This window comes from Mytilus galloprovincialis, chromosome 9 (genome assembly GCF_965363235.1).
Source record: "Mytilus galloprovincialis chromosome 9, xbMytGall1.hap1.1, whole genome shotgun sequence".
NCBI classification, from domain to species: Eukaryota; Metazoa; Mollusca; class Bivalvia; order Mytilida; family Mytilidae; genus Mytilus; species Mytilus galloprovincialis.
Genome location: NC_134846.1, coordinates 67,332,622 through 67,404,710, shown reverse-complemented (window position 1 = coordinate 67,404,710; position 72,089 = coordinate 67,332,622). Strand labels below are relative to the sequence as shown.

The 72,089-nt window shown below is 32.0% G+C and overlaps 1 protein-coding gene across 2 annotated transcripts; it reads left to right on the top strand.

The window, feature by feature from the left end:
* The first annotated feature begins 18,553 nt into the window (after window positions 1-18,553).
* Window positions 18,554-60,193, top strand: LOC143045727 (substance-K receptor-like). 2 transcript variants are annotated; one of them, XR_012969012.1, is made up of 4 exons: window positions 18,554-19,755; window positions 52,825-53,046; window positions 57,327-57,724; window positions 60,109-60,193. XR_012969012.1 is itself a non-coding variant. In XM_076218442.1 (3 exons), the coding sequence occupies exons 1-3, from the start codon at window positions 18,934-18,936 to the stop codon at window positions 57,591-57,593; spliced, it is 1,311 nt and encodes a 436-aa protein (XP_076074557.1). In that variant the 5' UTR covers window positions 18,554-18,933; the 3' UTR covers window positions 57,594-58,141. The 2 variants fall into 2 exon arrangements, 1 of the variants encoding a protein (XP_076074557.1); XM_076218442.1 differs by lacking the exon at window positions 60,109-60,193 and having other exon boundaries at window positions 57,327-58,141.
* The last annotated feature ends 11,896 nt before the right edge of the window (window positions 60,194-72,089 follow it).

The window sequence follows — 72,089 nt, the reverse complement described above, 5'->3', positions numbered from 1 at the left end:
CATGCACGCTTAGTACTGCTTTTTATCAGATATTTTATAACTTGTGTCTTAAAATTCGGGTTTTATCCATTCCAATAGGTGGATTTAAGTTAATGAGAAAAATGCTCTGTTCACTAACTCAGCAATGCTTTAACTGTTGTGAATGTGAGCTCCCTTTTGCTATTATTAGAATCTAGATTTACATCATTCATTTTCAACTAATGAGTTCTCCTTTCATTCAAAAGGTAGATTTCAATGTCTGCTGGTCACTTGACAAGAAAATGCACTCAATGATATTATTTGCCTCAATTTACACCTGGAATGCAGATTTTTCACTAAAATAAATGTCGTTTACTTAGTAACGAGGGGTTTTCGATTGAATGGTTGCTCTGGATTCCCCACTCAATTAATTAATTTTAAACTCATGGGATCTTTTCTATGTATGTCTGCTATTGAAAGTTATTATTGTTGCATAATTTTAAATCATATGCATCATTTAAATTAAATAAATATAGTCCACATCGTAGAACACCCCTTCAGGCGAAATGGAGTCTTCCATATTATTGTTTCGAGTTGTCTCCCTTCTGGAAGTTACTTCCGTGAATTCTGAATTAAAACAATACGTCGAGTATTAGCTCGTTCTGTCAATAAAGTGTATTATATTAAAAATGATCGAAATTTAAACCGATAAATGTGTACGGAAAGGAGTCATGATCACTGACCGAAAGGAAATTAAATATTTAAAGAGTTAGGAATGGGGTTCCTCCTAGAATTAACATAGGAAAATAGATGATAAGATACGAAGTGAAATACCTTCTCTCACTCTGAGTCTCAGTGACTGCTGTGGAAAGTAAACTTGGAATTGATAGTACAAAAATAAAACACAATAGGCCTAATTGCATTGTTCATACACTTTTATCCGGGATTGGCTATTTTGTAACTATTTTACATGTGCAGTTGAATTAGTTTTGAAAATAATATTATCCAGCTACATGTATACATGTACATGTGTCAACGAAACAACGGCAATCATATCCCTCAGAGCAATCTGCTCTTTGATTTTTTTGGGGGGAGGGTTCCAAACCTGTTGTTTATAAGTTGCAAATCAGGCCATTACATTAATTGTTGCTTACTTAACATGTCTAGACTGTTTTTTTCTCACTTATTAAGGCTGTATGGTTGCCTATAATTACTTTGTTATTTTAACCTCTGGAAAGCTGTCTCATTGGAAATTATACCACATATATACAGATTTTTGTCGAGCCTTCGACTTTAGTCGAAAAAGCGAGACTAAGCGATCCTACATTCCGTCGTCGTCGGCGTCGGCGGCGTCCACAAATATTCACTCTGTGGTTAAAGTTTTTGAAATTTTAATAACTTTCTTAAACTATACTGAATTTCTACCAAACTTGGACAGAAGCTTGTTTATGATCATAAGAAAGTATCCAGAAGTAAATTTTGTAAAAATAAAATTCCATTTTTTCCGTATTTTACTTATAAAAGGACTTTGTTTTTCTGCGAGGAAACATTACATTCACTCTGTGGTTAAAGTTTTTAAAATTTTAATAACTTTCATAAACTATCCTTGATTTGTACCAAACTTGGACAGAAGCTTGTTTATAATCATAAGATAGTATCAAGAAGAAAATTTTGTAAAAATAAATTTCCACTTTTCCGTATTTTACTTATAAATGGACTTAGTTTTTTTGCCAGAAACAAAACATTCACTCTGTGGTTTAAGTTTTTAAAATTTTTATAATGTTCTTAAACTATCCTGGATTTCTACCAAACTTAGACAGAAGCTTGTTTCTGATCATAAGATATTATTCAGAAGTAAATTTTGTAAAAAAAAATTCACTTTTTCCGTATTTTACTTATCAATGGACTTAGTTTTTCTTCCAGTTAACATTACATACAGTCTGCAGTTAAAGTTTATACAACATTTATTAGATTCATAAACTATCCTGGATTTTTTACCAAACTTGGAAGCTTCTTTCAATCAAAAGACAGTATCGAGAGGGAAATTTTTATTGATGTTTTTCCTCATTTTGTTGAGTCTGCGATTAACAGCAAAAGTAGGCGAGACACTGGGTTCCGCGGAACCCTTACAAATTTTTATATGGATTGTAGACCTGAAAAAGATTTTCAAAGTTGAATATGCTGCAAACTTCAAACAACCTACTACTTATTTACCATGCATGTCTATCATGAAACTTTTGATCAGAACTATATATAAGTGATTTCACCATTTCTTCATATGTGTACCACTATCAATCAACAGAACAAATGCAAATTATTTTTTTAATATTTGCATATGGTTTCCTTTAATCTCACATCTATTTTATTTGCATTTAGGGAAATAAGTATTATGTATATGAACAAATCTCATGTCGATATATAACATGTACAACAATCAAACATCAACCCACACCAAACTGGCTGTAGTTGAAAAACATCAAAAGGGAAAATACAGTGAAATTTGGAGAATAATATTATCACATATACATGCATTTGAAATATATTTAAAATATTTTTTTCAAATTTTTTAGTTTTAGGTTCCACCTAGCTACCATATTAGAAAACTGGGATTTAAACGCTAGTCTATCTATTAGAGGGATATTTCCAGTGGCGAATCCAGAAATTTTCATAAGTGCTGGCCCTCTGACTGCCTAAGAGAGGGCCCACTCTGCTCATGCTCCAGTGGTCCTCTAAATAATCAACCATATTTTTTCAGACATGGGGGGGGGCCTCTTAATTCGCCTTTGATTTCATTGGTTGTAATTTTTATTTTATCATGAATTAGATTTGAACAGGACTTGGGGAATGAAGGTAAAGACCGAATGTCAGTTTTAGTCTTATATATGTACTTTAATTTTAGTCTTACATGTATTTATGTGTACATATATCACTGATTCAGTGGCGATGGTGAATAGCTATATATAGACACTGACAAGTCTTGGATAACATTTTATAGTTTTGAATGTTTCTTCATCAGTTGACTAAAATTAGGTGGAGGTATGTTTTTATTTCCAACAGAGGGGCACTCATGCTCAACCTATATCAGTTTGTGCATGAAGCGATTGATAGTTGCCAGACACTGAATGATTATACCACAAATTTGTGAAAGTTTTAACCTATGCATATATACTTTAAATACGATAAAAAAAATCATGTCTTTTTCAGGACTTCTGATCCAACCATGTAGAATGGCATGTTATTGAGATATGATTCTGGTTGATGGATGTTCATGAAGGACCTGTAGTACAAAGTATATCACTGGATTGAGCTCTCTGTCTAAGTGTAATATTAAAGTGCTTTGCTTTGAGCTCGGTTCATTGTTATGCAATTCATTCTTTGTGAAATAAAGATTTTACAGACAACTCTCATGTACAAGGATGTCTCCAAGTATTATCATTTCTATGTACAGTGTAAGTAACAGGGAGATAAAAGCATTTTATTTTTTGTTTGAACCAAACATTATTTGTCCATTGACCAAATTTGTTTTGCTTTCACCAGCTTTGAAGGAGATATTATCAAAGAATTGATAGAAAACAGCACAGAAGCTTACTTTCTAGCTCATCAGGCCCAAGCATCATGTTAGGCATTGTCATTACTAAAAACCAATAAATTTCTTCTAATCTGAGGATCAATTCAACATTTTAAAGTGTTTTACTTATGATACTGACAAGCCACCACAAAGATATACTGATTGCCAATGAAAACGCAACACTTTTTTTTCTTAAAAAAAGTCTGATAATTTTTATTTTTTTTTTTATATTACAACTTTGTAAAGTTGTTTGAAAATGACTTTAAAGACAATTGTCGACAACTTTACGGTTGGGTGATTTTTGGAACAAATGCGAAGTAAGGGTTATTTTGAACGGACATAAACCGAGTTCACCGCTTTTCAATATACGCACCATTTTCACGATTTTGTCATTTAAAGCTTGGCTAATGTCATGAATTTTCCCGCCCTTATTGTAAGGAAACTGCAATAAACATCTGAGTAAATGCCAGGACTTTCTGACAACCAGTGACATGCAGTTTCCGGCATGATCCAATGAAGCCTTTCACAGCATACAATTTCGAGAAGACTGTAGCCTCTACAATAACCCAAATCATCCACAAATTCAACAAAAATGGATCAGTTAATGATAAGCCACATCCCGGGGTTCAAAAAGCAAGAAACGCTCAGCAAAACCGATACATTTGGTCTTTAACATATCCGATATCGACTCTGATGGATGACCAAAGGTCAGGAGAGTTCAATGGTGGTCACGGTAGATCCTCTGGAGCAATTTCAGTAAAGCACCATTTGCACAGAAATTCAACAGTTAAAGAGCACCACAGCCGACATCTTAAAGGCCGTCTGGCGTAAACATCGAATTCTGTAGACCAAAAATCATTCATTATGTACCAAAAATCGTCAGTGGTGGTTACATAGACGTTTGGCACCCGCCTTGGCCAAAAGTCATGCGTTTCGCCAGATTTAGGTCCGATAGAGCAAATTTTGCATCAGATTTGACATGGTTTAGACGATGAAAACCACCACCAATATCAAAAAGTCAGCTTGAGTTTGCTTTGCGGGACAAGTGGAATAACATTCCTCGAGATCACATTAACCGTCCGGGATGATCAATTCCACGGCGCTGTCGAGATTGCACTGCACAACAGGGTTGTAACATTTTTTGTTAGGACTGTGATTTGATGATTCGACATTGGATGTTTCGTTTATCTATTGCGCCCGAAAGATGACAATGAAACATTTTTGTTTGATATCGATCTATAATATTGTTAGAATTGTTAATTTTCAAGAACAATTCATTTTGAAAGATCATGATTTCTAATATAAATTTTATTTTTGAAAAACCAAGTGTTGCGTTTTCATTGGCACTCAGTATATATAAATAGAACCATACAAATAGTTAGCAAATACATATAAAAAAAGATGTGATATGATTGCCAATGAGACAATTCTCCACAACAGACCAAAATGACATAGAAATTAACAATTACCGGTAGCCACACAACCTTCAACAATGAGCAAAGCTAATGCACCATAGTCGGCTATAAAAGGTCTCAAAATGACAATGTGAAACAATTCAAAGGAGAAAAATAACAGGCTTATTTATGTACAAAAAATAAAGAAAAAACGAATATGTAACGCATAAACAAACGACAACCACTGAATTACAGGCTCCTTATATCATGTTCTCAGATATCATCTCCCAATTTAAAAAAAAATCACGAAAAATTGAACCTATTATGTGTTGCTCTCCTAGCTATAAAATGTATCCAAAATCAAAGATGTGGAATATATTCTATCATAATCATTTGGTAACTGATGCAATTAGTGTCTCTTCCATGCCTGTCTTGAACATAAAAACTAAACTAAATATAAAATAAACAATACTCCTAATGCTCCGGTTGGTTGTCATCGTGCAACACAGTTAATAACACATATAGGAAAATCATAGAACTACATTTATCATAAAACACTGTCAAACATTCAAACATACTATCCACACTCATCTGTGTCCACACTTGTATAAAACAAAAATATAGATATAATGGTTTATGCCATAAGAAAAGTTCCGAAATAAACAACTACCCTGCAATTGGGTGTCCTACTATACAGATACAGCCCTACATATATCGCTATGCTGTATCTGTATACTATACAGGATTTAAGTTCAATATCGTAGCAGCTGCGAAGCGGCTACGTAGCTGCTATCAATATCTATATAGCAGCTAGTCTATAGCTACACGTTCAATAGTCAAAATCTAAATAGCACTACGTAGCAGCTACGATATTGAACGCGGCCCTGATATCGCTTTAAAGCTCCGCCCACTGCCGGACGGAGTATTGTTTGAACCTGTGTGACATCAGAATGTGTATTCATTTCAATGACGATGACAATTGTCGATTTCAAAACTTAAACGTGTATGATTGTGTTATAAAATCAACCATGTCAATTTCAGCATGCATGTTTTGTGAATGTCAAGTCTGAAGCGTAAGACAATTCGTTCACTTCTGTTTTAAATTTGACAATGTTTTGTTATTTGTTTTTACTGTTGAAATTAGTTGTTATGTTAAAATAGATAATTATTCACCTTGAGCGATGTATTATTGTTTACCATTGGAGATTCTTTTTTTGCGAACCCGTCTTCAGCGTAATGTGTGATTTTGATATTACTACGCGGGCCTCAAGGGATTACAAATCGAAAATAAATGCTTAATATGTTAGTTTTTTTGTCTTTCAAAACACAAACAATTATATACAAAATTAATTAACCTCATACACCATTTATATAGATAATAACTGTTTAGTGTCTTTAAATATCAGCTGTATTTGTACTCGGCTCGAAACAGGTGTAGTAGCTCGCTAAAAACTCGCATACACCTTATTTCCTAGCCTCGTACAAATACAGCTGATATTTAAAGACACTAAACAGTTATTGTCTATATAAGTGGTGTATGAGGTTAATATTGCATGCAGGATTTGCATCCTTAATGTAGTTGAATATATCGTTTCGATGGTCAGCCGAAACACGAAAAACTAGCTTTGACCACATACGGTGCTTTTACTATGAATCCCAATAGAAATTAGGGATTGAAGGTTATTCTTGACCAACGCATAACAAACAAAAATCTTTTATTTGTATTTTGACAATCTATTTAAATTTGTTCAATTGCAATGGACATTTTTATACGACTATCCTATTACTTTCAGAACACCTACATTTGGTATAAGAATGTTAATAGACCTAGTAGAAAAAGTCATAATCCCTTCGTTTAGTCACCCAATTACCAATTATTCTGACCACCTTGGTCAATAGTTTTTCAAAGCAATACATGAAAATGCAGGAACAACTCCAATTAGCTTTTATCGCTATAAGTCAAATTTAATACCAAGATATTATGGCGGACGGAATCTAATGAATATTCAGGAAGCCAGCACATCATACAAATTAAATGTCTATACTGTCACAATACTGCAAGGGTCTTATAATACTCAGTAGAGCATTAAATCCGTTGCCATGATAACAGTTTGATCTATCAGTCAAGCCCTTTCCAATTAATTTTTACAGTTTGATCTTAATATGTTGTACTGTTACATATACACCACTGTCTCGTGTTGCAGGGAGGTGGAGCGTACACACATATGTTTTATAGGACATCTCCTTATTCTGTATTACATATAACAACCGCCAACCCGTCTCAAGTCAGGAGCCTACATGTCAATAAATATTTATGGCTGCTGTTTGCAATATTGGATTTACGTTAATTCTTTTTTTAGCATATGCGATTCATAGCTGCTAATACATTCATGTCCCTTTGTGTCACGTGTATATTTGTCTCATTGGTAATCATACCCGATCTCTTTATTTGGATTTTTGTTTGGGTAAATCAGGACTTCTTTGCCAATTACCGCCATCCAGTGCTTTGCATTTTAATGCTCAATTATTAGTATTGTGTTACTGATTAGAAAGTAATATATTGGCTCTCCTAAATAATATCTGTTAACACATAACGTTTATATAGTTTGACAAATCTTAAGTTTAAACCGTGATTGAATACGCGTTTTAAAAATTGTGATATGTTTGAACTTTAGTCATTTAAAAAAAACGTAAAACAGTTGTCTTTCGATTCTTTGTAATAGTGGTCTAATTGAAGTATAAACAACAATCCCCTTTAGTCACAGAACCTCGGATACTACAGTGCGAGATGTCGATGTTTGGATCTCGACCGTGTCATTCAAAGACTTGAAAGTTCTTATGATGTACTGTTATACCACTGTCCCAGGTTAGGGGGAGGGTTGGGATCCCGCTAACATGTTTAACCCCGCCACATTCTCTATGTATGTGGCTGTCCCAAATCAGGAGCCTGTAATTCAGTGGTGGTCGTCTGTTTATGTGTTACATATTTGTTTTTCGTTCATTTTAATACATAAATAAGGCCGTTAGTTTTCTCGTTTGATTTGTTTTACATTGTCATTTCGGGGCTTTTTATAGCTTACTATACGGTATGGGCTTTGCTCATTGTTGAAGGCCATACGGTGACCAATAGTTGTTAATTTCTGTGTCATTGGCAATCATACCATATCATCTTTTATATTTGCTGCTTCTCCGCTATGCATGCGCCATTTACGAGTAAGAGAACAAAAAATCTAAATGGCTAGAAGTAAGAAAATGTGATAGGACTCTAGTACATTCTTACTTGTGAACAATCACGTTTAAATCGTTTTAGTAAGAGAGTTTTAGTTGATATTACATTTTTTGTCTTGATATACATGTAAAATCTGCCACTGGACGTTATACACTAATTCTTCATCATTTATATTTTTATTACATTACGGGTTATTGACATTCAAGTGATATATTCTGCAGTTTTCAATCATAGAACGGGCCTACAACCTCATGTATATATCTTATACATGCATAAGATGTCAGCTTCTCATTTCTTAGGAGCGTCAGCATTTTTTATTTGATCTTTTCTCTTGTTCTAAAAAGCGCAATTATAGTTTTGATAAAACAGAAAAAAGTGTCATTATCGCAAATTTTCCAGATGTATTATACTTTCAGAAGATGTTTTGTAGTTTTTGATTTGGAATAAGCTGAATAGCGTTTATTGTTCTGTCATCAAATCCATACCTTATCACTCACTGCTTTTGTATGGCAATATGAATCGCTGTACTATATCGACTTTTTCTGGATTAATAACCAAAATCTGATCTTCTTTCAGATGAACTTTAACGATAAAACTTCTATGTAAATATAGTTAACACTCTGTACTTTACTTCGTTATATACTACAGAAATCAGATACACTCTTTAGAGAACTAACATCATGCCTGACAATCCCTATGTGTTTAATCAGTTTGTTACGTGTCTTCTTTGTACTTTGAGACATTTAAAACAATTTAGCTGATCTGGTTTGCTTTCTTTGAAGTATAATGCTGACATTTCTCATTTGTTTGTATTTTGAATAGTTATTAAATGAAAGATCCAACACGTTAAAAGTCTAACAAAAGACGGTAGGCGTAGTGCAAAAAAATATACGTCAAATAACATTGAACATATCTAAACAACGACCATGAGTAGTATTGATCTTGAGTAGATTATGAACTTTTATCTATACCAACTGTAGATAGTAATTCTAGAAATTCTGTAAGAAAGACTCCAAAATGTGTATTGCAAAGGGCTAACTGGTATGAAAATAATGCTTTAAACATCTCTCAATACGTACACCTATATTTTCGCAATGCACAAAGATAATACGCTTTTCGAAGATTATTTATAGCGTCTTTATGCTATATCATAGGGATGTGTACTTTGTGATTTGGAGAAATATGTTTTACATTTATTTAGAATTGATTGTGAATTAGGTGACAGCAACTGCATGCATGGCTCTTTCAATCGATTCTTGTTTTTTTTTTTTTGTCTTTTTCTTTTGTTTACTTTGTGTTAAAATAATACCTTTGATGAGTCACGCCTTTTCCCCACTGCTGTTTTTCTATTTTTTTTTTGAAGCAGCACTGTCCGATGTTAGTAGAAGATTTGGCGCTCCATAACATGTTTCACTTGTATATTTACTGTCCCAAGCCTGTAAACCTGTGATACTGTTTTTCCCGTTGGGTTTCTCTGTTGGCTAATTTACATTTGGCCATACTAGGACCATTTATAGCTTACAATACATTATGGAGTGTGTTCATTTTTGAAGGCAGTGCAGTGTCATTTAGGTGTTCAAATCCTCATCCTTTGGTCTGTAACGAAGATTTGTCATTTTTGTCGAGCCTGCAACTTTTGTTGCAGAAAGCTCGACATAGGGATAGTGATCCGGCGGCGGCACGGCGGCGGCTACGGCGGCGGCTACGGCGGCGGTGTTAGCTAACTTCTTAAAAGGTTTATATTTTAGAAGATGAAAGACCTGGATGCTTCATACTTTGTATATAGATGCCTCATGTTACGAAGTTTCCGTCAGTCACATGTCCAATGTCCTTGACCTCATTTTCATGGTTCAGTGACCACTTGAAAAAAAAGTTCAGAATTTTTGTAATGTTGAATTCTCTCTTATTATAAGTAATAGGATAACTATATTTGGTATGTGCGTACCTTGCATGGTCCTCATGCCCGTCAGACAGTTTTCACTTGACCTCGACCTCATTTCATGGATCAGTGAACAAGGTTAAGTTTTGGTGGTCAAGTCCATATCTCAGATACTATAAGCAATAGGGCTAGTATATTTGGTGTATGGAAGAACTGGAAGGTGTACATGTCCAACTGGCAGGTGTCATCTGACCTTGACCTCATTTTCATGGTTCAGTGGTTATAGTTAAGTTTTTGTGTTTTGGTCTGTTTTTCTCATACTTTATGCAATAGGTCTACTATATTTGTTGTATGGAATGATTGTAAGGTGTGCATGTGTAGCGGGCAGATGTCATCTGACCTTGACCTTATTTTCATGGTTCAGTGGTCAAAGTTAAGTTTTTAAGTTTTGGTCTTTTTATCTAATATTATATGCCAAAGGTGAACTATATTTGGTGTATGGAAATATATTATGATCTATATTATGATCTATATGTCATAGGTTTTATTTGACCATGACCTCAATTGCACGGTTCATTGCACAGTGTTAAGTTTTTGTGTTTTGGTCTATTTTTCTTAAACTATAAGTAGTAGGTCAACTATATTTGTTGTATGGAAGCTTTGTTAGCTGTACATATCTGCCTGGCATGGTTAATCTGACCTTGACCTCATTTTTATGGTTCATTGGTCTTTGCTTAGCTATCTTGGTTAATGTTAAGTTTATGTGACAGTTGTAATAAAGCTTTATACTTAGGACTATCAACATAATATCAATGATTAGTAAAGAAGGCGAGACATTTTAGTGTGTGCACTCTTGTTATAATCTAGGGGACGACCATTTGATTTTCGGGGGGGGGGGGGGGAGACAGGAGGATTTTGAAAATAAATAATTCAGTCTTGATAATCACTAAAATAAATGGTTTGTTCTGTGGTAGTTTGTAAATAAATTACCTGACTTGCAATTTTTTGAAAATAAATAACTCAACAGGTCTAATCCAAAGTATGAGATGGCACCAGATTTTTCATAAATTCATCTTTTTTCTCAAAAAAAAATCGAGAAACACAATTTTTTTAATGATAAAAGTATAAATATTATTTAAATTTACTTGAAATTGGTTTCATTAAACTTGAGGTATATTATTGTCTCAGGAAACCTTACCTCACTTTTATTTTAACAGGGCCGTAACTCAGTAAATGCCTCATGTAGGAAATTTCAAAATCAAACGCTTGACTCCATATCAAATTGTGTTCACGGCGAGTGCCTTGCAAGAAGTAAGTTCTGTTTTCCCTCAGACGTAGCCCTGATTTTTCGGGATCAATGGTTCTTATTTATTTGTCTTTTGTTCATTGATTGCCCTTCTGTATTCTGTTAGTGTTGCATTCCTTTTGTAATCTATTAATTTTGTTATGAACTTGATCATGAGTTTAAATTAAAAAAAAAAAAAAAAAAAACACCAGGCACAGACTTAACTATGTGAATTCCATTTTTGCTTTATCATGCACATTGGTCTTTTGATGTTGTCCCTAGAAACTTAAGTCTTACACTGAATTTATACATTTTGCTTTAAGACCAAAGTATTGTCAAAAAAAACTTGCATTTTCAGATTATAAAAGGGTCTTTGGAACACCCAGAAAGCATGATTTTGCATCATTTGTTCAATAGCTTCTTGGGCCTTAAGTGGCTCCAAAACCCTTCAAAAAAAATTTTCCCTCGCTCCGCTCGACAAAATATGTTTGCCAATACTTTTAAAAGAGGTTAGTTACAGTCAAACTTTAATACTATGTGTGTATGCAATACATACATGTGCGGTTGGGAATATAAAATATTCATTTATGAAGAGGAGGATGATTAATTCTGATTAAATGGTACAAAATGACTTGACTATACATGTATTATTTATCATGAACATATCATTTAAAAATTGTATGTTTTCGAATATCATATATAGTTGTGAAAATGAATAATCAGTCCCTTGCTTTAATGAAAATGAAAAATCTTGCTTCAATAGTGCAGAAAATGAATAATCTGTCCTCTTAGTTTCCAAAAATAAATAACCGATCAAAAACAAATCCTCCTGCCCCCCCCCCCCCCCCCCAGAATATCAAATGGTCGTCCCCTTAGTAGTTACAGTTCAGAACTAAATGCATATTAGTTCTAAATGCAAACAAAATGTTTAACAAATCCAAATTATCGGCCAATTACCTGTATATGTTATCTAAAAACTTTTATTTTCCGACGTATACATTATGCTTTTCTTTTTGTTTACGCACACAATTACATTAGTTTCAATTAGCGATAATTTCAAGGTTCAAAACCTTGAAAGTGAATTTGTTCAGAAATAGCCAACATATTTCAATTTAAGATACATCTCAAGGTGTTAACTTAACATTTTGGAAATCTCATTAGCAGCGTCGTAATACAATAACTGAATGTAAAGTCTATTCCAACAAATACCGAGGCAGAAGTTCGTTATCATATGATTGTCCATTCCAATTATGATGACGGTATCTAAGTTCAGACCAACTTACGAAAAGTTACAAAAAAAAAAATCTTTTTATGTTGCGACGTAACAGATGAAAAAATAAGGAAGCTGCGCATTCTGCAATGTGTTCATTTAAACATAATAAATTTACTATTGAGTCCCAAAAGACCCCCCTAAATCTGAGGAGAAAAACCCTGCAAAAAATATTAATTGATTTGAAAAAGCATACATTTCTAACAATCTAAAATAAAGTAATTTATGAAGAAATTTGCTGCTTGAATTTCATGTTTTTTTCTTTTTTTATTGGTGTTGGTTACATATTAATATATGCATTTTTTTTTATTATTTTTTGTTCTGTTTGTACTCGGCCTCTATATGACAAAAGAAAGAATTCAGTCGAATCAGAGGCATACTTTCAATTTATAACCTGAAGTATTTCCGTTGATCTTGAAATTACATCTTCGGACATTATAACTGATAAGATAACAATTTCAATACTCTTGTCACTAAAAGAATGTCAGAACCTACGTGAAAAAAACACATCAGTTTTTTTTTAATATCTAACCTTTAGCACTTAACTGTTATGTATAATAGCAGCTCAAAACTTTCCCTCCACAGTGGGTTATTACATTAGCTCCCAAGACACTTCCGTAAATCATCAAATTTTATTTACATGAAGATAAACAAATAAACGAAGAAGTTTTATTACATGTTGAACGCTTTATTTTCACACTCTCAATTCTCTTGACAACCGATTGATTCAGTCCAAACATATATCTTGTGATCTCTGGTATTGAAACATAATGCATCTTGTGTTTTATTTCAATGGAAAATACAAACTGTATTTATCTCTATTTTTAGTTTAGACAAGCCATCATCAAAATGGAGAAAATTAATCCTGATAATGGAAGATCTCTGCTAAATTTATGCACATCTTATCTAACCTGACTTGTGTTAGTTCCAAAGCTTGAAATATACTGTAAACCAACTTATTTTCTCGCATATTTCATTTCGCGTTTAGCCCTTAATAGCCCTTTTCGCGGCGATTTAATTTCGAGATTCTCAAATTTACTTGATGTATTTAAGGATGTACACCTCTGAGAAGCCAACATCTTCTTAAGGCTGATTTTTGGTTTTATATGACTGTAAAAAAATAATAAGCGAAGAAAAAATCGTATTGGGGTGCACTTCTTTTCTTGCTACGACCCTTTGAAAATACCCAATTTTGATGATTTTCCCATTTTATTTATCAATTTGTATACCCATTATTGGGCTATTATCACGAAAAAAATCACAATTCCACAATTAAACTTTTTTTCATACTTCCAATAAAGATGAAGTGGAACAATCTGAATAAATTTAACTTAAAAATACATATATGTATATTAGTGCATTGGATGATGGCAATGAAAATATGTGAAAAAAAATCCTGATATAAAACACAAAAGGGGTTAATCATTTCTCACTAGTTTCCAATGAAGATTTTAGTATTGTTCAACCGAACTTTTCACCACTATGGGATTTATAATAATGATGACACATAAAAAAATATGGAAGTTGCACAAATGCGGAAATGGTGCACATGGAGTAATTATAAGACGTGATCAAAACATATGTGAAATTATTGTTGTAATCTTAAAACGCTCAGCTTATCAGAATAGATAATAAAATAAAATAAAATAAAAAGACCCGCTGAATGCCGTACTTTAACCTCAAATGGATTACTTTCACAAATTTACATACAAAGACAATATGATTTGAAGCTTTGCGAATACTTATTATGCATGAAGACAGCATCTTTGTCTCTGAAAACGGAATTTGGTCGATCATTCACAGTTTTTCAATTTATGAATGCGACGTTTTGTACCTGATTGTTTTGACCATGAAAATGTTCTTAGATTTTAACAAGATAACTGTTGTTTGGTTTGCTAAATAATCAAGACTTATTTATTGCATATCTAATATCAATTTTATAATAGAATAACAAAAAGTATTTTAAATCAAAAGATGAATACACTTTTGATTTATAAAATATGTATACAATAATACGTTATTTTAAACAAATGTCAAAACTGTTATTTTAATAACATTTTCTCTATAAAGTTTTTAAATAAATCTAGAAATAATGCATGCAATTTAAAAAGGAAAGAAAGTATTAACTCATTTACATTCTTCACTCTATATATATACCCGAACTTGTTGATGGAAAATGATGGAGATCTTTGCAATTTTACTGGGGAAGTCAGTAATGCAATTAACATTCTCTGCACTATTAAAGACTGCTAAGGCAGCAACCATTTGATTTTCTGGGGGGCTATGGATTTTTTTTCTGGACAAACTTTTTTTTTCGCCTTCGGCGAAAAACAATCTATTTTTTGGCGAGAAGTCGAAAACAATTTTTTTCTTTCCATTTTAGCATTACATATAGTGGCAGCTGAGGGTGAAACAAACAATTTCTTTTTCTGAGGGTGAAACAAACAATTTCTTTTTCTCAGGATCAGAAACAAATTATTCCCCCCCCCAGAAAATCAAATGGTTGCTGCCTAACACCCAAAATCAGATTCACTCGAACTGAACGACTTTCTCTATATTGATAACAAAGCTGCTGTCTAGAAATCTGCCAGATCAGCCTTTCCAAGAATCACTATTAAAGGTTATTTTTCCAATATCATTAGTGTCTTTACCATAAAGTGCAGTCAACAGGACTCGCCACCAACTATAAAGAAGACAACACTTGTTGTAATAAATGTATGATTGCCAATGGTAAAACTCTCCACAAGAGACCAAATCACACAGAAATTAACAACTATAGTTCACCACACGGCCTTCAACAATGAGTAAAACCCAAACTTACGATCTAATTAGTTCAAACGACAAAAAATTGAATTACAGGCTCCTGACATGGAAAGGTACATATAAAATATATACAATAATATGAGACAACTACAAAACATGTATCCTCCTACGGCAAGGATATTAACTACATGTCACCGTACGTCATTCAAAAAGTAAAACGAAATGGATGAAGTAAGATTAAATTGAAATGGGTGTATTATGAGTGGGAGGTTTTGAAATTGCATGTACTATGTCGGGACATTTAATGATTTGGCTATTATGTTAAAGTACTTTTTGATATTACAGTTCTTCAAATTTTTCGGGCTCTTCAACATCATTGGCTGTCAAATATTCGGCTGCAGACGTTCCTAGTGCACGTAATTCAAAAATCGGGATTCGAACGCAATAACAAAAAGATTCGTTTTCATTTTTTAAGGTCGTGTATATTCTCACTGTGCTCGAATGAAGAAATATTTCCAAGAAAGTCGCTAGTGTATATTAACTTTTACTATTTGGGAGCTTTTGAAATGTTATTTTTTTTATTATTATTTATTTCCCTTTACTCTTTTTGTTTTTTTATATATTTTACTTAATACATGATATTATTGATGAATTTATTTTCCTAATTAATATTTTTAAATTTCATTACATCATATTCGTTTAATCTATGTTAATTTTGAATGTCCTCAAAATTTCAGAAAGTGAGATTATACATCGTTTAGGTTTAAAAATGAATGCTTATCAACAATATAATGCCTTAATGTTTTCAAGTTATATCTAATAATCTCTACAATGGAACGGGATACTTCAAGAAGCATGGAATCTTCATATGTATTGCAAAAGACAAGATTTTGTTGTTCAAAAAAGAAACTTGACTGATTTACAAAATATTTATTGGAAATACTATTTAATAATGGTAAACTATTATTCTTATTTCGTAACTGTACTATATTATTTTTTTAATTATGGGGAATATGAGTATTTAATGATGGACGTTGAAAAGTTACTTTTATTGTAAATTGCATAAGAATACCCTTCAAGATGCCACAAATTATAAGTTTTAAAAATGAAATATTGAATGTCTTATCTTGATATTGAAATCATTGTTACATGATTAATGAAATAAAGTGACTGTTACTTACAAATCAAAATATTGGTAAAAGTATTGTAAATATTGATTATGGATTTTTCTTTACAAATCACAATATCTCTACTGTCAAATAATAGAATACTCTGAATAAACCGTTCTAAACATGTATTCTTGCTTCTTTATTCATACGGTCTTCAATAACAGTAGGCACTAGGGCTTTTGTTCTATCTTTGTGTCGAATAGGATCGACAGGATAAAGGCATTTTATTTGGACCATAAGGAGGCAAGATAACAGATACACCCACACTTTTGCAAAATGTCAAAGGCAAAGAATTTCAGTATGTAGCTTGCTCCACTGTTTGGTTCGGAGAACGAGTCACTGTGAGTATTTTCGAAATGAGTTGTGATTTATCCGAAAATTACCCGTATGATCTAAATAATGTCCATAGAAAAATAACTATACATTTTAATTTTTTCATTAATTCGTTTGCTGTCGTGTATGCTTTTATTAATTAAGGCCAACTGTCATGGCGTAATGTCCATTTTTGCGACATCGTTTTTATACAATTAGGTAACACGTGAATTTTTTCTCACATTTAATGGGGATGTTGGTGATAATGGAAGAATGTTTAACACAATATTTAAGGATAAAAACAAGTTCGTGTGATATGAATATAAATCCATTTGCACTAGACCGACATGATTAATCAGATTTCTAACTTGCTTCAAATGGTCCGTACTCAACTCCTAAATACCACAAGCCTAACGTTGAAGCAACAACCCCAACATCCAACACTCGAAGCGATCACACTACCATTGATAATTAATTTGTTTTTTTCTTTATTTGGTAGTATATATTATATATTTATTTTATGTTTTAGGGGGAGGGTGTTGACGAGTGAGTTGTAAATTGTATATTTGCTCCTATATTTTGCATCTGTCAAATCCTCAATTGCTTTCAAATAGAATCATAATGCGCTTTGTACATATTCAGTTTGTGCAATAGAAAAGAATACTACCAATATCAGTGCCCACGACTGATGTTTATGGAATAACCTTATTAGGTATGCAATAGACCAACCTGATTAGATTTGCACCAGACGTATAGTTTGGAAAGAAAAATATCAAGTTATGAGAGGCCAAACTGGTTTAAGCAAACTTTTCCCTAGATAACTCATCACTTTAGATGGCAATAATTTTTCATTCATCTTCTTTCTTGACTAAAATTACAGTATGTGTGTTATTTTTTAATAAGAGATGTCACAGAAAGGGCAGATTTATTCAAACTCAAGTCAGTTATTAAATATGGTATAAAACGTTATTCTATAAATAAACAATTATAATAGTAATAGGAAGAACAATATGTTATCAATAAAACAATAACCTTGCTTTGATTGAATTATCCCCACTGGACATATAATATAAATTTTATTTAAAACTGAGAGAAAACGAATCGATTATGTCAAGCATGCAGAAGAAATGGAATAAGACAATGCAACACTTAATCTTTTAGTAATAATGTACTATCAACTCTCGCATTGCCTTGCGTTAGTAATGATCAGAATTATCAAATACCATTACTAGATCTCACGCTTTCTTTTCTGCAAATCGCAAAGTCTAAAAGTGGAAAAAATAGAAGCTGATCTACTATAATATGACGTTTTTGTGTATCTGATTTCAACTATATACTAGTAGGTATATGTAATAACAAGGTTGAAATTATTGCTGGCTTATCTAGAGCTTTTACCCAGTCAGTTAATAAATATTCTATTTGGTGATGGCTAAGTCTTATGTTATCTCGAATGTTATGTCCTTGAAGGTATACGATTGGCGAAAACTAAGAAAAAGCACCCGATATATATAAAAACAAAGTTAAGTGAATAGCAAATTAAGCAACAAGAAAATACATATGTCACAATTTCTAAACGTTGATTAAAAAAAATGATAATCTTGAATTGCAATTAAACGGACACGGTTTATAAAAATATTACTAGCGATCAAATATTGATCCAGTAAATGAACAGACAGCGAAGTGGAAGAAAAGGAAATAGACAACATAAGAGATGTGTATTGAGAGAAAGTGATAATCATTATTGTTGTTAATGAGGAGTTCTAGTCATGAGTGTGTATTGGTTGAATTGTCTTAGATAATTATATTGATCTGGCATCCACGTGGAGATTGTCCCGCCTTCGACAGAAAACAACTTGATTCCGTTGAAAGTTCGGAGAGGTGTGAAAGTAAGAAGAATTTCTCAATTGAGAATTACGCCAGATATTTCACTTCTTTAAGTAAGACGAGGGCTTATTAGCAAATAAAAAATCCAAAGTTTTTATACCGTAATTGATAGTTGTCTAAAAATGGAAATTTGTATTCTAAATTTTGGAATATAAATTCAAAATATATTTATTTGCAATTGACTATTGTCAACAGGTAGTTAGACACATACTGATACATAATATGGCTGGTGAAATAGACATTGAAAATACAACGAATAAATATTTTTCGGAATTACAGGCGACAACTATAAATGCAAATTCTTTAAAAACTTTGGAGTATACTTTTTGGAATCGAACGAAAACGAATTTTCTGAACGGCTCGTCGAATGGTTCCAGCCATGAGATAAGTTTATCAGACGAGTCGTTAGCTGGACTCATCGTACTTTATACCTTAACAACATTGTTTTCTGTGACTGGAAATACCTTTGCCGTCCTTGTTTTTACAAAGGGGCGCCATTCTAGGACGGATTTGAGACACTTTCTGGTCAATTTAGCGGTAGCAGACTTAGTAATGGCAATGTTTTGTATGCCATTTACCTTTGCTGACGTCATTTTAAACGAATGGATATTTTCAAAACCAATGTGCCCTATTGTTTTGTTTGTACAGCTTCTGGCTGTGACAGCAAGTGTTTTAACAAACATGGCCATAGGAATAGATCGTTTTTTAGCAGTAACATTTCCTCTTCACCTACGTGTGACATTTTCGAGGAAAAAGTACGTCATCAGCGTCATTTGGATCTGTGCATTTTCCTTAGCTTGTGTTCAGTTCTTTGAAGGACGTGCAGTTGACGTTGGTGGTGGGAACCTTAAATGTATAGAGACTTGGGAAAGTGCGGAGTCTCGTCGTATATATACTATTTTCATATTACTTTTTACGTATATTATCCCATTATTGATATTAGCCATAACGTATACTATTGTTGGGATTATTTTATGGAAGAGAACGGCGCCAGGAAACGAAGACTACGCTAGAGACAGACAACGGCTGAAATCTAAAATAAAGGTAACTTAATTATAATAAAATGTTTTTCCTTTTATAAACATATGTTTAATTCCAGGACGGAAATAAGCAGGAGCAAGTGTTCAGCCCACAGTCCCTCGCATGTGTTTTTTCAGATAAAAAATTAATTAAAAGTGCAACTTATTGCTAATTTGACTAAATATTAAATTGTTCTCAAATTATGGTAGTATTTTTTTTAGGTCAAGTTGCCATTAGAATATCTGTTGAACTCTTATGCCTCTTTGACTTTGGTTCGATGCTTCTTGTTTAATGTTTTATAGTTTCATGTGCTCAACACGCACCTTTACCAATGTTCTAAGATGGAACACTAAAACTATCGGTCTCTTGTGTCCTATTGGCGATCATACAACACCTTTTTTTTTAATATGAAACATTCGATAAAACATGACACAAGTGGAGTTGCAACTTTTACAGGAACACATATAAAGTTGATAAACTTGAAATTCAAAAACCAAGAGTATCTTATAACTACTGGAATACGAAAGTACTGGCAACTGGGGGAATTTTTAAGTCCACCATTATCTGAACCGAACCAATAGAAGTGACAAAAACCGTATTATTCAGATTTCCGTGTCCATCTTACTGTTTATGTTCTTCTTTGACGTCTCTATTAAACTTGTACATTAATTGTGGAGACGAGAGCAATTGTGAGTATTTGATACATTGTGTAGCCACTTGTCTATGGTTGAAGACCTGTTGACATTAATGTGATTTAGTATGGTACTACTAGGTTATTGTATTATTGAATATTCATCAAATCTTCTGTCATTTATATTTATAATAGTTTATACAGTACTGTAACTGCTTTAGAAATCTGTAAACTTGTAACGGAAAACTATGTACAATGTAAACTCACAGCTTCTTAATGTGATCAAATACCAATGAAAGGATAGCTGTATGCAATGGGTGTAACTAAACCTCTTTCATGATAATTTGCTTACCAAGGGATTCTGCAAGAATTTCCCTGAGATTAATACAATTACGTGTGGCATCTTGATTTAATCGAATATTGCATAACGTTTAAATCTATGATGTTTGTGAGAGTGTACCCCTCGTTTTCGTATATAACTAATAATATGTGAATAAAGTTTGACGGTTGCTTATTCAAGGGTAATATTTGTTCTTTGTCTTACCTCCTTTTAACAGTAAATTTAATGCACAATATGTCTCAGATTTCTGAATTCAACATTTGTATTATATTACTGGAATGGCGTAATTAGTTTAATATAACGCTAAAATATATATCAGATATAAACAAATGTGTAAATAGAAAATGGAATGCCATCATAATTTTACACGTAGCTCGCGAATTAAAGCTAACCTGAAAATTCATTACTTTATCTGATAGAAACTTATATTAAGAACGTTTAGTTTAATTATTTGTAGTACGAATTTAGAGTTATGTATAAATTGCAGTTAAGTTAATTGCAATTATGGTTTGTTTAAAAATGACAATAGGCTAGTATCCTTAATATCTTTTTTCAGAAAAATGCCTGACTTTAAACGATCCCTTTAAAAAAAACCGACATCTCTTTGATGTCGAAGCAAAATTTATTGACATTCTATACAATATGACATTTCCTTATAATATACTCATGACCATCACCATAATTTAGAATAGTGGCGATTGTCATATTGGTAAAGGTTACATGTACCAACAATTTTGTGTTTCCATTTGTAAGAATGAAGCAAATACATTTAAACATAGTTGCAGGTGAAAATGTTCAATGGATAATTTAGAAATGTTATAGTCGATAAAAAAGTTTTCAATATCCGAGAAATAAGAACTTTGTAATTACGTTAAATGAATGGTTTACATCTTTAGGGGAAGCTATTCGATGACAGTAAAATATCGTATCCGATGTCATAAAATGCATGTAATCATCATTTATGCAATAAACATGCCCTCCAATGTAGTTTTACATCAAAGCGGATGAAAGCCATCTGTTACAATACAAAGTTACCGTTATTCTACAGAATGCAAAAGTACAAAATATATGCTTAGATACGTATAATTAATTTGTTAATGATGTTACTAATACGATGACGATGGTTGAAATAAACGAAGAAAGATATTTTATGATGCAGCGTTAAAAAAAGGCAATAAATAAAAAACAGTTAACTTATGGATAATTTACTGTGTTACTTTTGCAATTAGAATTAATGATTTAGAACACAAAGACCATATTGCTGTCAAAACCATATATCTGATATTAAGCTTATTATTTCTTATCATCATGGGTAAATTCATTTTTGACGTAATCGCAGACGACATACGCTACAAAGTCTAATGGAGAAAAAAGTAAATTGAGCTTTGTTCTTGATTGAATAAAAGAAAAAGTAAATAACCATTTTCAGGAAAAATGATTTATTTTAGAAATCTGCAACAAATCAGTCTATATCATGATCTATAATATCAGTAAAAATTCATGCGTGATCACATTGACCTCCCTTTGAAGCTTTTCAAATGTCATCATTTATTATACATTAGAATTGTATAATTGGTGATGAAATGTAATGCAATAATTGATACGACGTACTTTCAAATGCATGAGACCTAAAATGACCTACATGTTACATGACATGCAAAGCTCCCCTTTTGAATTTAATTCAACAAATTTCTTTCAAGTTTACTGGCTTTAAATCAGTATTTAAATGAAGAAATATTTCTTCTTTGTTGATGTCTGTATTTAGACCGATCATTTGTAACATATCCTTATAACGAGAACAGAACAAAAACAAATCATTATTGATAGGCTATGAGTAACACTTTAGAATACCTGCGTGTGTGCATATTTCAATTTTACAGCTGGGTGTTAGAAGCAGTAAGAAGTTTATGCTCTAGAATCTTTAAGATGTTTAAAGAACATATATAACAATGTTAGCTAATATTTACCGATTATCTGGTTTTCTGAACATAGATATTGTAAATAAACTGCGAGTCATAATACGAAGTTTGATTCGGTGTGTAAGCGCAGCTTTGATAATACATGCAATACGAACAAATTTAGAACAAAAAATGAATATGATTAGTTTCTCAGCAATTTGTATGTATCAATTTGTAAAATTCGAAGTGTGAATGGGACACCGTCAATATATTGCATCTTGCTGAAACGTCTCTCCAACAAAAGAGAACTGAAAATACCTCATGTTTCAATAACTGGTACCTGAATCGTATCGACTCTTGTTTTCTAATTTATTTACTGGTATAGCAGGCACTTAATACATGGTGTTTATACGAAAAACAGTCACTTAATAAGAGGTGTTTTTTAAGAAGTCAAAAAATACAGGAAGTTTGTTAAGTAATCAATTAATACAGAGTGCTTGTTAAGTAATGAGATAATACATATTGTTTTTGAGGTAGCACAATACAAAGATTTTTCACTCCCAATCAGACAACTTTAAACTGATGTAATTCATTTCATCCTTCTTTATATTTTATAAATGAGGTACCAAAAGAAAGAAGAAAGATTGATCTTTTAAATTGTGATAATTTCATTATGACATAATTATTACATAATTAATTATTATGTAATTAGTTTCTATACTGTGATGTCCACATTTGAATGAATTTAACGTCTTTCATAGCATCCTAAAATATTTTAAAGATTCTTGTACAACACAGCTTGACCTCGTAGACGTGCGTTCCTGGTACCTTTGATAACTATCTACACCACAGGGTCGATGCCACTGCTGGTTGACATTTCGTACCCTAGGGTATCACCAGCCCAGTAGTCAGCACTTTGGTGTTGACATGAATATCAATTACATGATAATTTTTATAAATTTCCTGTTACAAATCTTCGAATATTTTGAAAAAACTAAGGATTTTCTGATCCCAGAAACAGATTACCTTAGCAGTATTTGGCCCATTTTTTTGAATGTTGGGTCATTAATGCTCTTCAACTTTGTACTTGTTTGGCTTTATATAACTTTTTGATCTGGGCGTCACTGATGAGTCTTATGTAGACGAAACGCGCGTCTGGCGTCTTAAATTATAATCCTGGTACCTTTGATAACTATTTACACCACTGGTTCGATGCCACTGCTGGTGGACGTTTCGTCCCCGAGTGTATCACTAACCCATTAGTCAGCACTTCGGTGTTGACATGAATATTAATTATATGGTCATTTTGATAAATTTTCTGTTATAAATCTTTGCATTTTTTGAAAAACTAAGGATTTTTTTATCCCAAGAACAGATTTCCTTAGCCGTATTTGCCTCAACCTTTTGGAATTTATGGTCATTAATGCTCTTCAACTTTGTACTTGTTTGGCTTTATAACTTTTTGTTATCTGAACGTCAGTCTTATGTAGACGAAACGCGCGTCTGGCGTTTTAAATTATAATCCTGGTACATTTGATAACTAACTATATATTCTTACCAGTGTAATACTTTATCTTTTCCTTTTAATACTATTTCATTCTATAATTAAAGCTAAATCTTTGGATATAAGGAAACAATCAGAGAAGTTGATTTGTTATTTTATTGTACAACAGAAACAACACTGCTACAATAAAAAAAAAATTGACGACTATTTCCTGTGATGAACACATGAATTTACTTTTTTGTGTTTTGATGTATTTAAGAATTTAATGCTTCTTTTGTATATTCATTGGGGTGTAAAAGCGTTGACCGAAGTACATTTTGTATGAAGCGCTGAAGTTTTTTCTTTAATTTACCTGTTCACTCTATTGTTTGACCTCGTGTCATCATGAATGTTATATTTCATTGTGTAATGAATGTCAATTTCAGAAGGACGCGAGATTGCGGTTAGCCAATCAAAATAACGCATCATAATGAAACATAAATGCAATGTTATTATTACTTGAATGAAAGCAGACCATAATAGAGGGTATTGATTTGAATAGCAGTCACTCAATTTAAGATGATTATCGAGTAGTCAATTAATATTGGGTGTTTCTAAGGCAATGAGTTAATACGTCAAATAACGTGTATAAAGTAGTCAAACATAGAGGATGATTATAATTTACCCAATAATTCAAAACAGAAAGTCCACAATCAAATTTCAAAATCAAAAGCTCAAACACATCAATAATTGAAAGCATTGTCATAATCCTGGCTTGGTACAGACATTTTCTGATGTAGATAACGGCGGATCAATTTGGTCTTATAGGTAGCTAAAGCTCTCACTAATAAATACAAGTGTTTATGTAATAGATCTGAATATGATACACATTCTTACCAGTGTAATACTTTATCTTTTCCTTTTGAGACCATTTTATTTTATAATTAAAGCTATATCTGTGGATATAAGGAAACAATCAGAGAAGTTGATTTGTTATTTTATTGTCCAACAGAAACAACACTGCTACAATACAAATTTCTGACGACTATTTCCTGCGGTGAAACTGACATTTTGTCAATGAAATGATTGAAAGGTTGTACATAAAATAAATCGACTGTATTTTGTTATACCAATTTCAATTATCTTTGATGTTCGGCATCCTCGGTTAAAAATAAATTTTAATGCTGGGTAAATTAAGGAAATGCTTGAAGTTGAAGGAAGTGACAATTAAAGACCACAACAATTGTTCAGAATACAAACTGTTTACTCAGATATCATTTCACTCAAAATAGTAGTGCTATGTGCTGCTACCATGCATTATCTTTGTTGATAATTAATTCAAGCTTACAATATGTTAATGCTTATCCATCGAAGCCTACAATTTTACTGCAGCATCTTAGTGCTATAGATTTTTTTATAGTTGTCTGTATACAGAAGATAGTGAATTTTTAATCGGGTTCAATAATAAAAACGAACATGGCGAAATATCTGTTTTAACCATTTGTAATCCTGTTTGATTATATTTGGTTTTTATTTACTTATACTTTCAATTTACCTTTACATTTATTTCTCTACGATTTATAACCTTCTTCATTGAATGATTTTCATCGTTCCAATGCATTGTTTACATTGAAATGCATTATTAAAGACAACTTTATTTACCTCCAATTCACGTAAATAGTTTTTTCATGTATCTGTAATTTACAAATGTATAACAATGTTCTTCTAGGTAAACAATTAATTGATAAGCATATCTGGTTCCTAATGTCGGTTAATATATATGATCACATTCGATGCAAGCAATAAATGATAACCCTCTTATAGCCGTTTGGCTTTCTTTCTACTTGAAATGTTGTACCGATCTGTTGACTCTATTTGTTCCAAAAACAGAAACTATTTAACGAAATATAATAACGTCAATCGTATTTACATTTGTTTTATAAGTTAATGGGAACACTGTTTTCTTCAAATCGAACATGACGTGTCTCTTCTTGACTTTTCTCTTTTAATAAAGATGGGATATTGATGATCACGAATTGTTTTGTTTTCAATTAAAATATAATTTCGCGAAACAGTGTATGATGCAATGATTGCTTAAGTTACATAATCAGTCTGATAAAAGTCATTTCTGTCGTTTGAGTCACGGTATGTTGCGGTCAAAACTGCATCACCGTAATTATAAAAAAAACCATATTTCTAGCAATTAAAATGCATGTTTTTAAAACAACACAGGCAGCTGTATTCTCAGGACAAATAACTGGATAAGAATGCTTTCTTGTGCAGCATAGGAATAATGTTGGACAAGAAACTTTTATCTAACAATTACATATAGATACAATTTAGTTTGCTAAAATAACATAATCAAATTCAAAAATACCGTTTCTCGATCAGTCTTCAACAAAAAAGTCGAAATCTAACGAGGAATAAACAAATATCAATACAAAAAAAAGGGATTCGCGCCCTCCTGGATGAACAACCAACCAATAGTTATATCGACAAAGTAGTATCAGATAAAAGTAAAAAGTACTGTTTTGCTATTTTCGAGGATCACTTTGGGTTAAAAGTATGATACTGACTTCCCTTCGTTTTTTTTATTACTCCCATTGGGTGCGAACTAGACCAAAAGTTTGGAAAGCCCAAATTATGAAACATTAGAAAACAAACACAGAATATCCCTCACCCGAAACGCTATTCCAAAAAAATCAACAGTTTATTTTCATTTTTAGTGAATAATTTGGATGTCATAATCATCTTAGATTGGTCTTAACCACAAAATTCTTTTTTTCAATATTGATTTATAGCTCTTATATATTTTCTGTGATTATATTATGGAGTAATCTTTTTTTACAAATGTCTATAAGCATCATAAACCGATGGTATATAAATATTTTTATCCTTTTCAACACTTCAATAAAATTTATGTATAACCGTTTAACATTGTGCTTACTTTCATCTTGCATTGCTTCGGAAACAAGTATTCCAATAAAAACGAAAATGAATCAATCGAATCTTAATTCATGTCAAACCAATACCAAATCCACTAAATAATACGTACAAATTGCAATAAAGAAAGTAAAGTAGATGGTGGATGCTACTATAAAATCCATATGTAAAAGAGCATTCTTTTTGGCGTTTAAAAGGAAAATAATTTAGAATGCTAGATGGCTGTATACCTTATAAATCATAATGAATTTCATAGAATATGCCCATATTTTACCCTTAAGATGTACATAGTAGCATAATGGATCAGTGTAACACAGAAGATTTAAACGAAATCAATTCACTGAAGAAAATGCAGATCATTGACGCCTTATCATAGAAATCGTGGTAAGTTTTGCTGGAAGAGGACATCCAAAAACAAAAAACGCCAACTAATGATTTAGTATGCAAGACGTGTGTTTTCAAATTATTCTTAGTTGTACAAATATCAATTTTAAACAACATGATTGCATTAATATTTCACATCAACACAGTAACGTTTACTGTTGGACTGCCAATTACCGGTCAACGACGAATTTTCTACCAGCAATGTTACCAATCCAGCAGTTGACAAATTATATCAAAGACACATGAACAGGCTTATCATTTATTACGCCAGATACGAGTTGTGTCTTCACTAGACACATCAGTGGTCTGAAGAGCACTTATAATTTATAATTCTATAAACATATCCAACACGTTCTAATCATGCATCGGAACAAAACTAGCCTTAAACAATATCATTAATAGTATTAAAATTGTTGACTATTCTTCGAAGTTGATATTGATAGGACCATATTACTGACTCCAACGCTTCTCAGCCAGTCATCAAAAATTATACAGGGGTCTAGTGAGCAGACCAGTATATCTTATCTCTTCCGATGCACGTTATGCCGATTTAAATCTTTTATGGTTTCAAGTGGATTTCAGATAGTCAATTATTTGTGTGTAGTTGTCTGTGCTCACGTCTTGTTTTCAGTTGTATCTTTGGTTTTACTCAGGTTTTCATATACTCTCAAGTGTAGTTGTCTGTGCTCACGTCTTGTTTTTAGTTGTATCTTTGGTTTTACTCAGGTTTTCATATACTCTCAAATGTAGTTGTCTGTGCTCACGTCTTGTTACTAGTTGTATCTTTGGTTTTACTCAGGTTTTCACATACTCTCAAGTGAAGTTGTCTGTGCTCACGTCTTGTTTTTAGTTGTATCTTTGGTTTTACTCAGGTTTTCATATACTCTCAAGTGTAGTTGTCTGTGCTCACGTCTTGTTTTTAGTTGTATCTTTGGTTATACTCAGGTTTTCATATACTCTCAAGTGTAGTTGTCTGTGCTCACATCTTGTTTTTAGTTGTATCTTTGGTTTTACTCAGGTTTTCACATACTCTCAAGTGTAGTTGTCTGTGCTCACATCTTGTTTTTAGTTGTATCTTTGGTTTTACTCAGGTTTTCACATACTCTCAAGTGTAGTTGTCTGTGCTCACATCTTGTTTTTAGTTGTATCTTTGGTTTTACTCAGGTTTTCACATACTCTCAAGTGTAGTTGTTTGTGCTCACGTCTTGTTTTTAGTTGTATCTTTGGTTTTACTCAGGTTTTCACATACTCTCAAGTGTAGTTGTCTGTGCTCACGTTTTGTTTTGAGTTGTATCTTTGGTTTTACTCAGGTTTTCACATACTCTCACATTGGAAATCAGTCTATGCTTTAAATTGCATATCATTTCATAAGAAAATAAATAGTTTAAACATCGCCAGGATTGATTCTGCAAGACGAGAGACGGTTTCATTCGGCACTATATAAAGTAAAACATCCAATCCGGCACCATGACATAACCATTGTAGCATCATTCAAATGATTGTATCATTTATATGGCGTCATAATGGCATCATAACTGACATTTAAGTTAAAAATTTGCGGATCATATTAAACTGTTCCCTTACAATAAATGAAATACATGCAAAAAGATTATAGAACTACAAATATATGTTTCCTCATTAACAAAAAATATGCTTTACAACATTAGGTATACAGACAAATTTCGGGAGCCAATTATATTTACGACTTTAGCGACAAGAAAAATAACACTAGATATAAACCGTCGCGAATATATAAAACTTTCAACGTCCTTTATACACTTTTTCGCTATTTGTTCGCCATTACTGAGCATCACATAGGTTCCCGTAAAATTTTGACGTCTAAACACAAAATATATTTGACGCCACAATGGAAAAGTGATTGTTGTATGACGTAAACAGTTCAAACAGGACATATTATCGGATCAGCCGGGAAAGCAATAAGGTGTATTGAAATACAGCAAATAAATTCGAAAATGGCGAAATTAAATTTACGCGAAGTGGTACAGAAAAGGATAAATTCGATATTAAATATTCGCGAAAATAAGTTGGTTTATAGCACTCGATTTATTTTTTACGAAAAAAATTTAACATTTACACTGAAAATAAAAATTTATCTGTTTAATACTGATAATAAAATTACCAATTATTCACAGTTATCTTCAAACCTTTGCTGTGTGTACGATATTGTAAAGTTAAGTGTGACTGTGTGTAAAACAGTACCTGTATATTAAATGCTAATATGTCACTAACTTCAGACATTTTTAACTCTTAAATACCAATATATATATAAGTTATCCGCAAATATATAACCGAAACACCAAACATTCATTTGTTGTCAATTTTATACTATCTGTTGCTAAATTTTGCAAAACATTTAACAAAACTAACTATGCAAGCAAACCTACCAGGAATTGTCGAGTCTGAAAACAATTAACTAAATGCCACCTTCAGCATAGTAAGGGCAAATAGTTCAGACTGTGCCAAGTATGAAGCAGAATACTTTTTACAGTCTCATAGGTGCAATCCTATCTAATCAAAAATGAAAGAAAAAACTTAAGTTCCTTAAATCTATTCAAACGTGATGTGTGGTAAGTAAAAAAAAGATGTGCAATGTTGCTTGCTTATTTATATGATTTATTTACCGGTCTTTGATAAATAAGAGTCAGGTAAAAGTAATCAAGGCAATTGCATGGATATATCAAAAGGTGCAAACCTCTAACGAAGGTCATGTGATATTTATCATTTAATTACATACAACATCAAAGGTGCCAGGAATTAATCAAGTCTTGTAGATTACTGATAGTATGTAACGACACACATTCATCTGAAGGTGGGATGTCAGTGTAACACCGAGTGTAACAGTCTGTGTCTAGATCTGGTCACCTTGGATGTTTCTTAAAATAACTGTTTGATCCCGAATTGTGCTTTGTAGCAATCCTTGTCTTTATGACCTTGTGTGAATTTATGATCACTTGACACTCGTCGTCATCCGTCATCTATTGTCCGCCCGTCGTCGTTAAAAATTTTACATGCAATCACCTCTGAAACAACTGAAGCAATGTTTACTAAACTTATTAATAAGGCGAATACTCCTTTGTGTATCTAGTATACAGTGTGCTCAATTCCGTTCAGTCGCCAGACGGTTTGCCACCATAATTAAACAAAGAGAACATACGATTCATTATATGTCTCATATCGTGAATACCAGAATAAACGAAAAAATTAACAAATTTTCAGGATGTCAAGATCTATCTACCTCAAATTTTCACGAAAATTATTTGTAAATAAAGGGAGCGAGTGTTTGCCCTTCAATGACGAATGTTCGTTTATTTTCAAGTGCATGCTTATTAACTAAAAAAAAACTATTGAAATAGATAGAAACTGTTCCTATAGAATATTTTCCGCATAACAAGAGGCTAATGCTAATACCACAGAAACCATTGCAAGACTTGATAAGGAGTTCTCTTTCTTGAATGAAAATTTGGCCCAGTTTCGTGTTTTGTATCAGTTCAGTGTTTCTATTGTTCCGTTGTTTTCCTCTTATTATATATAAAGTTGATGTATTTTCATCGGTTTTGGTATGTGACCCAGATTTGTTTTCGCTTAACTGATTTATCAGTATACTACTGTTGCATTTATTTGCGTATTTCCTAGAAAGCTTAAATAAATAGGTAGACCAAATTTCTACAAAAAAGGTTAAAACGATAGAAATTATTGGAATGCACTCTTAAATGATAATTTTAAATAATTTTCGTGTTTTTTGCTCATTATCTATTATCTCAAAACATATGATAGTAAATAACAAAAGTGATCAGCCATACATTCAGTTTACTATTAAACAAAAAGGCTTTTAGTGGACGACAGCACAAAGACCAAATAAACAATGATGAAAATCTACTTTCTAGGAATCTTGTAATGTTGGTATGATGAAGAAGATTTAGACGTGTTAATTCAATTGAATTGCTTCCTTATTGTGGGAAAATATAATTAAGTATGATTTCACTCTTATCTCTCGCTATACTTTGATGTTTTTTCTATTTGTTTATGGCTCAATTACGTGCGTAAGTACCTGTAGAGGAATATGATGAATGTGCAGCTAATAAATTCTTGTATCTAGCTATAATATAGAAATCGCGTGTTAAAAGTAAGTAATAATGTAAAATACATTTACAATTGTTTTCTGTACTATAAGAGAGTCTTAGTAGTACACTCTTTAGAAACAAGTTTCTTGTCTAAACTTCCCTGTTTGTCGATTGTTATGCAATATATCCAAATGGAATATAATTTTAAAATGAATCTTTCTTCTAAAACAACGGTAGAATGACCGATATGGAACTCTGTGGAACGTTAGTATTCGGAAAGTTTGATTTGTTTTAATTAGTTTGGTTTGAATTTATTTCTCTCAATGTTGAACATATCGCTTAAACATGGGAATGCAGGCCTCTTATTTGTTCTGAATACCAAAACAAGGAAAAGAACTCGATAAAAATAGAATGATTAAATTACCGAACTGTTAGGAAAATTCAAAACGTAAAATCAATGCCTAAATCAAAACCTCTCACACCTCAAATGGATAAAAAGCTTCATGGTATTGCAGATGCAAAGCTTAAGTACTGAGTAAGTTTATAATTTTATTTTGTTTCAAAATTTATCTTTATAGGTATATTTAAAATATTGTCTTACGTCATAATCCAGAAGCATGTGTTAGACTAATCAAAACATATCTCATACAATATGAAATGAAATGGAAAATTGTATATTGGAATCTTATAAAATTTTAAGATAGTGTTATAGTATATAGATAAAACATGATTGAATTTTTATATACCTTGTCCACATGTAGTTTATATTGTGATTTTAAAGCTGTGAAAATATTACAATAAAAAAACATAGTTACATATCTTGTTTTCGAGATACAGGCTTGGTAAAATTCTCGTATATGAAATAGGACAAAAGTAGTTTACTGAGATACCTTTTTAGCTGGTGAAAGAGTTAAGAAATCGTATGCAATCATGGCTTACGTCAGTGCTTAAGCGTAAGTTACACTAAGCTAGACACACCCCTTCCAATTAATATAACCAAGTCTGTACTTCTACAGACTATAAGTTTTTATTATATTAGATACTACGAAGTAGAAATGGCAATAGGGACAATCAACCATTACTTCTGACGTCAAAGCGAATAGTTTTTGTCAATGAAACTATGAAAATGTTGTATTGTCTTACTGATAAATGTAATCATCCGAAACAATAAACTTCTGGTAATATCATTGTCTATTATCTAGCTAAGTACCTCCTATTGTTTACGATAATTACAAGAATACAATGCTTACATGTATTTCAATCTAGTGTATCATAAGTAATATATTTATTTACAACACGTGTGATCTTCTACTGCGTATGTTATTGCACAATCAAATAATACAACAAAAATTGTACCGAAATATGCAAAACCCTTGGATTCCATTAGGAATAGCATATCATTACATAATATTTATATATATGAAAAAAAAAATATATGATTACTTGTAAAATTTATGGAGTCCAGGTGTCTGAACTAATTTAGCTTGTGGTATTTATACCATAAAGAAACAATTTACACAACACTTAACTTTTTCTTTATATTATCCTACTCCCATTTCGAAAGTTAGATACAAAAAAATAAAAGGCTGTTAATTTTTATCAAAATAATTTGTTCACATAATATGAAATATGATGTTATGATGTTATCATGTTATGATTTTGAAAAGGTAAAAGATACAATTCTCTGGGATATCTGGGATTGCAATTATTATTTTGCATATTTTTGTATTCATGACTTTATCGATATTGGAAAGAAGAGGAATGTTACATTAATTCAAGACACACATTTTTAAAGTCTAATATGGTCTTTTGATAAGGAAAATAGAAGGCTTCCGATACTTTTCATATAGTTAAAAGTCTTTTTGGAACATGGAAAAGCAAACTAACTACCGTACCTGTTTAACTATGTTGTTATTGGTAATGTATCAGGACGAGTAGTATTTGAAAAAAGTATGTTCCAGAAAAAGAATATGCAAACAAATATTTGAATGATATTTTTGGGTAAATTCTAGCTAGGCCTGTTTTTAATTTAACCTCCTGGCAGACTTGTTTCGCTTAGGTTGACGAAATTCAGGTGAAATGAAATTACTTGAAACAAAGAACAAAATCTGTTGACCGAATTTCAGCAATATGTATCTTTGCAATATCTAAGTCCTCAATAAAACATATTGCTATCATTACTGCTCCAATATAATGAAAGGATTCCTCGGGGCAATGAGATAATCATGTAAGCAATGCATATTTATATAGTTTTTTAGTTATACAAATAAAACGCATATTTCGTATATGCAAACCGCATTTTATGTTCAAACGAAGAGCATTACACCTAAATACTTTAAAAACAGTTGTTTGCATGATATTTATCTCGTATAATTTATGATGACATGCTACCAAGACTTAACGAGAGGGATTGTGCTTGATGTTTATATGATACAGACATGATCAGTTTAATTGAGGTGCTGGAGCTGGCATGTCAATATCCACTAGTAGTCTTTTGTTAATTTATGTTGACATTTCTTTTGTTTCTCCTGTTAGCTAATATAACATCGGACTCGGACTTCTTTTAACTGAGTTTTACTGTGCATATTGCTGCGTGTTTGTTAATTCCACATTGGCTAGATGTATGGTTGTGATCTCTCAAAACGTGATTAACTTTGTCACATTTTTGGGTCTTTCCAGTGTCACTAACCGCTACCCTTTACTATTTTAGTGTGTTTTTTTTGTCGGTTTATTTAAATTTTTCCCAGTTAATTGTGGCGTCCATTTTGCTGAACGATAATACAATATTGTTTATGAATTATCTGAAGTCCGCTACTGGGTAAGGGATTTTCTCTGAACTGACCTTAGGCTTTTTACTTCTATTTGTTGACTCTTTGGCAAATTTCTCATTTCGTTTTCTTTCCTATAATTACTCTGCTATTGATGCTTTCATAATATGTTAATAAATATTGATATAACGCCAATAAATAAAAAGGCAACATAAAGACAGCAATCATGAAATATACAGGCAAAGTCTGAACAAAGCCGGTAAACAACACATAAGATGACAATTGAACGAAGACAGTCTAACTCAAAACAAAATAATGAGAATAATTAATACAAGCTTTAGCTCTTGTAAAAAACTATATATCAATTTCATCAATATAGGAAAAAAAGAGGGACGAAAGATACCAGAGGGACAGTCAAACTCATAAATCAAAAATAAACTGACAACGGCATGGCTAAAAATGAAAAAAAACAAACAGACAAACAATAGGACACATGACACGACACAGAAAACTAAAGAATAAGCAAAACGAACCCAACCAAAAACTAGGGGTGATCTCAGGTGCTCCGGAAAAGTAAGCATATCCTCCTTCACATGTGGCACCCGTCGTGTGGCTTATGTGATAACAAATCCGGTAAATAGTCTAATTCGGTAGGTCACATGAAAGGGAAGGGGATTGTAGTTACGACGTAAGGAACATATCCGATATCATTTGTGAAACGGTTATTCCATAACGGGCAACCAATTCGTGATGGCGTCCGTAAAATTTACGAAAAGATGATCTCAACTTCACCATTTGGAACTCTTGGTTTAATAGTTTCCTTGTGAGTAGCAACCCTGTAATTAACATGCTTAAACATGTATGTATAATAACAAGCGAAGTTACAAACATTCCATACTTATTATAACGCACATTTATACCGGGTATAAGAATGTTGGATTGCTATTAATCGTGCATGCTTGGTACATATGTACTAGTCAATTCCGCAAGTCTTCATCAAACTAATGAAATGCTATCTGCATGTAGTTGTCATGACAAATTGTGAAGGCAACAAAAATTCAAACACTAAAAATCTATTTCTTAATAACAGTATACTGCAAACTCACAAAAAGCTTAAAATGCTGTTTGAATGCACAACATTAATTAATAATAAAAAAAAACATAATCATAAGGTTTTTAACATTTGTATAGCAGAAAACATCCTTTCAACCTTAAACAATTTAAAGAAGAAATAGCACATAAAAGCTACTAACTGCCGTTTTTATGCTATTTTTTCTTGTTTGAAAGTCATTCTTTGATTTAATTGCTTATAACCAACTACATTTCGGCGCAAATATCTTAGTTTTCTTAGCGCGATTTTCTTGGTGCGTTGAAGATCAAGTGGTGGCGTTGGGCTGTTTTCCGCTCTTTGGTCGGATTGTGGTCTCTTGGTTACATTACCGTTTCCATTCTTTGTTCTATAAGTCCACGAAATGTTGTAGGATCCAATTGTGGGCTGTAACTGATAAAGTTACATAACGTTAATGTAAGAACAATATAAGTTAAAAAAAGGAAAGCTGAAGCAGTAAATCTATGAATGGAAACATTTGAATCGCACTCTTTATTTGACACTTATTGGAGACATATGGTAGATAGCTATATAATTGAGGCACCAAAACCAAATTGAAGTCTATATAAAATAGTCAAATATAGTTTTCTCATGAAGAGGAATGGCCTCATGTTCAGATAAAGTTCTACAACTTTAGTAGATTGTCAGCAAATTTTGAAATTCATGTTAACCATCTCAGTGCCGTAGATAAACTACTGGACAGTGTGTACCTTGATTACAAAATGTACTGTCTAGTATTCACTAAAAAGGAAAATCACAAAAATACCGAACTTAGAGGAAAATCCAATCGGAAAGTCCATAATCACATGGCAAAATCAAATAACAAAACACATAAAAAACGAATGTACAAAAACTGTCATATTCCTGACTTGGTACAGGCATTTTGAAATGTATAAAAAGGTGGATTAAACCTGGTTTTATAGCGCTAACCCTCACACTTTGATGACAGTCTCATCAAATTCCGTTATATTTACAATGATGCGTGACTAGGTGACTTCAGCAATAATAGTAATTACGGTATTAATAGTATGCGATGAATTTACAGTCATTTTAATGACACGAAAGACTGATGAAGCTAAGTGATCAACAATAATATATCGGAAAAGTAGAAACAAATGTGTTTGTAAACTTAAAGCTCAGTTTATAATTCTAATCAGTTTTGGTATAATAACTTAGTGTAAGGACCATCATTACGTCTGTTGAAATTAAACGGCATCATTACATCGTGTCAAGGTGAACCGTATTTAACTTTTTAATAACATTATCACATTTATAAACATTTTAAAATATTAGTTCCATAAACATAACTTTCAAATATTTACATACATATTCCCCTGTCGACTCGTTTACGTTTTTATTTATCTTTGCCATGAAAACTCTTTAATAGTTTGGAGGAATATGGTGCGACAAAAATAATATTGTTTTCCCACAGGGAATACAAAAAGCTTTACAATAGCAATGACCATACATCTAACTTCCGATCTACAATTAGCAAAGAGGACAACATTATATACAAACGATATAACAAACAGACTTTTAGATGGTTTTACCAAATTGTGTTGATACTGCACGTAAACCAAATAAAATCTAATAAATAATTGTGGGCACAAATATGTAAAAAAACGACATTGTTTACAGTTTTAAAACGAAAAACATCATACGGTTCAATATATAATGACATTTACATAATCAATCAAGGCTGCTTTTATTACTTAAATTATCAGCATTTTTGTATGTTTATTAATTTCTATCAAGAAACAACATTTGCAGCTGACATCTTCTGATGTCGAAAAAAATCTGGCTGTACTTCACAATTTTAATGCTTTTTGAAATAAGTTACTTTCTGTTCTTATTGAAGTAGATTATTTTTACAGATCAATGAGTCTATTTTTACTAGAATTAACATAAAAGTAAAATATTTTGGTGTAGTTGGTTTTGAAGCAAACAATTTCAGTTTGTATGTTGAAGCTGTTACGTCGTCGCGAATTGTTGAACACTCGTTACCTTGAATGATACCGTTTGATTTTGTCTGTTTTTATCGACTTCCGGTTTTTGAATTTACCTTTGAGTTCGTTATTTTGTATTTTTGGTATTCCTTTAATGATTTTTTGCAAATTTCTAAGGTAACGAATGATTGCTACAATTAGATAGACGAACATTCTTACCTTAGATACGATAATACTGGAAGGAAAGTTACATGGTTTTAAGGTGCCTACTTTACGAATACAACTTATCGTGATTTGGAAACTTGCTTTGGTTGACCAGAAATTTGCGCTTTTTTAACTATTGATGACATACAACAATTAATTTGCCATTGTAGCGTCAGATATTTTGTATTATGACGAGAACCTTTGTGATGTCCAGTAATGGCGGTCAAATAGCAATAAGGTGTATTAAAATTGCTTCACTTTACCAAATCATTAATGTTAAAACATTTGTACTCAGTTCTCTGGGATTAACAAATTTTTCTAATATCGGTACTTGTTAAACTGAACGCATTTAACCGGAAAATAAATTATTTGCTTCTGTTTACTTTGTTCTTTTTTTGTTTTAAAAACAAGCAGGAATTCGTATACCTGAAATATTTGTATTGAAATTTCGATCATATTTGTTTATTCTTAAAAGATTTTTTGCTTAACAGAACTCTTTTGTTGAACTTTGCGTTTACCTGCATATGTGATAGACACTGAACGATTTGTAAATCTTGTAAGAGACACATTATGTGCCGAAATATTACAGTGAAATGTTCTTCTTGCAATGAAAAGAATGTTACTCAGATGTTTTGTTTCTAAATGAAGCAGTAACGGCAAGTTATTTGTATTCGTAATTTCTTTTGGTTATCGTCCTTCACAACTAACCCAAAACGTACGATATAGGTACAATGGTACATCTTAATTGACCGGAATTGTTATAAGGTATACACGGTTAATGCACAGATAAACAAGAAAACAGCATTAATCACCATGATAAAGCTATTTTAACTTAATTTATAACGTATTGATTGTATCTTTTATAAATGTTTTTCAATTAATACCGAATCACAGAAGTACTTTAAATGAGACCTAATGCCGTTTATCAATTTGAATTTAGGTCAAATCTGTGAACAGTCTTTAAGAATTAAGAGACTTAGTTTATTGTTTAAAGAATTGATCTATCCTAGCCATCTTTCGTCAGATAGAAACAATATATTGGAGTCATTGCACAAGGCTCTTTAATCTGGAATAACCTTCATCATTCTTTTTTTTATAATCAGCATCATATATGCTATAGGAATCCAAATACACATACATGTACTATTGTGGAGGATCAAAACATAAAATGGACTATTTAAAGTTGTTAATTTCAATGTCATTTGGTCTCTTGTGGATACTTGTCTCAATGGCAGTCATTTCACATCTTCTTTTTGTTTTATAGTTCACAGAAAATCGAATTTGTCTAAATTTAGTTATGCATGTGCGAGTTGTAGCATTTTCTTTAAAGTATCTATCAGCCAAACAATTGTCATCAAATATTCATATAAATAAAAAAAAAAGTATCTTTGAAATGTTTTCCCAAATTTTTCATTGCACATGTAAGACGGGGGTTTTACTAATAAAGCTTAATCAGATTAGACTGGTAAAACTTCTTTAAATCTTAAAAATATGGCTTCGCGATACGAACAACTGTAACAATTGGACAAGATTTTTTATTGACTGCGATAATAATAATGTATCAAACACTTTCGGTCGAGAAAAAGGAACTGCTTACTCTTCTGAAAGGTTCTAGTTCCCTTCAGATGTTTGGAGGGGTTCGTGTTGTTCGACCTTTACCTGTCTTTGTAGTGTTTTTATGGAACGACAATTTCATGTTAATTATTAAGCCATAATGTTAGAAGTAATTAAATACGTCTAGGTAGTGTTAGTTCAAAGGATGAAATACAATTAAACAGCTCCTATTTCAAATCTGTAGAGTTTCATTAACTAAACATTTCAAGGTCGAACTTTTATATTTTTCTTTTATTTTACCATGAACTCTAGTTTACACATTTACGAGTGCAACACTCGTTGAAACATTTGTTTTAAAATAAACCGGAAAGAAAACTAACTACGTTAATTATTTATCCTCAATTTAAAACATTCAAAGGAATATTCTGGCAATTTGAAATGAATTCAATCAAAGCTGAGCTATAAAGTTGTTGTGAAACTTCATATTTTAGGGGCGGTTTGAAACAGGGTGGTTAGTTATCTAAGAAAACTATTGAGACTAAAATGTTTTTGAATTTTGATTTTCATGTATAAACAAAAACGAGCCGGTTAATAATTCTGATTCAACTTGAAATTTGATAATGTTAATGTATATGCATACATTTTGCTCAAATACTATGGGCTGAAAAAAATCACAAAAGGAACGTTAACAAATTATCTGATTGTCAAAACAACAAATAACCAAAAGCAGATAAAAGAAAACATAAACATAAACAAAACGAAAATCAGTCGCAATCGAATCTTTTGTATTATAAAAGATAAATAATATGAGAGTTTAATTTTATAACGTCAAGTTTGTTTTGAATTGACTGGAAGACAAATAAATAAATCTTAAATAAATCAGCAGCCAAATTGATTGTTTAAATCATCGCGACATACTTAATATTATTGATAGGTAAACTAGTCTGATGCTATTTATGTTGTTTGAAAGAAAATACTTTTCAAAGTCAATTATTTAAAACGGAATGCAAATTACAGAACACGGTAATGTTATGCTAATTATGTTTGATGTACAAGTTACACAAACTGCTAATTTACATTACAGAAAGCAAAGGTAATTGATGAATGTGTTTAAGTAAGAAGCAAGTTCAATTATATATATAAAATTCTATATAATACAACGTTTCAAGTAAGATCAGTTTACTAGAAAATCAAACAAAAAATGCTATTTTGTTTGATTCAACTAATGTTTATGTTGAAATTAAATACCAATTAAATGTGCATGATCTTGCATAATAAAAATGTTAGAAATGTCGAAATGTAGTTATATAATAGCCTTGAATTGATTTGCAATGCCAAAGCGGTATAAGTGTTGTTTAAAAATTAATTATGAAATCTGAAATCCTACAAACGTACTTTTATCTTCTCTCTTTTCCCTATTTCAGTAGATCTGTCTGATGTCCACATTAATAGGAAGCCACGAAACACATATAATCAATGGTTTCGCGTTATCAAAATGTATTTTTATAAAACATCCAATCCTTAAGGTATTGGCTTGTGATTGCTTGGAAAACAACACTAAAGAGCACAAGATAAGATCGAAAAAGGAAATAATCCCATTCATACTCCTAAATCAGAAGCGATCACGTTCGAAAATTATCCATTGTTTAAATACTACTAAATTGACGAGGGTAAACCTTAATTTAGAATAAAGATAAACTGTCAAGGAGGCAAAACCTGAAAGGCCCTTTAGTATAATTTAGAAGAAGTAAACCAAAATGTCAAATTCATGTCTGGTCCGCCTATATTCCAACCATAAATCTTCTATATGTGCCGACACTTGACTTTGAGAGATCAACGTTAGTTAAATTATTAAGACCTTTAGGAGTTCCGTTATCGTAGTGGTTGGTGCATTGAAAGGTTTCGCATAACTTTGCACGTAGGCGATTCTATAAATTATAGTCATACCAGTGTTATATTTAACATTGATATGAAAGTGCGAACTTGGGCTAGCAACAAAACCAGGTTTGACCAACCATTTTTTCTTAATATGTCCTTCACAAAGTCAGGAAAAAGGTAGTTGTTATCAAATAGTTCGTTTCTGTGTGTGTTGCATTGTCTTTTGATTTTTGTTGCACTTCAGTGTTTCTGTTGTTTCGTTGTTTTCTTCTTATACATGTAGTCGATGAGTTCCCCTCTGTTTTAGATTATCTTACGGGTGCCACATGTGGAGCAGGATCTGCTTACCCTTCCGGAGCACCTGAGATCACCCCTAGTTTTTGGTGGGGTTCGTGTTGTTTATTCTTTAGTTTTCTATGTTGTGTCGTGTGTACTATTGTTTTTCTGTTTGTCTTTTTCATTTTTAGCCATGGAGTTGTCAGTTTGTTTTAGATTTATGAGTTTGACTGTCCCTTTGGTATCTTTCGTCCCTCTTTTAGATGTATTTGGCACAACTTTTTGGAATTTTGGATCCTCAATGCTCTTCAACTTTGTACTTGTTTGGTTATATAAATATTTTGATATGAGCGTCACTGGTGAGTCTTATGTAGACGAAACGTGCGTCTGGCGTACTAAATTATAATCCTGGTACCTTTGATAACTATTTACACCACTGGGTCGATGCCACTGCTGGTGGACGTTTCGTCCCCGAGGGTATCACCAGCCCAGTAGTCAACACTTCAGTGTTCACATGAATATAAATAATGTGGTCATTTTTATAAATTTCCTGTTTACAAAACTTTGAATTTTTCGAAAAACTAAGGATTTTCTTATCCCAGGCATAGATGACCTTAGATGTATTTGGCACAACTTTTTGGAATTTGGGATCCTCAATGCTCTTCAACTTTGTACTTGTTTGGCTTTATAAATATTTTGATATGAGCGTCACTGATGAGTCTTATGTAGACGAAACGCTCGTCTGGCGTACTAAATTATAATCCTGGTACCTTTGATAACTATTAGTTTATACCCCGGATGTTTTTCCCTCTGAATCAATTTATGACTTTCGAACAGCGGTATACTACTATTGCCTTTATTTATATGATTAGGATTATAACCGAATGTCTACTGTTGTAACCCAATATTTTTACCTATTTTGTCTGTGTGCTTTGTTCACACATCGTTGTCAATATGAAAATAATGGAATTTTTATGCGACTCCCATACAAGTGAGATGTTTAGCTAGCTATAAAACCAGGTTTAATGCACCATTTTCTACATAAGACAGGAATATAACAGTTGTTACCTATTCGTTTGATGTGTTTGAGCTTTTGATTTTGCCATTTCATTATTGACGTTTCGTTTTGAATCGTCCTCAGAGTTCAGTATTTTGTGATTTTACGTTTTATACAGTGACGTGAGTGATTCTCAGCAAAATTACTCAGAGCAATGATAGGTATTAAATTCATACACTTTACTGTTTATATGCGTTATCTTCGCCGGTAGCCAACTATTTGTTTTTGCATTTTTCTGGAGAATGTAAAGCGATTAAGTGCCGTGGGTTTAACAAAAATGTCAGAGACTTTATAAACATCTGGATTTTCAGTGTAAATTTCAAAATTATTCAGTTGTACTACTAGAGAATTATAGCTGATATTACAGGGATTTGATACAGTTTACTTCATGATAAGCAGTTATATTAATAATTAAAATAATTATAGACTAAAAAGATTGTGTATATTGATTGAACGTCTTATTGTCACATATCAGTTGGCATGTAATGTTAAAAAAGAAAATTAGAGTTAAATATACGTTGTTGTTAATAATTAAAATTTACGAGATGGTTTTCCCAAATCAGCAATTTGTCAAGATATACTTCTATAGTCTTCCCTTCACATTCTTTTGTTTTATGTTAAATGAAGCCTTCCGAGATTTCCTTAAGAAACCATTAAAACGTCGAACCATCAATAAATATGTAATTGTAAAAACAACAAAGGAACGCAGTTAAAAAGTTCATGTTTTTCTCTCTGATACAAGTACTTTCATATAAATTATTGATAAAACATTTCTTAATCAAGGAGTTTTTCGACTTAACTGATGAAAGGAAGCGGACTGAGAACCTTGTTAGACTTATGTTTTAACGTGATTGCATGTTATGGATCGTAAAACATACTATTTACAGATTTGTTGAATGATGATGAATATCTCTTTTAACAGGAGATCATCAAAATGAATAGTATCATTCTGCAAAACATCTACATTACAGTTAATGAGTTACATTGTTATAAATATACGTTTGCCGAAATTAAATAAAATATCTTATTACTCAAAAGCTATCAATGTTTTGTCAGCCCGTTTGTTAACCTTCCGGAGCACCTGAGATCACCCCCAATTCAGGTTTCGGTGCGTGTTGCTCAGTTTTAATTTTACGTAAATGCTTTTTAAAACATACACAATGCAATTTATTATTTGAGAAGACCCTGTAGCGTGATCGTATATTCTATTTCTATTAAATATTTATATATATTGCATATCTGGTATTAAATATTAATTCACACGTGTTGTTGTCTATTTAATTTGTTGATCAAGGAGGCTGATTGAATATGATTACGTTGATATATAAGATTTCGTGCAAATAGAACCACAATCGCCTTTTCTTCGTTTCTTTGTTTTCTACCAACACATGCAGGATCAAGGTGGTAAGGAACATTGTTGAATATATACAATCACGAACATACAAAAATGAAATATGAAAATAATATATGATTGCCAAAGAGATAACGCTAATTACAGTACCTATCAGAATCCAGATGAAACGGATTTAAGAAATTATAGGTCACAGATTGGTTTAAAATAATGAACAAAGCCCATATCGCATTGTCGGCTATAAAAAAGTCCCGACATGACAAACATTGAGAAAATATAAGCGAAAAAAAAAAATGAACGGTCTCTTTAATAGCCAAATTATAACAAAAAAACAAAAGTGACAGACATTGGAGGACATTTAATGACGGATCTCTCCTTGCTTAAATTGTTTAAAGATATTTTGTAACGTCAAACCTTCTCATTATCTAGAAGCGTGATCTAACTGCACAACATAAAGCAATACTTACTATTTGTCATGATGTGTTTACATGCAGTACGTATACATTGTATCTCATATGTATCAAAATTTTTTTCTTACACAAATATGTCCCGGTTTCTTTTACATTTGATACTAAAACCATCTAGTTAAGAATATTCCTAACTGAATTTGGTGCGACAATGTTTGTCAACTATTTTCGTTATCTTAACTTACTTTAATAGAAAATAAGAATACGTTGTTATCTTTACTGATATTGTTTTAAGTGCGGACTACGTCAAACCGAATTAGTGTTCTACATTGTAAGCTTCTGTCTGTATTCACTAATAACAGGAACGTTTGAAACCAATATTGCACGATACAATACGATTTTCCCTTTTTTAGATTCAACCATCACTTACCCTTTTTCATGCTAAATTGTAAACAATTTAGTTTTAAGGCAATATAATGAAAATAAGTCACATCAAAACGACAACAATGACACAATTACGACCAGTTATAACAATAAATGATTCTCATTTTCAGAATTGATCAAGTTATTTACATTCCATTCTTTTTAAGCGTACAATCCTGACAAAAAAATGGTGGTTAACTAATTAACGTATAACCAGTTTTTATAACAATGGCTTTACCAGAATACATGATTGTGTTTCCAAACTTCGGTGTATATCTACAAATCGGTTAGAAAAAACACTTTGTTTTACATCATGCTTGGCCACCATAATAACAATGATGAGTTTCTTACACTACAGATTTACACTATTGTTATCAGAGTTAGTTATATTCGCTTGAACTAATTAATTTCTTTCCAAAAATAATTTAAAAAAGAACAAGCAATGTATCAACAATGTAAAAAGGTTAAACTAATGCACTCGAAATTAAGTAATTGAAATAGGGAAACATGGTAGCTACAATATTTCGACCTACATGATATTTGATCAATAATGAAGTGAATAGAAAGACCAGTATAAATGAGAACCAACGACTTTCCAATATCCTTTTATTTAGACACTCCACTCTATGATAGTAAATACCAAAATAATTTACTTTCATTTTAAACATATGTAATACACAAATGGCGCGACACTTTTTTTATCCTATCCAAGGAGGTCACAACTTTCTTGTGCAATCAATCGTTATCATGCAATTTGCCATTCGACCCATCCACAAAATTGTACAAACAACGATAGGATTTTTAGCTTAGTTCAAAAATAAAATCTTCAATTGTGCTTCTATTGTGAGCGAACGATTATAGTCGAAAAAAAGTTATCAAATGAACCAGGATTATAATTTAATACGCCAGACGCGCGTTTCGTCTACATAAGACTCACCAGTAACGCTCAGATCAAAATAGTTATAAAGCTAAACAAGTGCAAAGTTGAAGAGCAATGAGGACCCAAAATTCAAAAAAATGTGTGCCAAATACGGCTAAGGTTATCTATACCTGGGATAAGAAAATCCTTAGTTTTTTCGAAAAATTCAAAGTTTTGTAAACAGGAAATTTATAAAAATGACCATTTAATTGATATTCATGTCAACACCGAAGTGCTGACTACTGGGCGGGTGATACTCTCGGTGACGAAACGTCCACCAGCAGTGGCATCGACCCAGTGGTGTAAAAAGTTGAATTACTATTTATGTCATATTTCATTGTCATGATTATTGTGTAGCTTCAGTGTTCCTCATCCTCATATGTCGATTTATAAATAACGACAACGGCTATGGATTGTATACTCAACGTTTAACTAAGTGCTTGGTTGCAGAAAAAAAATCAATATACAGTGTACTCCAAAACAACACAAGAAATCAAAGAGCCTCGCATTTGTTCCTTTATATCAGGCTCACACTAATACATTTATATTTAAAAAAAAATAAATCATTTTTTGTCGGGGTTCGGTACGAAAGAGACTATTATAACAGCACAGACGCCAATGCGGGACAGTATCAAAGTTACTTATATAGCATAGGTGGGTAAAAATTTGATTGATTATTTATTCACTGAAACACGGCTAGAGCGGGCCCCTCTGGGTGCAGACAGTTCTGTGCTGACATGAATTATCACTGATATGGTCATATTTATAAATGAACTGTTTACAAAACTTTTGAATTTTTGAAATACTAAGGTTTTTCTACCTCAGGAAAGTATTACCTTAGCTGTATTTGGCAAAACTTTAAAGAATTTTGGTCCTCAATTCGAGCGTCAATGATGCGTCTTTAGTATACGACACGCGCGTCTGGCGTAAATATAAAAATTTCATCCTGGTATCTGTGGTCAGTTTACTTTTATGAAAATTTCTGGATCCGCCACTGTATAACATTTCTTTGATATCCATTAGTGTGTGTAAAAAGATAAGAAAAAAGTAAAATCACAAAAATACTGAAGTCAGAGGAAAATCTAATCGAAAAGTCCATAATCACAGGGCAAAACCAAATAACAAAAAAAAAAAAAAAAACACATAAAAAACGAATGGACAAGAACTGTCATATTCCTGACATAGTACAGGCATTTTAAAATGTAGAAAATGGTGGATTAAACCTGGTTTTATAGCGCTAAACCTTTCACTTTGATGACAGTCTCATCAAATTCCGTTATATTTACAATGATGCGTGAACTAAGCAGACATAATAAATAAAATAGTCAAAATATGGGCACAGCAGTCATCATCGTGTAACAAATTCAATAGGAACAATATAACAGAACACAAAAACATCTATCTACAAATATGTGTTTGTAGTAATTGATATTAAGATCTTAAATTTTTGATCGAAAGGTTTAAGTTCTAAATTTACTCTTACAATTTCATTTCTTATGTATACTAAGAGAGAGGTTTATCGATAATCGAAAATTTCCAAATACAGAAGTAAAATAATCATTTCGTACTATCGCGATAGTTTTAAACATACGCGAAAAAGCATTTAATTTAGCAACCGTTGATATTAATCGATGCAATTAATCAGGATCGATTTCGATCGGTTCTAATAATAACAATAAAATCAATTACGATCTATCAGTTAATGGGCTTCTTACATTAAAGGCCAATCGGGTTTAAACGATCGGCCTTTTTAAAGTCCATTAGTATTTCTTTGATCTAATTTTTAGGGTATCACCAGCCCAGTTTTTAGCACTCTTATGTTGACTTGATTTATCATTGATATGATCATAATTATAAATGAACTGTTTACAAAACTTTAAACTTTTGAAATACTAAGGCTTTCCTACCTCAAGAATATATTACCTTAGCTATATTTCGAAAACATTAAGGAACTCAATGCTTTTCAACTTCGTACGTAATTCGGCCGTTTTAATTGTTTGATTCCAGTGTCTCTGATGAGTCTTTTGTAGACGAAACGCGCTTCCGGCGCAAAAACAATATTTCAATCCTGGTATCTATGATGAGTTTATTGAACATGGTCATTGATACAACTTTTGTTTTAGAGTCAACGTCAGTTCAGTAGTTTACCTTTTTTATAATACAATGTATATTTCAGCTTTAGATAGAATCTGACCTAGTGCCAAACAATAATCAGTTATTTATGTTCTACTTAATATGTACCACAAGAAACGGAAATAATTGAGTCTGCTTACAAGCTTAGTATTATTACAATGTTTATATCATCATTGTATTGTATTTAGCTCGAGTCTTAACCAAAGCGCATGGGTAAATCATAACAATCAATCAGACCATCCTGTAAAAAAATTAAGTTCCATTAACTTAAGAATGTTAAACATTACCAAGTTTTCGAAAATGCAATAAATTAAATTACGAAAAATTATCAAATCCAATTTGATTTCTAACTTTTCGCGTTAGGGTTATCAAATATCTATGAAATTGCAATTGCATGGAAAGAATACATGTATTAGAGTAAATAATTTTCTGATAAGATATCTCAAATGTGTTTAAAATTCATTAACAGCAAAGAAACAGTGTATGTAACGAGATGGAAATATAAGACAAACATCACTTATAGTTGGTTTATTTTATACCTCATAAATAAAATGCGAAATAGCAACCAGTATAAAAAAATCGGATTATTATGGGTTACATTTTTTTTTACTTCTGAGAATTTTATGATTTGTGTTCTAGCTACAAACAAGCTAAATCTTCATCACTAGTATTACTTGAAATTTGAGTCATATTATCAATTCCCTACAATTCGAGTAGTATTAATTGCATGTTATATATGATGTTTTCTATATTTGTTTGCAGTGGTCAGAGAATTATGTATTTTTGGTGTACACTTAATAAATCGATGTTTTAAATGTAGTTTCGCTGTCCGACGGCTGTAGCGTCTTTTTTTAAGTACAGTAGTCTGACAAGTTTTTAGTTAACATTAAGCGTTGACGATATACAAAATAATGCAACATGTATGTAATAAATATTCTGTATTTCTTTTTACTGTCTTCATGAACTGATTGAAATCTTATAAGAAGTTTATCCTTTCATTGATAAGAACATATTTATATGTTTTTAATCTTCTGATATGTGTTACTCCATCGGCACCAAAATAATTCGCTTTGATTTTTTGTGTTTGTTGAATTCTTTCAATTATATATATGTTACCTTGAAGAATATGATAAAGGTAACTTTTCGTTCGCAATGTAAAGTACAACTCCATGGTTAATATATGACATGCAGCCAGATGACCGTCATGGTCTAGTCGTACTTGACGTTAGTTTGTATCTACTTTTTTTTTGCGACACGATCAACAGGTTTTCGATGTTCTTTTGAAACTTAGTTTCATTAAGAACATTAAGTAGTATCATTTCTAGTTCCTTCAACCTATCTACTATTTTTTTTTATCTCTGTGTCTTTTCTATTCAAATCACTAGAATTTGTTAGATATCTTGTTAGAACGAGAATATTTTGTATATTTATCAACAGATAAAAAAAAAAAAAACAAATACAACCAAACAGTTTTCAATTTATTGGATCTCTATTAAATGATCATACAGTGTAGAATAAAACTAAAAGTATACAAAAGCTTTGCACTGAACGACGTTACGATAACAATTGCTTTGTCTGTCAATTTGTGTCGAATTGTTCTCTTGAGTACATTAATGTTATCTCATGTTACTGATTCTTTTAAACTTTCTATAAAAGTTTGCAGTCTAAAATGCACTACTCAAATTATCTCATTTTAGACTTCCATTTATAAAGTAAGTTTTTACACTTTAAGTGGCTAGGGATTCTTAACCAAAAATCACTTTGGTTGATAAAGTTTGATAATATGTTTCTGGAAAGTATCTGTTTACTTTTACCTGAAAAATAGTTGTTGTCACGAGATTGTTTTAAAGCTACAGTTTTGTGCACTATTTTGTTTGAATGTGGGGAAAAACAATTGAATGAAAATGAAAAAAAAACTTAACTACCAATATGCTGTTCAAACAAAGTATCATAAGATAGCCTCTTAACATCTGGAGAATGCTTTTTCTAGGGGAATGGGAACATAAGGCCATCTTTCTTGTTGTTTTACAACATAATTAAAACGATATATTTTCAGTTTGTTCATCATAAACTAATTTGGGATAAAAACCGTAATAAAAAATCAATGAATATTTGTTTTAAGTCTACCCTTTTTTTCACATGTGTAAAACAGAAAATGATTTTTCGAATCAAAAATATTAATGTTGTCAACAAATTTTAGGGCGTTAAACCATCTCAAACTAATCGAGAGGGATGGTTGGGGCTCAGACACATTTATTCTCCCCTCGTCATAGAAGTTGTTAAAAATCACAACCAGGCTTTTACAAGTACATAAGTGTAAATATTTATCAAAAATAAGTTGAATAAACATTTTGCTTTCGTTAAATATGTATATTGTATCTACTAATATCGTTTCGAATATTAGAGCAATTAAGCAATTCGGTTGAGTACAAATATCAAACATCGCAATCATCGAATATCTAAATAATGATCTAGTTTGTTGAAATCATTAAACACGGATAAAACAGACATAATAATTTTATGCACACTTGATTACCAAACGCCCAGAACATAATCTCACAATCGTGAAACGTTCTATACGAACATTATGATATATAGACACTTTGATCTGTTCTGGCGAAAGTAATGAAGTATGAATCTCCATTATATAAGTAACCTTAGAAAAAACTCCGATTGCCTGACATGATGTAAATATGACAATTAGTGGAATGTCAGAAATTAATAGAAACTAATACACCAATTAGATTGGTACACCTTCAGTATTATCCTGGGAATAAACCTATCACCAGTTGTTTTGTTAATCAATATTTCACTGTTTCGTGTAAGTGATTTCGTCTCAACAGCAGCAACTCTTTTATGAGGTTTTATCAACTTTAGAAGTGAGTGTTAAGGGGGGGGGGCATTTTAAGCAAAGCAATTGATTTTTGAGATTGAAAACAAAATAAAACAGATATTACAACAAACAACTTTATTACATTTATCTATGTTTTAAATGGTACATATGGCTGTAGTCCATGAAAGAAAGGTCAAAATATTTATACCTGCGAGGCCGTTACTTGGTCTTCCAAGATGACAATACAACACTGGACATATTAACCATTATCAGATGCGTCTGTTGATAGTAGATGTTATTACTTAATGCAAGAATCTGTATCGTTTACTAGTAGAAGCTATTACATGCACGATTCTGTTTCTTTATAATTACCGCTAATATTGTTTATGTAAATCAGTGATTGAATTACAGAATACAAATAAATAAAGGAATAACATATAACAGTGCTCTTATTTCTACTATTAAATAGAAAGAAGAAAAACAGATACGCGTGTATGTATGATAATAGTAAACTAACATTATAAATCTCAAAAGGCACATACAAGATCAAGACAAAAATAAATAAATATAAGAAATGAAGACTTAAACTAGAATGTATACATAAAGAGATGTGGTATGACTTCCAATGCGACAACTACTAACTAGAGACAAGAGGATGAAATAGTAGAAGAGCAGATACAATCAAAACCTAATCGCAATTATCCTCACGAATTCAAGCAATTATACATTCTTTAAGTTAACAAATTTGGGGTCTGAGCTTTCCCAATGAAGGGACTCTAGAAAAGCGCTTCTGATTAAAAAAAAATAAAAAGTGTTATTTTCATTATGTATGTCTATTTCTTGTATATAGTTATCTCGATATGGTTGTTTGAACTTTTTGTGTTGTTTGTTTGTCACACTGGATACATTTTGCAGTTAAACGTTATGAATTATACCGAATATCTAATGGACTTACATGAAACTCTGTATGTTGATATGTCAAACGTCTAAACTATCTCTGTAGACGGTAAGAGGAACTTCTTTTATATCGTTATAAAGTGGGCTAGATAAAATAATTGTTACTATTTTGTACACCTGTGATTCTCAATAACAGCCACATTCCAATACACAGCTGATTCAACAATTAATTAAAAATGTGTATGCATTTCATCGTTACAGTCATATATCTCAATAAGTGATAAGAAAAAGACTTCTTTCTGAGTTTAATTTTTTACCAGAGGTATACCTAAATCAGTAAATCACGAAAATACTGTTTCTTTAGATAGATTTTGTTTATAATGCGCATTCGTGCAAAAACGTTTATGGATTTCAAAAGTATGCGATCATATATACAGTGCGTATTAAATATTCTAAATTCATTTTAAGTAAATATGTAAACTTAGAGTCAATGCAATGTATAACAATAACATTTGATAACATTAAGATCTGAAAATACTATATCTTAAAACAAAACATCTCATTGCAAAAACATGTGCATGCGTGTTTGCATTTTGTGTTATTCATATCTTGACCTTTTTAAAAGAAATATAAAAGTTGCTTTAATGATCATGGTTAATTTAGCTTTCAATGAATATAATTCAATAATCAACCGATCAGATTTTAAGTTTTAATCATTTATAAATGAAACTGACTAATGTGTTTTAGATCTGTAATTAAATAATGTCAAAATCGCCATCTAAAATTGTGAAATAACGTTTTTTTTAAACACTTATAATTTTTTCTCGACTTGTGAGTATTATTTGTCAAGCTTTTCATAGACTCGAGGCTAGGCAACAACAAAGTAAATTAACAAACTTTTGAAGTTCTTCCACACAATCTTAGAACAACCACTGACAAATTTTTTGACATTTACAAAACGTTAAACTCGTTTCTGATATCCTAACCTCCTTTTAATTTCAAATTATTTTAAGTAGAATTACAAAGACGAAACGTACCATATATACATGATGAACTTTAAGTAAATAACTGTCTGATCAGTATATTAAGTACCTCCATTAATTCTGTCTGCATCCGAGTCGAGTCATTGGAGTAGATTTCACTTCTATTCTCTAATATAGTGACTGGGTGTACGTTCATTATTACTCACTAATACTGGGTGTATATGTTGCGATCTATTTCATCTTGGAACATCACATTTGACATGGCTCGTTACTTATACATCCCGTCATTGTATTATTGTGCTATGGTATATTTTTGTATTCTTGTCTCATGTTTTTGCTAATGTTCTTTGTCTATATGCCTTTTTGTTTTTCTTTTGCGTATGAACCCAATTGTGTTTTCTGTGCATCAAAATGTTCTTTATCGAGAAATTATAGAACATGTAAGTGTGTTGTGAAAGAACCAACACAATGTAGTGAATATTTTTATCAACTCCACAGGTGAAAGGTACAAAGCAATCAAACTCGAGTGCATACCATCAGGATTAATTGGTATTATTAGGTTTATTTGTTATTTTGCATTTTATATCTTTTTCAGATCGTAAAGATGCTAGTTATAGTAGTTGCAGTCTTCGGATTATGCTGGCTCCCTATTCATGTATTTACAATGATCTTGGACTTCAAGCCGGAAATACTTCATTACGAAACAATGGAAGACGCCATGACTTTAATGACTATTTATCTCTGTGTTCATTGGCTAGCAATGTCCAATAGTTTTGCCAATCCATTGATATATGGATTTACAAATGCAAATTTTAGGGTAAGAAGCTATAACCAGGAAGGTACTTGTATGTCTAGTTTTGTCAGAACAGTTATAAAAAGAGAGTTTTTATAGACAGGTGACCTGAAGATGTTATCGATTTAATTTCTCAATCATAAGGTTGTAAGGTCATGAACGAATAAACCAACATATTTTAATATAATTTGATCTGCCGATTTTGATTTTATTCCAATGTACTTTTTATTGGAGAGATTTTTTGATATTTTTCAACATTTTTGTTTTAACGTAAACTTGTATGTTTTTGAGCAGGACTTCAGAAATGAAATGGAAACAAAATGTGTACTACAACTTCCTTTTCTTCTGTTTTTTTTTTCGGTTTTGCACCATTCAATTGCAAAAGTTGTGGAGTTACTTTCATACTTTCAAAAATTAAAAATGCTAATAATAATATTAAAAATGATTATACAAGTACATTTGTACAACTGATTAAATTCTTGCAATACGGTCCAACATACGGATTGTTTATAATATATAGTTTTGCACATTGTTGAAGAACGGTGATCTTTGTCAAAGATTGGTCTTTGGTGCATAGTTATTTCATATGCAATATACATTGACTTTTAATGGTTAATTATGTTTTACTCATCAATATCATTCAGGAGATACCTTACTGTTTGATTGACATAATGTGAATTTAAAGTTTAAGGCACGTGACCCATCATCCGGGATTTCCATATGTCTAACAATATGCGTTGAAGTTGTATAGTAAAATGTACTTTATGTCTTCTAGTGTTTTGATGTTTTTATGATATATGGTACACTTTTTCAAACATTTTCTTGGTTTAACAAGTGCAATGCATTCCTCAACTACCGAATGGTTATTGCCAAAAATGCACCCGATCTCATGTTTTTCTTTATGCCCGCGTCACACTGTCCCGATTTTTACGCCGATGGCAACACGATAATGGAAATTTTCAAAATCGGGACTGATCGTATCCAGATCGGGCTATTCGTAGTGCCATCTTTAACTATCGTAGAACCATCGGCCACTTTTTCTAGCCTTCGGGGACAACTTCGGGAAGGGTTCTAAATTTTTTAACATGTTAAAAAATCCCCGAAGGTGCGTCCGATGTTGAGGGTTCGTATTGAGTTCGTATCACCATCCTCACCATCGTAATGTCCCCGGGAATGCATCTTTGCACATCGTATTGCATTCGTGTTTCCATCGTTCCCATCGGGCAGTTTTGACATTACGATGTCTACACGAATGAATCACGAAGATACCCGAAGGTCTTACGATGGCAACACGACTTCGTGAAGACCTCGTAATCCCGTCGTGTTGCCATCGAATAAAAGTACGAAGGCGACAAGATAGAACTACGACGGCAATAAATCCAGCTAAATGTAAGTTAATTTTCGCGCTAAAATACATTTAAAGTGCCATGCGCGATATGCACTGGTCAGTCTAATACGACAGTTAAGAAAGACGTTCACAAAACATGGAGCTCATATCATATGATTCTATGAGAACAAGAAAGGCGACAGCGTTGTTTCTATTAATTCAAATGGAACAAGAAGAGCAGTCATTACAGGCTCAGGATTTACTTTTACAAGTAAAATATTATTTTTTGTCAACTTTTCATATCAAGTAACATAATGAAAATCATAAACGCGCCTCGTACACCAACACTGCAGGTACACGTATATAGGGAAACCAACTTTTTCTTCATTATTCTGATTTTTTATGTATCGTCTGAGTTGTTGTCACACGAATGTTTACTACATAACCATTTTGTTTTCTATATGTCATACTTTACCGCATTTGTTGCTTTCCCCACATTCTTCCTTTTGTCTATATTATTATGATATTCTCCTGAAAGAGCTCTTTTTGAATAAAAGGGATCAACGAACCCATTACCTTACCTTTAAGATACATGTAGATCCGTAAACATGGGCATACTTATGGGTGATTATTCAGACCAGTGCACACATTTTACAGTTCAAACAAAGCAATGCCGAGCGTGGCATCCCCTCGTATGTAACATATTGGGGACAAGTATGGACACTATATTTGTATATGACACATGCAGAAAATGGTAAATTGAATATGCATATTTGATACATAAACTATTTTTTTAGAAATCAACCAAAACATTCAGTAACTGGAAATACCTTTAATATTGTCTTTAGAACCAGCAGGTTAAAAAATGAGCAACCAATTTCCTGTGTATTATGCTATTTCAAGGAGAAAAAAAAACAAGTCCATCTGCATGACCTTGACCTTTGGCCTTGAACGTAAAAAATGTCAGATCATTACAAGGAGGAACAATATACCAAATGTGGTTAAAACCTTTTGAAGCATATTGGTTTTAGAGTGTCCACAAGGGTGATATTGCCTTGTATTACAACTGCCACTGTGACCTTGACCTTTGAACTTTAAGATATTCTTAACGAGTAACACCATACCAAGTTTTGAGCATTTTGGTTCTAGAGTGTCCATAACAATTTTATCTACACGCAACTTACATGTAGTAGGCGAGGGGATAATAAACTAAGTTTTATAAGAATTAGACAAAAAGATCGATTTTTCGCCATGTATGGCAGACTTGTACAGAAACGATATGTGGTCGAAATTCTGTTTGTATCTTTTAGACATCGTATGGCCATCGCGCCATCATCGTAATCCATCGTGTAGCCTTCGTAATTCATCGTGTAGCCTTCGTGATCCATCGTGTAGGCTTCGGCTGAGATATGAAGCTTAAATACCCGTCTTCGGTTAACCTTCGTATGTCAATTTTTTGCTATCGTATATAATTTCGGCACCATCGTATAGACTTCGTTATTCATCGTACTTGCTTCGGTCACTTTTTGGTATTTTAACGAGATCGGGACCAACTTCGTACGAACTTACAATTTTCGCATTCGGGTATCCATCGTATATAAAAATCGGGACAGTGTGACGCGGGCATTAGAAATGCATCTAAATCTGTTAAGCATTGCCAATTAATATGCGTCCAGAAAATGAAACTAATAATACATTCATGTTAACCTTTTAAATAAGAAAACAATCATATGATTATATTTAGATTTAACTTTAAAGCGTTGAGAAAATAACTTCCCGAAACTTGCTACCATAACATTCCATTGAGGTAAATTAGGATAATATGAACATTTATATGATCATATTTATAAAATAACTGTTTACAAAACTTTTGAATTTTTGAAATAGTTTTTCTACCTCAGGAATAGATTACCTTTAAGGCTTAGCTGTATTTGGCAAACATTTTAGGAATTTTAGTCCTCCATGCTCTTCAACTTTGTACTTTATTTGGCCTTGTTAAAGTTTTTGGATTCGAGCGTCACTGATACGTCTTTTGTAGACGAAACGCGCGTCTGGCGTAAATACAAAATTTAACCCTGCTATCTATAATGAGTTTATCCACAGAAAATCGCCTGACTGGTATAACTAAAAAATATATAAATGGAACCGTAGAAAGTAAAGTGACACCATAACATTAAATAGCTGAATATTCAAAGCCTTGTACACTGTCTGTGGACCCTTGCTTATTGCATACGATTAAACAGCTATCATACACTTCCAGTGCATCTGAAATGATTTAAAACTCGTATTATTAAAGACATCAAAGGCAATCGTATTTAATGGGGCCGAGTTTTGTTTTGTACTAGTTGTTTTGAATTGTTTGATAACTTTTGTTCTGAAATTTCATTGGACTTTTCGATAATATTTGTTTTTTCCTTCCGAATTAGCTGCTTTTTTGGTATCTTTCTAGTCTTCTACAGACTTGGTATAAAATAACTCAATATATGATGCTAGCAGAAACACATACAGTCATTTAACTTTAAAGCCTAAAGTTAAACAAAGGCTGATAAATTATAATAGCACAATTATTTCTGTAAGGTTATCGGATATGTTCCTTACGTCGTAACTACAATCCCCTTCCCTTTCATGAATTTGACCTACCGAATTAGACTATTTACCGGATTTGTTATCACATAAGCAACACGACGGGTGCCACATGTGAAGCAGGATCTGCTTACCCTTCCGGAGCACCTGAGATCACCCCTAGTTTTTTGGTGGGGTTCGTGTTGTTTATTCTTTAGTTTTCTATGTTGTGTCGTGTGTGCTGTTGTTTGTTTGTCTTTTACATTTTTAGCCTTGGCGTTGTCATATTGTTTTAGATTTATGAGTTTGACTGTCCGTTTGGTATCTTTCGTCCCTCTTTTGCGTCTGATTGGCGTTAACCCTTTATTTCATTCATTTATATCAAAACTAAGTTAACAATTCTTCTATATTACAGGCTGACTTAGCAACTTTGATGTTCATGTGGTTTCCATGTTGTGGATGCCTAAGACGAGTTATTCCGAAAAGACAATACAGTTCAAGTACACGTGATAGTGTCATAATGAGGCGACAAAGTACTTTTAAATCGTGCCGAGTAGGAAATGGTTTCCATTCCGTTAAGAACGATGTCAGTCTTGTGACCACTTCTGGGGTGCCTAAACATTTGACATTGCGACAGACAAGTAAAGACAGCACATTGTCGGATGATCGTAGTGCATGGTAACATCGATGTAAATCATTCATCCCGTTGTAATTTAAGAATACATTTCGTTGTTGGGACCAGATCAATTGAATAGAATAAAATTAAGACATCTGTCAATGAAGAAAGAATATGCTCAAATTATCATTTTTGTGGTGAGCATTAATTTCAAAATACGTTCTCTGATTTGTAATATATTTATATACATAACACTCCTAATACATGACAACAAAACAATAGTTTGCTCTTAAATTGTTTTTGAATGAAGACAGAGAAAATATCAAGGGGACAAATAAAAACCTAAAAATATCGCAGACAACACCATGACCATGCCGAGAAGACAAACAACAACAATCAAACACTAATCCTAAGATTAATCAACGCGGTTACAAAAAAACCCAGGGCAATAAACAGGTGCACCGCAAAGGTAAGCTGTTCCTGTTCCTCTTGTGACACCCGTAAGTATACTCATATTCATCATATTCACAAAAATGCGTTGGTCAACCGGCTTTGATTATATCACGAAAATTGTCTTATATTTTATCAGTTATCAAATTAAACATTTTGATTGTGTTGGTCTTCAATGTATTATGTATTCGGGTTTTGTTTTCTGTAATTAGTTAAGACGTCAGTTTTCTTATGTAAATCTTTTATATTCATTTGATAAAATTTACTGTTTGCAATAGCATAAATTGTTCTATATAATAAGGATGTTCTTATCACCAGCAGAAAACCCTAGCCATATTTGGCGCAACTTTTTCAACTTTTGATCCTCAGAGCTGTACAACTTTGTACCATTTTTCTTATATCTGGGCGTCACTGTTAAGTCTTGTGTGGACGAGGCGCGTTTTTGACATATGTAATTTTAAACCTGATGTCTTTTGTTATCTATTATTCATGTGTTTCTTTGCCTAATACGTTCTCCTATTTATTTGTATTGGAGTCCTGTATTATTATGTTGTCATTTTAATGTTATATTTAACAATGCCATCAAAGTGCGAGGTTTGGCATTTCACAAAACCAGGTTCAACCCACCATTTTTTTCTTTAAAAATGTCCTGTACCAAGTCAGGAAAATGGCCATTGTTATATCATAGTTCGTTTCTGTGTGTGTAACATTTTTACGTTGTGTTTCCGTTGTGTCGTTTGTTTTCTCCTATTGAGTGTGAATTCACATTACTATAAGACGTGTCACGGTACTTTTCTATCCCAAATTCATGTATTTGGTTTTGATGTTATATTGGTTATTCTCATCGGATTTTGTCTAATGATTAGTCCGTTGCTGTGTGTGTTACATTTTAATGTTGTGTCGTTGTTCTCCTCTAATATTTAATGCGTGTCCCTCAGTTTTAGTTTATTACCCCGATTTTGTTTTTTGTCCATAGATTTATGAGTTTTGAACAGCGGTATACTACTGTTGCCTTAATTAATTAACAGAAAATTAACAAAACCACAGTAATAAGTCAATATATAGCAGTTTGTATAAGTCTTTAAAAGCACACAACGCAATATGATTGGTTTTTTTTACTTCATTTTGCATTTACAAATGGTTTGCTATGTCAACAAAACAACTTAAAAATAGACCCTAATCTTTCATCTCGGACATTGCTCTCACATTTCGTGTCAAAGTGATATAATGATCAGCTTGCATGCAGTATATATAATTACTGGGTCTCTAATAAACAACATATATAGCAATCATCGTAAGATTATTCTACTGTGCTAACTGTAATACTGGAAAATGAAATATTTTGATTAAATATCATATTCGAAATAATCTTGGTTTTAAGAACAAACATTTAGATAAAGAATACAATTTATACCCATCCGATTTGGTCAGAATAATTTTCCAATTTACAAAAATGTAGGACATGGTTCTTGGTATTTCTATGATCAATCTATAATAGCGATGATGAAGTTAATTCTAACATTTTTTTTAAATAAATGGTTTAGCACCGATCGTGATCTTAAGACAAGTTATTCTTTCTGAAATACCTGTGCGGATACTATGAACATATTGCTGCCTATTTCTAGTAATTTTGAGCTGCTCAATGGTTGATTTTGTGTCAACGTATTTTTAAACTAAGATTTGTCTTTTCGTCGTTTTTCTGTTTGTCATTGGTGTTTCGACATATGCTTTTTTGGTTGTCTCCTTGGTATCTTCTGTCACTTACTTTCCAATATCATATTTATCGGTTTCAAGATATAGTATGTAGAGGTATACTGGTTTATTACGAGTTTTGTAGGTAGGATCGATTACTAGTATACATATGGCTAAAAGATTAACTGGTTGATATGGCTATTTTCTATACACTAAACATTATGTGTTCTGAGAATTCTAAAAAAAATATAGTTCAATACCAGAAAATCAACATAGATATCATGGCTTTTTGAATCATTTTACTTTTTGATACGAATATAACTTATCAACAGACTGCAAAATATAGTTGCAAAGACATCGACCGACTATATTTGGTTTTAAATGTTTACTGTCAATATTTGGAGGCCTATTTATAACCCATAATTTTCCTCTTTTTCAGATTTTTTTAACAGATAATGGATACCAAAGGTCATTCCTGTTTCGTTGTTGTTATATTTTAATTATTCAATATATATGTAATCACATTTTTGGTTGACTTCATTTTCAATCCAACTATAAGCCTATGTAATTTTAATATATAGCTTGAATAATTGAGGAAGTTATTTTTATTTTCCCAAATATTTATGGTGTGCAAATGCATTTGTGGGTACATATTTTTTTAGCTTTGCAATTTTCAAAAAAAACAACAAAAAATCGAAACTGAGTAAATCACGTGAAAAGAGCGATAAAGGGTAAATATTTCCGACTAAGCATGCATGACCAGCAATTGAATTCAATCTCGATCAATCAAAATGTACTAATCAGGAATGAGACTCAATATCAAATTCAATCGAAAGATTTAAGATCGCAAAAAATAATTTGACAATAGTGGGTTGAGACGGAGGCATCGTACATTTATCGGTGAACCAATTGATGATGGTAAAACAGATAACGGGGGAAAAAGCAAAAGTAGAAATAATAAATAAAAAAGACAAAGGATCATTGAATAAATTACAAGGAACAGGTCAAATATGTTGCCTGTTTTACAGAAATTCTTAATATAAAAATAATGAGATGTAGTTGTCAATTCACCACTATGCCCTTATCTACAGGATTTCAGTATGTAATCAACTACACATCACTGTCATGGACCTTTTGAAATAAGTATAGTTGGATTTAAAACACCTCGAGATAACAAACTGTGAAGCAATCTAAAAGACATTTTATAAAGAGTTCCATATAATCTACACTTTGATGCTGTCGTCCGAATGATTATAAAAAGACTTACTATACGTCCTTGGTTACAAAATATAAATACGCTTCACACATGGAAAAGCAAGTTTATTAAGACTGACATCACGATTGCTCTAGTATACAGGTCACTGGCTGATGTTGTCTTAACCTTACGACTACTGATTGAATTAGTCTAAACACTAATAACATTGGCAGTGTCTGTCTGCAAGTGGTAATTTCTATTAATTGAAAATTTCTCTCACTGACACAACATGTTTAATAAAAAAAGGTTTTATTATATAGGCAAAGGTCAACCGTTAGGACATTAAACTTCAAGGCGCAATTACTACATAAGTAAGCCGCCTACCAAAACAAATAACAACAACAACATTAAACTTAACCTTATGATAAATATGAAAACTTAAAAAACTAGACTTAAAACTCCTACAGGCAAAGTTAGCATGGAATTGATTGGCTATTGCTAAATGACTATTTGTCACATACAAAAATGAATACGTAGTATGACTGCAAATGAGACAACTCTTCACTAGAGACCAATATGACATTGAAATTAACAATAATTGGTCAACGTACAGCCTTCGGAAATGAACAAAACACAACGGCATAGTAAGTTTCAACAGGCCCTGAAATAAAAAATGTAAAACAATTCAAACGAGAAAACTTAAATATTGCTTTGTAGACGCACGAAATTAATAAAGTGTTATTTACACTTACTAGCACTGAGTTGAAACCACGACTGCTGAACTGTTAGTCCCCAAAGGTATCAACAGCTCAGTAGTATTTCAGAAACACTATGATGTCTTATTTACTTTTTGAATACAATTTCATGTTGATGAAATGATAAATTAATTACCCAAAAAATAAGAATTCAAATCCGTCAGCAATTGTAGACTTTAGAAACATTTCATTTATGTCATTTTTCGCTAAATAGTTCCCAATATTTTTACGTATTAGCATACATCTTGATTTTCAAAATGTCCAGATGTTTGACTCCCGATGAAGATAAAGTATGACAAGCGCTTCCTAAATTTTACTCAATGCTCTTCAACCTCGTGTTGAAATGCAATATCACTAATATGATCATAATTATAGTTTTATTTGTTTACTTAAACTTGAAAGTTTCGAAATACTCAGGATGGTCTACCACAGGAAGAGATTACCCAAGTAGTATCTGACAAAACCTCGTACTTCATTTGGTCTTTTTTTAACATATTGTCGGGCGTCACTGATGAGTCATTTATAGTCGAAACGGGCTTACAAAACTCTAATCCTCGTATCCATTATGACTTTATACGCACGAACATTATACTGTTTCATTTTCCTTTGATGATATTTATAACACTGCTGTTGGACTATTAATCCCGGAAAGTTAGGAGTAAGTGCCGCTGTACTGACATAATTCAAATGATAACATATGTTCTTTAAAATTCCCAAATGATAAATTAAGAAATGACAACTACACCAGGCAATGTTTACCATTGATGCATTTGTTTATTCTTTTAGGTCCCTTTTGGTTATTAAGCTCTTAACGTTTTACTTATTAATCCATCCCTAGTTTTTAAATGTTGGATATTAGCGTTTGTCCTGAAGGTAACAATATGTTTCAGTTTGAGTGTTCCAAATGATGGTATATCCGATAAGTGTATATGGTTAGTTTTCACACATTCATCGAATATTACGTAAATCTTTTATATTTAATCAGCATGTTAATATTCTCTCTTAAATTATTTATTTATGTTAAGTGATATATCTCACTCAAGGTCTCTAAATCAAGGTGTAACTCATGAACTCCAGATTTCCTATGGTTATTTAGCAAACGCTAAACGTTTTACTTTGAATTATATTTAAGTGTGAAAAGAAACATGAATATGTCAAAGACAAAGGTGTACAGTGTATTGTTCAAAACTACTATATGCTAATTTATATAACCCCAAATCAAAACTACGTATGAAGCATACTAAACTATAACCTGAGTTGACAAACTAAAAAGATCCAGAAAACAGCTTTCAGCTGTCAATTTTAGCCATGGCGTTGTCAGTTTGTTTTAGATTCACGAGTTTGACTGTCCCTTTGGTATCTTTTGTCCCTCTTTCAGTATTGTCTTTAATATATGATAACGACCTAACATCAAGATACTTGTTACACATCGTTAAACTACTGTTGCCTCAGTTTCATGTAGATTTTATTAAGTTATTTTCTATCACAGTAATCCGATAAAATGATCAAAGTGTATTGAGTACGGTGTCAAAATAATATTTTAACAACAATAATAACAACAACATGATGTAATCGTTTTTGTCGACTCATACAAACACATAGCACATTCTTAGAGTCATAATTGTCTTTAATTGTCTTTGATATTGAATACATAAAGATTTAGAAATCTTGGTTAGAGTATTTTTAGAAATAATGGTACGATAAGAAACTTTACTGCATCAATCGAAGAAACTAAATAATTCAATTTGATTTATGTCGGCGGACGTTATTTAAGTTGCCTATCAAAATACTTATAACTAGATTTATTTAATTATCATGAGTATTTTTCTATTATATTTTTATTCCGTTGATGCATTACGGTATAAAAAGGTGAATGATGTGCCTTTTTATGGGATATATTATGGAACCAAACGTAAGACTAATTACACTGCTTACGTCATGAGTTTCTGGAATAATTTTGCATCAGGCATAATTTAGTCCGTATATCCATAAAACCATAATATTTAAGAACAGAAACTCTACAAGCCTTAACAGATCAACACAAGCGTCTTAAATCGAATTTATCAGTATATAAATGAGTCGCAACTGTGTTTTCATTTACCATTACATACTTTAACTGCAGTAGAAAGAAATTAGGATAAATCGGGAAAAGATAGCACAATGTATTTCTGAAAATAGGAAGAGAAAAAACCCAAGTTTAAAAACAAACATAGAAAAATAAAGATTGGACAACAAACAACCAACCAAGTGCTCTAAAATTATAAGCAGGCATTTTTTAGTCTTGTATTATTTTTCTTTTTAGTTTCTTGTGTAGTTTAGTATAGCGTTCATTATCACTGAACTAGTATATATATTTGTTTAGGGGCCAGCTGAAGGACGCCTCCGGGTGCGGGAATTTCCCGCTGCATTGAAGACCTGTTGGTGACCTTCTGCTGTTGTATGTTCTTTGCTCGGGTAGTTGTCTCTTTGACACAGTCCCCATTTCCATTCTCAATTTTATTCTCACCGTTGCAAAGCTCATACGAGTAGAAATGGTAATGCCATGAACATGGACTGTATTTTTGATCATCTGTGACACAGACATTCCATAACGGTTGACCAAAGCATGAAACATTTCGTTTGTCCTTGCATACAAGATAAGATTACGTTCATATCACAACAAAAAAGAAATCTGGATCAACAGATCAACGAAAAGCATCATTAACCTTCTATCCAATTGACATTTTAGCATCTTTAATTTTAATCATGTTGGTACGGTATCATTGGCTTCTGAGCAAATCATATTTCTAAAAATAAAAACCACCAAGCAGTAGCACCAACGTAAAAGTAATTATATAAACATTATATAAACATGTAGATTTCTTCGATTGTGGTATCACCAAATATGTATTAACTAAGGGCAACATGACAGACGCTGCTAGCAGATCTGTACTTTCCTGATATCATCACAGGACGTTTGTGGGTTCGTGCTGCTAAGTCTTATGTTAAATATATCAAAGTTTCTATGAAAGACGGGTCAAAAATACCAGAGGGACATTAAAACTTATAGATCGAAAAAAAAAAACTGACAACGCCATGGCTAAAAAAGAAATTGACAAACAAACAAACAATAGTTCACAAGACACAACGTAGAAAAATAAAGACTGAGTAAAACAAACCCATCTAAAAACTGGGCGTTATCTCATGTACTCCAAAAGGATAAGCAAATTCTGATCCACATGTAGCACCCGTCGTGTTTTTAGTGTTATTACAAAGTCGGGAAATAGTCTCATTTGGTAGGTCATATTCATGAGCGTGTTTCTCTTTTTATCGTCTTTCTGTTTCGGTTTTGTTTGTGCACATGTCAGTTTCACTTCGATTTATAAATGTTGTATGTCCCATGCTATTTTTTTCATTACTCTTTTGACGATACCAAGGTTATAATAATGGTGAAATTAATTATTATTTAATCATAGTCTAATCTCAATTTATATTAATTTAAACACGTATAGCGAAGACAAATGCTAGCGCAGAAAATATTATTTTATCAATTACGAGCTACAGTATAATAAAGATATCAAAAGGAATGTATTACAATATAAATTGAGCACGAATTTTACGAGCATCTTACACATCTTTGTGTTAGCGTTAACAGTCTTTTGGCAAGCAACGAATGATTGAAATTGTAGAAAGACGTCATCAGTTGTGTTAACTATGCAATGCTTTTTCACTGACAGATAACAAAACAACACCGATCAAATCTACAGAAAAAGACATGATAGTTATATACCTTGCTGTGAAAATTGTCTATTCAGTTAATGGTTGAATCTCTTTCAAATACCTTCAAGATATAGAACATTACTTTACATTTTACACACTTTTTAAATCTTATGCTTTTAGGTTTGTTTGTCCTATAAACATTCATTCTGTATCGTTTTTTTTTCAATTTAATATGATTTGTTTAAAGTAATGCGATATCAACCTATTCGTTTACCGTAGTCTTTTTCCCAGAGCAATGTTTCAACATTCATTTGTGCACTAAGCATTAACTCCTTATCATGATAATCCCGAAAGAGAATGCCAGCTAGAGAACGGATCAATTGTGAGATATATACTACATGACTTAATTGTCTTAATTAGCTTGATACGGCTTATTGACTAAAAATATATTTCTTTAATAAGGAAATTACCAAACCCGTGACATCTATTGTCAAAGACGATAAAAACATTTTTCTTTGTTATAGCAGAATTCGTTAATAAGTGTTTGGATGCCATAAATAAAAGCAAGACCTTTAACAGAAAATCTGTACAAAGCACTTTCTGATAACTTCAAAGATAAATTCGTTATTTCATATTCTTGCACGTTTAGTAATATAAAACCCTAATTGAAATCATGTGTGTTTAGTGTGTAGGGTTGATATACCAGCAGACAGTTGATATTCCAATTGGTACTTATTGTGCACCAGTACTTGCTGGCTTGTTTTTACAATTAATTTTAGCAGCATTCATGCCTCCTCAAATACAAAAAGAAAAAAGTTCTTCATTTCACTTTCATTTCACTTTCAATTGTATTAATGATATTCCGTCATTCAATCATTTACGTGTCATACTTGCTGACATCTTGTATTAAAAGGATATACACAACAGTAGAAGGTCTACTTCACATCTTGATCGTGTCTTTGATGTCAAAACCGATGGTCCACTTCAACAAATGTAATGATTTCACCTTTCCATTTTGAACAGTAAGATACCCTTTACCGAAATGTATGGCGTTCACATAATTATACTTATATAGGATAAGTACATGTATGATTATACTCTATTGATTTCATTAACAGGTGTTTACTCCTTGTCCATTAACGCGTTTTGTTTGAGTAGTACGACGTAGCGGAGTCTCGACTCACGAGCGACATAATTTTGCGTTCTTAGATCTTAAAAGATACGTGTACATTTGTTTGATCGGTAATGTTTCGAATGTGTTCTGGCGTAATAAATTATAATCCTGGTACCAATGATTACTATTCCCGAATGTGGCAAGATTTGCATGCAAAGTAGAATAAGCTTATCCAGTCGGCTCTTGCTGTCTCGCACCTTTTGTAGTTCGTGCGATTTCCTCAGTATTTGTTACATTGGTTTTTAAACAATTACGAGATTTGAGCTTCTCATTTTACTGCCAAAACCGTTGCCTAAACTTAGATCCCACAGTGCAAAACTTGACGTGACTTACCTTCTTGAATATAAAAAAGATGGGGTATGATTGCAAACTCTCAATAAAAGACCAAATGACACAGAGATTAACAACTTTAGGTCACTGTACGGCCTTGAAGTCTATAATGTTTATCCTATATGATATATCTTATTTCTTATTCTATGGTTGTCAAGGACAGTTTGTTTGCGATGATAATATATCTGAGTTGTTGATAACTTTGGACATTTCCAAGTTAGCATAGTCAAAATCGCATTCTGTTCCATTCGGTTGTGGCTCGTCCAGATGCAACCTATCATCGAAATGTAACCTGCAATTTTCAACAAGGTCGCTTCAACAAATGTTCAAGGCATTTTTGTTCGTCCAGTCTTTGGGTTCGTGTTGCTCAATCGTTAGGCTGTTTAGTATGTTATATATTTACTATTGTTTTGTTTTTTTTTCGATTTTTCTTGCAATAATGTTATCTGTTCTTTATTGTTTATTTTTTTATCTCTCCTTCTTTTTAATCTACTTTAATACTTATTTTTACAAATGCTATATTTGTTCTTATTTGTTTGTTATATTTGTGGGTTGTTGAGTATCAACGTATTTCGTTTTTAACAAATGTCATTGCAAGATCAGTTAACTATATTATTCATCTCTGAATAAAACGTTTTGAAGAGTCGTATGCGAAACTCTTCTCAGAATTTGTTATATAACAATTGTTTGATGAAATGCTTAAACTAGTATTCATTATTAAAAATCCAAATATATATTTAAATGAGCCTAGGTATTGATACCTTACATTGTCTCTACATGTTTGTTATCTATGTTGACTTCAGTGTACATCATAGTTAATGAGAATTGTTACTCCATCTTATGTTGATATCGTTCTTTACTGCTGTGTGATTGATTCTTATTGTTTACATGGATCGCAGTTACATCAAAATAAGACCTTGAATATGGGAAATTACTGATTGCTTCTGAACAGTTTGACATGACATACAAGGAAGCATTTTCCTATAATAATTGTAAATAAATAGAACATAGACGTTATCATATTTGTATTGAAATTAAATTAAAACATAACACAAATGACATAATATTACTCCAGTTTCAATTTCAAGACACTAAGAAAATATCCATCATTTATCGAACAGTTAATTGTTCTTTTTAGATAAATATTGGTATCTCTAATTTTACAGTTGCTTTGAAAATAATTTGCAAAAAAATGATATATCTCCTCCCTAACACCAAATTCTGATTGTTTGCCTAGCTAAGGTTTTATTTTTTGTCCTTGTTTATGTTTTGATAAAAAAAAAATCTTTTATTTTCAATAAATAGAATTTAAAAAAAAATGAGTTTGGTCAATGATTACCATGACAATACAGAACTGCTGACTTCTGATAGAACTCAAGACGTTACGTTTGAAGTTTTTTTTACTGTTATTTGTTTTAAGAATTTCCCTTCAAAATCATCTTCCGATCATTTCTTATTCAAGAATCTGAATGGATGTTTGATGTTACTACAGCACAAGAAATCTGGTCTCAAATAGTGATTGAAGAAAACATCATTTTACATTTAATAATCAAGGAAAGTAGACTGGGAATATAAATGTCCTTTTTTTATCTAATATGTTTTTGTCACCAAAAAAAAAAAATGATTTATACAGGGGTTAAACAGTGTTTAAACTAGCAAACTTATATTCTTGTTAATCATGCATTTATTGATTGTATGATCCTCTCACGCGACCTCTCTATTAAGCATTTAACATAAATGAATGTAGCTTTCATTGCCTACCAGTGAAGCACAGGCTTGCCAAAATAATGGTTCGGCGGTTTGTATGTTCATCTTGACTTATCTTGTCTGCCATAAAATATAATACTGTAGCCATATAATTCTATTTTGTGTTGATTGTATTTATGTTTGAAAAAACAAAAGGAGTTGAATTTATACATTTCACACATATAATTATGGCACGAGAAGGAGTTTGATCTCACATGATACATATTTTATACGAAAGCAAACGTAAGTTTATCGTCCATGATACATCTATATGAAATGAAAAAGTTTTGCGGTATACTACTGTTGCCTTTATTTGATCTTTGATTAAAATAGTAATAGTTAAAGGCATTTCTGTCAATAGGATGAATAATACAGTGCCAACAAAACGTGCATATGTCATGCAAGACGAACTTTGATTTGCATTTTCATTTACCAAGTAAGGAGTATGACAGTTTTTATTATCACATAGTCCGTTTCTATCATGTTTGTGTGTGTGTGTGTTTTTTTTTTGTAGCAGTTCAGTATTTCCTGTTATATTTTATGTGTTTCCCTCAGTTTTAGTTTGTGACACCGGATTTTCTTTCAGTCAAATCTATAATTGACTATTGAACAGCGGTATGCTACAGTTCCCTTTACATACAACAATATATTAACAGCAGAAGGCCATATATAAACACATAAGGATTTTTCAAATAAAATTTAAAGATGTCAGGCGGATTTTGTAATTAAAAATAGAAGGTAAAACATTAAATAAACAGTACCATTCTTTGAATATTTTAAAATTAAACTAATTAAATTGATAAATAAATAAATAGTATCATTTGGATTCATTAGTGCACTTATGTCACTTCCATGACAGCCGCGATGACTTATTTGAGGTATATTACCAATTCTATTTATACTTGTTTGGAAATATTAAGTACAGCTATTTGTAAGATCCAGGCTGGGGTGAATCATGTATTTCTCAGAACTGCTTTATTCTTTTATATGATAGGCAGCTAAGATTGAAAAAAAGTTTGCAAGCTTATTTTTTTTAATTTTGTTGAACGGTTGCTATGGAAACATGCAGCAATATTTTTGAGGAATTTATCGGTGTTGACATGAATATCAATAATGTGGTCATTTTTATAAATTATCTGTTTACAAAACTTTGAATTTTTCGAAAACTAAGGATTTTCTTATCCCAGGCATAGATTACCTTAGCCGTATTTGGCACAACTTTTTGGAATTTTGGATCCTCAATGCTCTTCAACTATTTACCTGTTTGGCTTTACAAATATTTTGATATGAGCGTCACTGATGAGTCTAATGTAGACAAAACGCGCGTCTGGCGTACTAAATTATAATCCTGGTACCTTTGATAACTTTTACACCACTGGGTCGATGCCACTGCATGTGGACGTTTCGTCCCCGAGGATATCACCAGCCCAGTAGTCAACACTTCGGTGTTGACATGAATATCAATAATGTGGTCATTTTTATAAATTATCTGTTTACAAAACTTTGAATTTTTCGAAAACGAAGGATTTTCTTATCCCAGGCATAGATTACCTTAGCCGTATTTGGCACAACTTTTTGGAATTTAGGATCCTCAATGCTCTTCAACTATTTACCTGTTTGGCTTAACAAATATTTTGATATGAGCGTCACTGATGAGTCTAATGTAGACGAAACGCGCGTCTGGCGTACTAAATTATAATCCTGGTACCTTTGATAACTTTTATGATGAAATCAGACATGAAAATTGGAAAATGTCTACTTTTTGGTTGCAGCAATTTTATGATAATGACAATTTCAAGGAAAAAAAAACAAAACTTATCATTTAGCATTATTTGAAGTTTATGTTTTGATGTTGAGGTTGTGAAAATTTTTTTGGATATAAGGCTAAAATAATATTTAAAAAGGTGCAAAAATCTGTATTTTGACATTTTCTGAAAATAGCTTAAATATCATATTTTAAATTTAAAAAAAAATGACATTGGGCAGACAAGTTCATTATAAACTATGATAGCAGCTTAAAGTTCATATATTGAATTATTCAAAACAGGGAAAAAACATCCGTTTTTGTTTTATAATTTTTTGTTATTGTGGAAACAAAAATTGGTAAAATTCATAAAAATGACAAAAAAACAATACTTGTTCATTATCAAGATTTTTGCTTTTTATTATATTAATGTAATTTAGCAGACAATAAAACTTATAATTTGTTTAAAAATGATAAAAAAAATATATTAGCTTTTATTTAAAAGTGGCTGAAAGACCATAGCAACATACAAAAGCCCTAACAACCGGTCTGAAATTGCTAAATTAATTCAGAATAAGCATCAAATACATGGTTTTCTAGTTATTTGATACATATAAGTAATGGTGTTTGAATTATATACTCAACAGTTAGATAGTTAACACTAGATCTGTTTTTGGTAACCATGGGATTGCATTTTGGTCTAAAATCGTAGAAGTAAATGCATGTGGTACTTATACATCTTCGCATTTCAAATGTTTGGCTTTGAGCGTTTCTGATGAAGGTAAATCCAGAAAAGTACTTCCGACGCAAGAAATTATTAAACGTGTTGTTTTCACTTTTCTAATTTCTGAATTTACAGTATCATCGAGAAACAATTTTCCAGTGACACATCTATTGAAAGACGTTGTTATCTTAATGTTGATCTGCCCAACTCAAAGCCATTATGACTTTCCTAGTTATCTCTCAAGTTTAATTTCTATCATTTCAGGAAAACCTTTATAACCAATTGGAATATAAAAAAGAAGATAATGTATTGGTATAATTGCCAATGAGAAAACTGTTCACAAGAGACCAAAAATGACACAGAAATTAACAACTATAGGTTATCATATGCCTTCAACAATGAGCAAAGCCCATTGCGCATAGTCAGCTGTGAAAGGTCCCGAAATGACAATGTAAAACAAATCACAAGAAAACCTAGCGGCCTTATTTATGTAAAAAAAGTGAACGAAAAACAAATATGTAACACATAAACAGACGACAACTACTGAATTACAGGCTTCTGGTTTTGGACAGGCACATACATAGAGAATGTGGCGGGTTTAAATATGTAAGCAGGATCCCAACTATGTATAAATTCATTATCAAGTAAATCTTTATATGGATAAATTAGTTATGATTAAGAATTTGACATATTGTGTAGACACCTATATAGAGTGAAAAGGGGGAACATTCAGAATTTAACCAAATTTGTTTTATTTCACAGATTTTAAAGAGATTAACTCAAATATAAAGTTTATAAATATTTAATGAAGATTGATAGAATCCTGGGCCTTAAATATGATGACCCAGCATAAATTCACTGTCTACAGTATGCATAGTTTACTTAAAGTCCTGGATACAAAATTAATTTAAAAATATTTGCATATTTGTAAGTTAAACTGTTGAGAAGTGCTTATATTTACTCTTCGCAGTCATTGAAACTCATAGATCCTTCCTGAATATTATTTATGGGATGTTTGTGTCCTTCCGATAACCCAAACGTAAGCCGCAACAC

Excerpts from the sequence above, each read along its gene's own strand:
- LOC143045727 (XM_076218442.1), top strand. The coding sequence starts at position 18,934 with ATGGCTGGTGAAATAGACATTGAAAATACAACGAATAAATATTTTTCG. Across the intron at positions 19,756-52,824 it reads GGCTGAAATCTAAAATAAAG|ATCGTAAAGATGCTAGTTAT; the intron begins GTAACTTAATTA and ends TATCTTTTTCAG. Across the intron at positions 53,047-57,326 it reads TTACAAATGCAAATTTTAGG|GCTGACTTAGCAACTTTGAT; the intron begins GTAAGAAGCTAT and ends TCTATATTACAG.